Source organism: Callorhinus ursinus, unplaced genomic scaffold (genome assembly GCF_003265705.2).
Source record: "Callorhinus ursinus isolate GAN/ISIS: 27379988/994484 unplaced genomic scaffold, GSC_fseal_2.0 scaffold5, whole genome shotgun sequence".
Classification (NCBI taxonomy): Eukaryota; Metazoa; Chordata; class Mammalia; order Carnivora; family Otariidae; genus Callorhinus; species Callorhinus ursinus.
The window spans coordinates 49,827,630-49,899,098 of NW_027397067.1; the positions used below are offsets into that span (position 1 = coordinate 49,827,630).

Genomic DNA, 71,469 nt, shown 5'->3' on the forward strand with positions numbered 1-71,469 from the left:
TTGAGCTTGGAGCAAAACAGAGGCTCAGAAAGGGTAAGTGACTTGTCCAAGACCACACAACTAGTAACTGGTGTGAAATGCAGATCTATCTGCTTTATATTATTTACTTATTAGTTTCCCAATATTTATATTATAGAAAATTATTGGCTTATCTACTTATATAAATATATTCATTAAATTCACATAGAACTTTAATATATTGATAAAATCATATAATATACTAAGTTATAATTTAGTAATTATTTTATTATTGTTGGGAATTTTAGGTTATTTACTTTTTGAATAGGCCATAGTGCATACAATTCAAAATTCAAACTATACCCAAAATTCAAAATGCAGTAAAAACTTCCCCTCCTCAACCTTTGTCCTGCAGCTACCCTCATCCCTCCACAGGGGCAACCACAGTAGTGTGCTGTGTAGCCTTTCAGAAACAATGATATAGGTAAAATAATATGCCTATATATTCTTTTACCCCCCTTTGTATTATACATGGGTGCATGCAGCATATATCATTCTGCTTGTCATCTTTTTTTTCCAATCAGTATTTCTTAGAGATCATTCCATTTGAGTATATAAAGAACAGCCTCCCTTCTATTTATAGCTCCATGATCTGAAGACACCAGATTAAATTGTGTATTAATCTCAAGAGGCAAATTCTTTTCTACTCTCCTGTTTTATGCATTTATTTTAAAAGTTCCATCTTTTATGTAACTGAACTTTCCATTTTGAACCTAGATCGTCTGGTCTGGAGTAAATTTCCAGTGCCGAGGAGCAGGTGGGTTCTGGCTGGAGAATAACCAGTGGCGACGGGCAGCGGAACCCAGGGCCGACCTTGTTGGGCAGGCTCACTGCCCCATGTCCGACCAGCTCGCTTCACACACTGGGATCCCAGCCTCCTGCAGGGAGGACTCCTTGGCCCATACCATGGGACTGGGTTCATCACCGCCTCCATCTGTGATGAAGAAGCATTTCTGGGTTTATCCCGCCATGTGTAGAGCCTGTGTTCTCAGGAGTCAGTAAGGTTCTAGGTTATAAGTCTTGGGAGTTTAGGGAGAAGATATTGGGAAATGCTATCACTTTGGATGTCACTGAGAGCTGTACATTTGATGATTTTTCAGTAATAGAGATTATGGGATCATGGAATTTTTTTAAAAATTGGTTTTATTTTTCAGAGCATGTTTAGGTGCACAGCAAAATTGAATGAAAAGTTCATGGAAAGAGTCTCCATACACACCCTGCCACCACACATGCACAGCCTCTCCCACCATCAACATCCCCCCACAGAGTGGAAAATGCGTTACAATCCATGAACCTCCCTTGACACATCAGAATCACCAAAGCCCATGGTTTACATTCAGGTTCACTCCTGGGATTGTACTTTCTATGGGTTTGGATAAATGGGTAATGGCCAGTATGCCCCGATGTAGCCTCACCAGAGTAGTCTCACTGCCCTGGAAATCCTCTGTGCACACCTTAGTCATTCTTCCTCCTCCTCGACTCCTGACAACCACTGATCTTTTCACTGTCTCCATAGTTCTGCCTTTTTCAGTGTTGTTGAAAACATCAGACTGGTTTCTTTCGCTTAGCAATATGCACTTAAGGTTCTTCCACGTCTTTTCATGGTTTGATTGCTTATTTCTTTTGAGCGCATAGTACCGTTCCATTGTCTGGGTGAACCACAGTTTGATGGTGGAGATGTCTGTGATGACTAGCAAAAGCACTGTAGCATTTCCTATCCTGGCTGCTGGACATTATGCCATCAGGCAGCAGATGTGGCTGAGGAAGCAAATACCCGGCAGCCTCTTGAAATGAGTTCAGGCTGTTTATAGCACTTTTATCAAGGACAGCTGTAAAATGGTCATGGCCACCAAATGCAGGTACAGACACTCACTCTGAAATTTTAACAGATCCTGCTATTTGATAAAATGAATGACATAGTAGTTCTTAATGAATGCTAACATAATGGAAACATCAAGAAAGATAAACAAGAACGCAACTCTGGTGGGTGAACTACAACGCACCTCTATCACAACAGCTGTCTATACTAAAATTCTCATGGTGCATATTTGAATTCTCCACCAGCTTAGGAATGCCTCGAGGTTAGAGATGGTGGCTTACTCCTTCCATAGCGCTCATGGCAAGCCTGGCATTTGGTATATCATTTGTTCTCAACAAACATTTGTTGAGCTGAAACCTGGAAGCATTAAGATGTAGCTCATTATTGTTCACAGAGAATGAGGTGGCATCCTATCATTGCACATCTCATAGATCTTATATATTCACTTCAGTGTCCCTGCAGGAAGTGGTACACAGTTGTGTCACCTGCAATCTGGCAGGTCACCATATCACTAGATTCCCCGGGCTCTGGATGGAGCCTGGTGGGCCTGCCGGGCGTGTAGGTGATGAGGCTGAGAAGCGAGACAGAAGCCCGTCATGGAGGTCTCAGGAGTCACGGGAAAGAGTCTGAACTGTGACCTGTCGCAATGCGGACCAGGTATGCATGTTAGGAAGTGTGCTCTCCCCACCAGAGGAACAGAATAGAAAGTTCTGAAATAGACATCCCACATGAAGTTTTTATATGATGAAGCTGACATTTCCAATTAGTAGAGTAATTATGGATTGATTATTTAATAATAATACTGGGCTAACTGGTTAGCCACTATAAAGCAATGATAACTCCTATGGTAGACAGAATAATGTACCCTTCCCCCCACCCCCACCCCCACCCCCACAGAGGTCCTTGTCTTAATCCTCAGAACCCGCGAATGTGTTACTTTACAGGCAAACAGACGTGATCAAATTCAGGGTTTGGAGACTGGAAAATTAGCTTGGTTTATCCAACTGGGCCCAGTGTAGTCATAAGGGTTATAAAAGGAAGCAGGAGGGTCAAATCCAGAGACGAAAATGTGAGGATGGAAGCAGAGGTGGGCGTGGTGTTATGTCTGGCTTTGAACTCGTCCAAGAACGTGGGTGGCCTTTAGAAGCTGCAAAAAGCAAGGACACAGATTCCTCCAGAAAGAACAACAGCCCTGCTGACACCTTTATTTTCACCCTGTTAGACCCATTTTAGACTCCTGACTTTCAGAGCTGTAAGAAATACATTCGTGTTGCTTTAAATCGCTAAGTTTACCAAGTTTGCAAGTTGTTACAGCATCAGTAGAAAACTAGTGCAGATTTCTAGTTTATAAGCTATCAAATATTAGATAGATTAAATATTTAAATAGGAGCACCACACACAAAACAAAACTTGTAAGGGAAGTAGAATTTTCTTTCTGCAAAGGCAGATAGTGATAGCGTTTTAAAAAACCTCTCTATACAAAGAAAAAAAAACCCTAAAAATCAAATTAAAATGCAAATTACAAAAGTGGAAAATTATTTGATGTGTATAAAATGGACAGAGAATAATTTTTGAATGGTAAAGTTAAGGGTGGTTTTCTACAATAAACATGCATTCTTATTTTGTAAAGAAGATACGTATTTTCACAGAAATTCTGTTATTGTGGCAGTTGTATTAAAAATGAATTAGAGACAGGTACAGGCACTTCACCAAAGAAGATACAGGGATGGCAAATTAATACATGAAAAGATGCTCTGCATCATTAGTTGCTAGACAAATGTAAATTAAAAGTAGAATGAAATATCACTGCACAGTGATTAGAGTGGGTTAAATTAAGTAGACTGACTATCCCTGGTGTTGACAAGGACCTAGAGCAGCTGGAACTCTCACACTCTGCAGGAAGGAATGTAAAATTGCACAATTACTTTAGAAAACTTCAGCCTTTTATTAAAAGTTAATCATATATGCACCTACCATATGATCTGGCCGTTCCACTCCTAGGTAATTTCCCAAAAGAAATGAAATCATGTGCCCTTATAGAGACTTACATTCAAATGTTTATAGTGGTTTTATTTTTAGTAGCCCCAAAGTGGAAACAACCCAAATTTCCACCAGCAGGTTTATGGAGAAACAAATGATAATATGTCCATATGTAGGAACACCACTCAGCAATCAAAAGGAATGATACAGGCAACCATGTGGGTAAATATCAAAATAATTACACTGCATGAAAAAAGCCAGACCAAAAGGAAAGAATGAGTACATGCCGTGTGGTTCCATCTATAAAATTCTAGAAAATACAAACAAATCTATAGTGACAGAGCAGTGATATTCTGAGGATGGGGTGGAGTGAAGAGGGGAGTGGTGTACCAGGGAACTCCAGGGGTGACAGATACGTTCTCTATCTTTTTTTTTTAAGATTTTATTTATTTGACAGAGAGAGACACAGCGAGAGAGGGAACACAAGCGGGGGAGTGGGAGAGGGAGAAGCAGGCTTCCCGCAGAGCAGGGAGCCCGATGAGGGACTCGATCCCAGGAGTCTGGGATCATGACCTGAGCTGAAGGCAGCCGCTTAACGACTGAGCCACCCAGGCGCCCCTGCTCTCTATCTTGATTGTGATGATGATTTCATGGGTCTCCATGTATTTCGAAGCCTATAAAAATACACATTTTGAGTATGTGCAGTTTGTTCTATGTCAATTATACCTGAATAAAGTGGTGTTTCAAAGGGGCTTGACCTTGAAAAGAGGTGGAAGAAACCTAAGTGCCTATCACTAAGTGAAAGAAGCCAGCCTGAGAAGGCTAGGCAGTACATGATTCCTCCTCTGTGACATTCTGGAAACGACAAAACTATGGAGTTCGTAAAAAGATCAGTGGTTGCCAGGGGTTAGGGGGAGAGAGGGATTGGGAGGTAGGAGCTCAAGGATTTGGGGGGGGGCAACGGAACTGTTCTGCAGGACTGAATATCCACTGTACTGGTGGGCACACGTCATCTCACGTTTGTCCAAACCCAATGAATATGTGACACCAAGAGTGATTTGTAATATAAACTATGGATTTTGGGTGACTATGAGGTCTCAATGTAGGTTTGTTGTAACAAATTTTCCACCCTAGGGTGGGATGTTGATAAGCAGGGAGGTTGTGCATGTGTGGGGACAGCAAGTACATGAGAAATCTCTGTACCTTCTTCAGTTCGATTTTTCTGTGAACCTAGAACAGCTCTGTAAGATAAAGTTTATTTTAAAAAGTGGCTTGAACAACTGAGATATTTGTTATCTCTTACATCAGGGGCCTGAGGTGGAGGGAGGGAAGCAGCTTCAGTGAGGCGGTGAATGTAAAACACTGCAAGGCTTCAGTATTGAGACAGCGGGAATGATCCAGATCTTTAATTGTAAAGGCTACTGCTTGGATGACCTCAGAGAAACACTTGGGGATATCACTCTGAGATTAAAAGGAGAGAGTTTTGGAGCAGAGACCACACCACTGGACTCACGGGACAGCATTCTCTCATTGTTCATTCAACATATGAAGCTTAACTACCTCTTACGGGTTGCTCAGGAAAGACTACCGCCATTTTTAAGGGGCTAAAAGCTACTAAATGGCCAAAATGAGGGCACTTGTCTGTGCCAGGCCTTGTAGTCTCACAGAACACCCACTCCCTGGCTTGTTCTCCAGAGATCCCTGGCCTGGATGAATCACCAGTCTGAAGGGAACCTTGTATTTTCCGTGCTTCCTGACTCATCAACACCAGAATCACCTCTGGGGCAGAGATTTTTGATGGCAGGAGGAAGAATGTTAGATGCTCCCGACCCTAGGCTCTTATAGGAATTTCAGCAGTGACTGACTGCTCCTTGTCCCACACTACAGGCGGAATCCTAGACAAGCCCACGGTCACCAGGCTCTGGCCTTGGAATCAGGATGGTTGCTGCTCATCGGGCCCTCTCAACCATTGCTGTTCTGAAGCTATTTATCTCAGGAGTAGAGAGACTCTCAAATTGTCCAGTCTACTAATTGCCCACGTTCAAAGTCATTAAGGAATCTTGAAGCTAACTCAGGTTAAAATTCACAGCTGAGCATAACTTTCCTTCCCATTGTCTGAGTTCCCTGGAAGCCCAGGAAAGAAATCTTGGCAGCAACCGCTGAATGTCAGCATCCCAGCCCCTCAACCTTAAGTGGCACCCACTTTTAGGAGTCTCTAAGGTCTGAACCCAGTTGGCCGCTATTATTCCAAAGCTTGGGCACTGCTCTGGGGCTCCCTGGGGGGCTTCACTAATGGCGAATTAGTTTCTTCCTCCTGGTGCTTCTTTTAGCAGCTGCTCCCAGATGTGCTCTCCACAAGCTGGCGACCCATCTCCCTTCCCTACTTTCTGAGCAGAGCCCCCCCCGCCACCCCAAGCGGATTGAGCCCATCCTCAGTGGCTTTCCTTCTTCTCTCCTTATCTCACCTCTGATATTACTAAATTTTCTCTGTTCTTCAAAAACCAATGGGGCGCAGTTGGTTAAGCATCTGACTCTTGATCTCAAGATGGTGAGAGCGAGCCCCTGTGTCAGGCTCTACTCTCAGTGCAGAGTCTGCTTGAGATTCTCTTTCTCCCTCTCCCTCTCCCCCCACTCATGCTCGCTCTCTCTCAAATAAATAAATAAAATCTTTTTAAAAAATTAATTCAAAAACCCCACAAAACCACTGCTTCTGGACTACTATCTTCTCCCGTCTCCACTTCTACCCCCAACACTACTACAAAGTAAAGAGGGCTTGCCCCTCTTCTCACTTCTGGCTCACTCCCAGCCCTCTACTGACATGGCTCTTCCAAGAGCACAGTGACCTCCTGATCACCGAAGTCCAGGGCCATTTCCTGGGCTTCATTCTTCTTCCCACCTTCGTGATCTCCAGCCTGCCTCTGGTTCTCCATTCCCTGATCCATCCCTTTCTTGGGGTCCCCAGTGTTGCTTCTGGATTCCCCCATCAGGCCCCCTCACTGAAGTCCGGACCTTCTTGTTCAAATGAAAACACCTTCTTCGGTGGCGCTCTTCACCTTCGGGATGGAGTTGCCCCCTGACGCAAGGGCTGTGCCTCTGGCAGGCTTGTCTGCCTCACTTGTGACCGCCGGTTTCTAGTGCCTTCACTTCAGTCACATCCAGATTTTTGCAACTCTCTCATTTGTCTCCATGCATTTATTTGCATGTGCCATTTTGTTCTGTCTGGAAGCCTCCCTTCCCCCCACCGCCACCCTTCCAAAGGTTAAGACTTGCCTCTCCGCCTTCTCTGCATGGGTTCGGTGAGTTTGGTGAGTCCGCAGAAGCCCTGGCCCTTTGAGTCCCAGGCTGGCACCCCATAGCCCAGTACCCATCAACCCAGCCCCTCACTGCTGCTTTTCTCCCTGATACCGTCTCCCTCTGAAAATCCATCTGGGCTCAGAGTTTCAGCTTGCAGCTCAGTTCAACAGAAATGCTCCGGATGCTATGCTGCAGGCACTCTCCGGGCTAATTCTCAGCTCTCTGCCTTTATCCCTCACATCCTCTCCTAAGCCCAGGACCACGTTCCTGGTTGTTCACAAGATGAATATTTCAATCCGGACATCTCTCTGGGACCTTATTTTTCCAAACACATTCCCTACGAACCTCCAAGCTCTATGTGGGTCAGGTGGAAATTTTCGATTGTCACCGATTCCTTTCTCTCCCCTAGCTACCAATTCTGTCCATTCACTCTCCACAGCCTAAACAAACAAATAAAACCCTATGTTTTGTCCTTCCTTTCTGTTACTCGGATCTGGTTGTGATGGTTATTCTGGGTCAGTTTGGCTAGTGCCTAGATATTTGGCCAAATACTAATATGGATGTTGATGTGAAGGTGTTTTTTAGATGATATTGACATTTAAATCAGTAAACGTAGAGTAGTGATCCTCTATACTGTAGGTGGGCCTCATCCAATCAGTTGAAGGCCTTAAGAGGGAAAAAGACTGAGGTCCTCCAAGAAAGAGGGAATTCTGCCTGCAATTCACCTTCGGACTCAAGTTACAACACCACCTCTTACTTGGGGCTCTTGCCTGCTGGTTCACACTGCCAATTTGGTACTTGTCAGGCCCAACTATGTGGGTCAATTCCTTAAAATAAACCTCTTTCTCCATACACACATTCCCCCATTGGTTTCATTTCTCTGGAGAACACTGACTAATACACTGGTCCTACCTCCTGACTCAGCCCCTTGCTCCCTGTACCCACTCCCCTCCAATCCACCGCATTGAAAAAAAATCAGTGAGTTTTTTTTTTTTTTTTGTAACGTTAATTTGCTCACAACATTTGCTGGATACCTGTTGTTCATGATGAATAGATATGTCTCCCAAACATCATACATTTGGGTATCTTCCCCATGATGTTTGACCTGAGTTTTCTTTTTCTTTTTTACCTAAGTTTTCAGTGACCCATCATCTATCCACTTGTTTATTTTGTATTTTTCTTTTTATCAACCTTTCTGCATTTTGGCAGGAATCCATGGATTTTAAAATAAAATCTCCTCCACTTGTAGGTCTCAATCGAAAGGTGAAGCACAATTTTGTAGGAGGGTTTTGAGGTTTCCTTAACTCCCTCAACCATACAAGCTGATCCTCTTCACTTGGAAGCTAAATTTCCAAGATGGTAAGATTGAGATGGGTTACGCAGACAATGACACCTGTCTTGGGTCATCGGTGCAGAGGTGGCTCCTTCATGCCCCTGGGACTGTTGATGGCAGTGGGGATGGTGAAGATTGTCACTGTCCCCTTGCTGGGGGTGGGTTAGGGAGAATAAGAGGGAGGGAGAAAAGGACAGAGGGAAGAAACCCTCCACATGTTCGAAACTCACTCTCCTGTGTTTGAAAATGCCCTATTTTGTTGTTTGCTAGAATTGAATTCTGGAACATCCATTCTGGGGAAAATACTGGAAAGAAATATGGAGTTTCTTTGTATCAATTATCCCCTTTGTCAATATTATGACTTAGTCACTTTGTGGGGGAAATAAAGATGCTGATTCAAGGCGATGTGACCCTCTCGTCACTTCTAGTTCCTTTTTTCCTGTTGTATATCAAAACTCAGAGTCCGTGGGAAGGGCACTTTTGCACTCACAGAAGAACCTGAGAGGAACCTGTAAGTAAACTTTTTGAAAATTCTGTTCTTGGAATTGCTTTTTTTAATGAAAAAAAATAGTAAATTGGAATAAACAGTTGAGACAGGACGATACTTTAAGCTCCTCCTCTACCTCAGACAGTTTATCTGTGTACAGAAATACCAGAAAGAAGTCTTTGTGGATGCTGGCCTGAGGGATCCGAATACCCTCATCTCGGAGCATGATTATCCTCTGAACAGAGCAGCTTGGGTTAACTTGCCCATTTCCCAGCTTTTGAAGAATTGATGCCTGTTGGCCGAGCCTCCGGGTGGTGGCGAGGAGCAGGGCTGGCCCGGCCGGCCTGGAAGGCTGCCAGGCCTCATGGACAACGCCCTGCACAATGACAGACTGAACTGAGCCCTAAATGCTCTTCTGTTTACCTGGTAGCTTTCATTAATCTTTCCTTTCTTGTGTGAAGTTTGCTTTCACAGAGGAAGGCATTTGCTGGCTTTCCCAAGGCAAGAACAATGAAAAGAAATGAGGAATTCATTCCACCTCAAAAGGAGGCCTCTGTGCTTGCTCAAGCTCTTTTGGCCTCCTGAGAGAACAGTGTGTTCCCAAGCAAACTAGAAGTTTGTGAAGGAAGGAAGGAAGGAAGGAAGGAAGGAAGGAAGGAAGGAAGGAAGGAAGGAAGGAAGGAAAGAAGGAAGGAAGGGCTGACAAACCCTCCATTCTTCCTCTGTCCCACTTACAGGTACCAGGCTGGAAAATGTCAGCATCCAGGGCCTGATCTGCTGCTCTCCTGTGCCTTTCATTTCAGACCGTTGGGCTAGCAGGAACGTTAGAACTCATCTAGCTCAAGGGAGCTGTGGTCCTGAGAGGTGAATTGACCTACCCAAGGTCACACAACTCATTCTGGGTAGAAGCAGGTTAGACCACAGGTCTCCCATCTCCCTGCCGGGTACTCCCCTTATTCCACTCTGACCTTTGTCCCAATTTCCTTTCAAATGAGTCTCATCAAGTCCTAAATATCCTGAGAGAGGTATTGGGTAGGTAGGTTCCCTCAGGGGGTTAGCAGAAAGAATAGAGGGATCAGCAGTCTGCGTTTACTTTTCCTCCCCGGGGTGTCTACAGACTGCCGCTGGGCCTGTTGAGCATCAGCCATTGGCTTCTGCATCAGGGAGCAGGGGCAGAAGCAGCTGATCTCCCTTAATGGAAATGTTGGGGTGCCAGACAAGGCGAAGCTTCCACGAGTAGGGAAAGAGGGGAGCAATAGGACTGTCCCCGAGAGCCTGATCTAGGTCCCTCCACAAGGAAGTCCGCCTTGATTTCTCCTGCGTTTGCACTGAGGTCTCTGTTTGCCAGCCCCGGAGCGGAACTGGGGATGTGCGTCTCCTGTATGCCCCCATCTAGAAAGTTCCTGGGATAGGCCATTTGTTGGGAGGCTCGAGTTATTATTTCATGGCTGCATGTGTCCCAGCTGCTGCCTGGGCCTTGTATGTAAAGTGAGGGGATCTGTGCTCAAAGGACAGTGCTCAGGAGCATCGGACCCGCTGACTCCCCCACAAAGTGGACAAGCAGGGCTCTTGGGGGTGGGGCTGGGGGACTTTGCTGCTGCCTCTGACATGTAACCCCCCCCCCGCCCCCGCCCAGGGAAAACAGTGGAGGCCGCAGGGTATGCCCCTCACAGCCGGTGTTTGCTGGCGCACACAGGGTTGATGAAGGAGCCTGGCCACTGCTGTTTCCCATGGCAACAGCTCAGCCCCGCGTGAAAGCAGCTAAGTGTGGGCTCTGGCTGGCGACGCACACTCACAGGCTGCGTGGCACTCGGCTTGGACCGGGGCGCCTCATCACCAGCCCCATTTCCTGCCTTGCTCCCTCCCACCCAGCCCCCCCCAAATTGCTTTAACCCATGGAAGCGAGATGGGGCCTCCTCCGTGATACTGTCCCGTGCACTCCAGCTGTGGTTCTCCCACCCAGGCTGTGGTGCAGACTGTAGTTTAGGGATAAAGGCAGCAAAGTGGTAATTAGTCTTGGTATATTACTGTGGGTAAAAAGCAAGAAGCAGGTACTCTGTCCTGGGGAGACACGGATGTTGAGACAGATAATAAACATTATCGATAATGGAGGCAAAACAAAGAGAAATTGCAGGTTAAAGGGATCAGGTTTGCCTTTCAGCGGCTCCCCGAAGAGAATAGAGTTAGAGACCTTTGGGCAAAAATAAATATTCCCAGGGCATAGAGAAAAACCTTTATGCATGAGACTGGAAACTGGCCTACAGCATGATTTTAAAATGTCCCAGGGGGACAATTTAGGCAACAAGGGCAATTCAGATGAGTGGAAAGAAGAAAATAAGGGAAGGAGGGGGGCAGAGCTGAGAGGAGGAAGCAATGAGGATTCCCCAAAGACCAAGGTTTACAAACCGACAGTTGGGTGGCCAAAACCCAGCCAGTCAGAGTATTTAAAAATCATTTGAGCCAAGTTTGTTTTTTTTTTTTTTTTTGTTTTTTTTAAGTTAGGAGATGTCACCTCCCAAAATCTAGATTTCTGGCTTCTTTTGGAAAAAGAAAAAAAAATCAAAAAATTTGGCCACACTGGGTCTCCATACAGCCTTGAAGAAAATCTGCTAGGATGGAGGCTCCTGTCCAGATAATTTAAACTGGGGCCTGGGCTCTCCAGCCCCCCAAGACCCACAGCCCATTGCTCCACATCCCTCACCCTGAGAAGTATCCACACCTCCTGACTTCCTTTATTCTTTCCAGTGCTAGTCTGACCCTTATAGCTATTTAAAATGCTGAGTGCTGGGCGCCTGGGTGGCTCAGTCGTTAAGCGTCTGCCTTCGGCTCAGGTCAGGGTCCCAGGGTCCTGGGATCGAGCCCCGCATCGGGCTCCCCGCTCGGCGGGAAGCCTGCTTCTCCCCCTCCCACTCCCCCCGCTTGCGTTCCTGCTCTTGCTTTCTCTCTCTCTGTCAAATAAATAAATAAAATCTTTAAAAAAATAAAATGCTGGGTGCTGCCCACCCTGTCCTGATTTGCCAGTGCAACAGAGAGTGTGGGTACCAGCCGTGAATGTACCTCCTGGCTCCCTGACCCTGGGAGAGAGGGCTTTTTGAGTTGAGAATGAGGGCCCTGCGGCCCAGACCACGGACCAGGGAGCCCGACGCCAAATGGGCTGGTTTAAGGCATGAGTAAGTCTGAGCCTCAGGCTGGCTGGAACAGTCTCTAAGGAGAACATGGAACAGGCCACAGCTGAGCAAAAAGGTCAGCCCAGGGAGAGGAGATCCACAGTCAGCTCTGGAGGGTTCAGTGGGGCTGAGCTGGCAGCCGCGGTGGGGGACGCCGGATGCAGATGGCAGCGCAAGGAGAGCGTATGCCAGCATTGTTAAAGCCACGTTCCAGGATGCGTGCATGACTGGGATTCTGGGCATATATTCCAAACAAATTTAGAAGCTGCTCTTTGAAGATCATTTTAAGAAAGCCTAGAAAGCTGCCCATCTTGAACCCTCAGGGCCACTGGAATGGGGGTTAGAATCCTGGCGTTTCCACTTATTAGCTGTGTGACCTTGGGCACGTTATTTGACCTCTCTGAGCTTCAGTTCCCTCATCTAAAATATAGAGATATAAGAATATCTGTAATATCTAGAGCTGTGAAGATTAGAAATAATGTACATCAGATGCTAACACAGTGGCCAGGCACTTGGTTAACAAATTGATAGCTATTACTATTACCTAGTATTATTAGTTGGCTAAGTCTCGGAGGTGCCGACTATAGTTTGTCCACTTTTCTAGTTATGTATTTGCCTGAAGGCAAATTTGGCATGTGGGAAATTTTACCTCTATTATCCAGGAACACTGGTAAGGATTTTATTTTTTTTTCAAGATTTTACTTATTTATTTGACAGAGAGAGACAAAGCGAGAGAGGGAACACAAGCAGGGGGAGTGGGAGAGGGAGAAGCAGGCTCCCCGCTGAGCAGGGAGCCCGATGCGGGGCTCGATCCCAGGACCCTGGGATCATGACCTGAGCCAAAGGCAGACACTTAACAAACTGAGCCACCCAGGCGCCCCCTGGTAAGGATTTTAAAACAGGGTTCATGAGAAGTCAGAGATGAGATGCTAATGTGACAGGTAAAGTGGTGGGAATTGGGGTCTCACCCCCAGCTGTCTCCAACGCCAGGACAGGCTCCGTGAGTCCCTTAGCCTCTTTGGATTTTTGTTTCCTCATCCGTGGAAACCAGCTGGCTAGGTGTCAGTCCTCTAGAGCTGGGCTGCTCAACACAACGACACCCGCCACATGTAACTATTTAAATTGGAATTAATTAAAATTAAATAACATTAAAAATTCAACTCTTCGGTCCCATTGGTTCTATTTCAAGTGCTCAATCATCACATATGGCTGGTGCCGACTGGGTCAGACAGCATGAATAGAGAACATTTCCATCATCACACGAAGTGCTATCAGACAGGGCTGAACCCACAAGCTTGCTACCCAGTGTCGGGTCCTCAGATGAGCGGCATCAGCCACCCGGGAACTTGTCAGAAAGGCAGAGTCTCAGGGGCCACTCTAGACCTTTAGAAGCAAAATCTGCATTTTAACAAGGTTCCTTAGTGATGACAGACTCACGTTTAAGAAGCTCTGATCTGTAAGATTCGTGTTAGCTCTAAAAATAAAATTCAGGAATCTGGGTATCTGCTTGACAAAGTCATTGGGAAAGAAAAAGCAACCGGCTTGTCCAAATCCTGATTTGCCTCAAAGGAAAGAGTTGGGGCCATCTGCCGAGAAAGTTCAGCAGGACACTCGCACCTCTGCAGGAAAAGAGGAAGGAAATCAGCAGCCATCTGAAGGAGACCCGGAAAGTCAGTGCTGGGAAGGCGGTGAATCCGGCTCCTGTTGTTATGCCTCCCATCAACTTGGGGCATTCAGTCCTTGCCTGAAGACCTTCAGAGAAGGGAAGTTCTCAATTTTTTGTGGTAGAAAAAAAAAAAAAAGAAAAAGAAATGGGCGGCACTTTCTGGCTGGGTCGTCTTAAGGGGCTTGCGACAGCTCCCCTCTTCAAACCTCACCAGGAAGGAGCTCAGGCAGATCTTATATTCAAGTAGGGAAAATGAACATAGGCGTAGGGAGGGAAACATAAACTAAGAGGAAATCAGAGAGGGAGACAAACCACAAGAGACTCTTACCTTTAGGAAACACACTGAGGGTTGCTGGTGGGGAGGTGGGTCAGGGGAAGGGATAACTGGGTGATGGGCATTAAGGAGGGCACGTGATGGAATGAGCACTGGGTGTTATATGCAACTGATGATTCACTAAATTCTACCTCTGAGGGGAAAAAAAAGAAAATAAATAAATAAAATAGGAGAGAATGCATTCAGTCCTCTCATTGCAGAAAGTTTTGGTGTCTTTTGGTGACGTGCTGTTTTGAGTACAAAAACAAGGAGGATAATATTAGATCTGCTGCTCATTAAGAAAACATGTGCCTCTTATGGGAAAAAATTGCAGTCCTATATCTTATTTAATTGATACTAGTTTTTATTGCCCAATGTTACAGTTTTAATGTGTCCATAAATCTGTTTCTTACTTTCAGAGAAATATCTGTATTAAGAACACACTGTTCAAGAATGAAGGCAAAAGAAGGGAAATATGAATCCAAAATACACATTATTAATTTTTTAGGAAGCAAGCAAAATGGTGCTTCCATAAAGGATATTAGGGGGGAAAAACTAGCTGGGATTTCTGATCTACTTTAAAGAAAAATCTGCTGATTTGAGACACAGCTTTCCAGGGCCAACTATCTTGATGCAGGGGGAAAAATGAGCAGATAGAAATGGGTTTGTGATCTACAGGTCAGCTCTTAAGCGGTCACTGGCAGAAAGTGTAACGTGTTTCCAGCAGAGACATACTGAGCTGAGTGTCCTGTCACATACCCAGGAGTCAGGGAATCTGGCCACGGTGCAGGGGGGTGCGGGGAGCCGGCCCATGAGGCAGGGAGACCAGGTCTGGATTCCACTGCACCACAGACTGTCTGGGGGATTGCTGACAGATTTCAGTGAGCCCTCTGAGCCTCAGTTTCTGTGTGAAACGTAAAGGGCATTTAGGTTGGAGGGAGATGCTTTATGGAAAGTGAGCAGAATAGGCAGTGCATTTCTTTTAGTGTGGATCATTTAGTCAAATAATGGTTTGGGTCAAATCCAAAGCTGTGATGAAGAGAGCGAAGGGGGCCATGCCTGGGTGGGGAGGCAGCTCTTCTGACCCACTCGGATGCAGAGTAGCCTGCCCGTGGCCCACCTGCCCCACTGACTGATGCTGTCCTCCTGTCCGGGCCAGGAGGCAGCTCTGACCCAGGTTGGCAGTGCTGGGGAAGGTTTGGGAGCACAAGAGCCCTTCGGAGGTTTCCGGGGATCAGAATGGAGTAGGAATGGGGTCAGTGCATGGGAGTACTGCCAGCCTCTAAACCAACCTCAGAGCCTAAAAGGAGGCGAGTGTGCAGGAAAAAAGAACTTTGTCCTTTTGCGGGTCCCCATTCTAGTGGCGATTCCAATTTCCCTCCAGATAGAGTGAGAACATCCTCTAATGTGGGATTCTGAATTTCTGATAAGGCCGGTCCCACATGGTAATGACCCTCCTTCAACAGTTACTTTCTCTCCAGATCTCTTTTCTGTTCTGAGCCATCTCCCTTCACATGACAGGAGTTGCAAACCCTCTGCATTATTGCAGGAGAAACAACCGCAGGTTTGTTCCTCACCTGCCCACGTCCCCATCTCATTTCTGCCCTTCATTCATTCACCTCATTCAGCCCGAACACAAAAAGAATCATTTCTTCACCTTGAGTCACTCAGTGCATGCCTACTAGCCAATGCCTGGACCTCTCTCACACCCTGGGTGTAATCCACTGGCTCAAACCGTGTCCAGCTAATCCAGAAATCCAGCCCCAGCATATCTGATGTGAGGAGGGATGTATTTGATCGTGTTTAAAAACTGATCAATGTCTTCATTAAAATCCCATGCATATGGTATAGTGCTCATTAGCTGTTTTCCTGCTAATCAGGAGAGAAACATCTCAAATTGATTTTATGTGGCTCCAAATGAACCCAAGACTCTGAGTGCATCACAGACCTAAATATGCATGACTGACAGGGTGGTAGCAGCCCCATAGCACCTTTGTTGTAATTATGCCACATCTGGGAAAAAAGAAATGATGATTAACTCAGTGACAAAATATTCTTATTTTCCTTGCAAGATTCTCGGGGGAGAACTGCCCTGGGAAGGTGGGGGTGGGCTGGAGGGGTGTGGGTAGGATGCAATTGTCACAGAGCAGAGACACAATGGCTTCAGTCCAGCATTACATTTCAGTTTGGATGCCCTTGGTATGCTTTCTGGTCTGCAAAATTAGAGCACAAGAAAACAGATGACTATCAAAAATGATTTTACATAATGCAGTACATTGAAATTTAAACCTATCCATCAGCCGAGGGTTTATTGCAATTATTAAGGTCCATGATACAGTATTACTGCTTTTATCATTTAACAATCACTGCCTAATAAAGCAGCACAGAATTCAGTGGCTTAAAATAAATAAGCATTTATTACTACTAAAGTATCTGTGATCAGCTGGTGGGCTGGCTGGTGACCGGCTGGTCTGGGACGCCTCCTTCAGCTGTCTGGCAGTTGGCTGGCTATTGGATGGCTATTGGTTGGTGGGACTGACTGGCCGTGTGTCTTTGTCATCCAGCAGCCCATCTCGTGTGTTAGGCTGAATAATGTCCCCCCAGCCCCAAGATGCCCATGTCCTAATGCCCAAAACCTGTTTGTATGTTATTCTGCATAGTGTAGAGAGTCTACATATGGGATTAGTTAAGAACCTTGAGATGGGGAGATTATCCTGGATTATCAGGGTGGGCCCAATATAATCGCAGGTGTCCTTATAAAGGGAGGCAGGAAGATCAGAGTCATAGAAGATACAAGGATGGAAGCAGAGGTCCAAGAGAAAAAAAGGTGCAACATTGCTGGCTTTGGAGATGGAGGAAGAAGAGTCCATGAACCTCCAGAAATTGCAAAAAGTGAGGAAATGGATTCTCCCCTAGAGCCTCCAGGAGGAACACAACTCTCAGGACCCATTTTAGACTTCTGATCTCCAGAACTATAAGAGAATAAATAGGTGTTTCTATCAGCCACTAGGCTTGTGGCTGTTTGCAACAGCAGCAATGGGAGACTAATACACCGGACGTGTTAAAAAATTAGCAGGAGGGTGCCTAGAGAGAAGCAGGGGTGAATCACAGACTCAGGATTGGCACCCTGACATTCCTGCCACATTCTACTGGTCATAGACATCACAAAGCCACTCCGAAGTCAAGGGTTGGAGAAATAGACTCGCCTCTTGATGGATTCTTCTCTTTCTCTAACCTCTCAATGGGAGAAGCTGTGAAGTCACATTGGAAGGGGTGCGGAGATAAAGATAGGTAAAGAATTATGACTATTGTTGGCCACCAGTCTACCACCATGCCCTTTACAAAGTGACAGGGGACATTCAAAAGCAACATCTGACCCTGGTTTCTTTTTTATTTCCAGGGACGCAGGGAGCATGAGTGTCTGGACCTCGGGCACTGCTATCTTCCGAGGTCTTTGGGGGACATATGTGTCTCCCAGAAGCCCTGGCTGGATGGCCTTTATCCAACATTGGGGAGTTTGCTGTTTTGTGGCTTTCATTTCAGTGGGCCTCCTCTCTCTGGCCTTTTCCTGGTTTCTGTCCTCATTCATAGTCTTCACCACCTCCTGGGTGATCACCGGTGTGCTGCTCGGCGGCTCCAAGCATGCACGATGTTTCATTCTTCTCTTCTTCCTCTCTTGCGGCCTGCGGGAAGGCAGGAGCACCTTGATTGCAGCCGGCACAGGGATAGTAATCTTTGGACACGTGGAAAATATTTTTCACAACTTCAAAGGTCTCCTGGACGGTATGACTTGCAACCTAAGGGCAAAGAGCTTTTCCATACATTTTCCACTTTTGAAAAGATATATTGAAGCAATTCAGTGGATTTATGGCCTTGCCACTCACTTAAATCTATTTGATGACCTTATTTCTTGGAACCAGACTCTGGCGGTCTCGCTTTTCAGTCCCACTGAAGCCCTGGAGGCACAGCTAAATGACACCAAAGACCACGCCCTGGGTGTCTTGTACCAGATGGTGACAGCGACAGAGGTACTGTCTTCGCTGGGTCGGCAGGTACTTGCCCTAGTGGGGCTTCTGCTGGTGCTGCTTGGCACCGGGCTCTTCATGAAACGATTTTTGGACCCCTGCAGTTGGAAGTTTGAGAACATCTTCATTACCAAACAATTTGTTCGGTTCGACGAAATGGAGAGGCATCTACAGAGGCCCTGCGTCCTCCCGCTGAATAAGAAGGAAAGGAAGGACTATGTAGTCATCCCATCTTTCCGGTTGTCTCCGAAAGAGAGGAGAAACCTGGGGCTGTTTTTCCTCCCCATACTTACCCACCTCTACATCTGGGTGCTGTTTGCAGCCATCGATTACCTGCTGTATCGGCTCATTTTCTCAGTGAGCAAACATTTCCAAAGTTTGCCAGGGCTTGAGGTTCACTTGAAACTGCACAGAGAGGTAGGCACATGTCTAGCGGCGTGTCCTGGCTGTTCGCTGGGGTGTCTTAAGAAGGGCCACGAACCTCCCAGACCATGGCAGTGTCTTATTCACCCTTGGATCCCTGTGATGGCACAGTGCCTGGCATGTTGGCATTATTGGTGCCCAATAATTGTCGGTTAAGTTGAATAGAAGTCCTACTGTTAAGAGTCTGATTTCAACCTGAACATCCTTGGTCACTGTGTTAGTTTCTCGGGGTTGCTGTAACAAATGAACACAAACTGGGTGGTTCAAAACAACAAAAATGTATTCCCTTATAGTTCTGGGGGTAAAAAGTCCAAAATTATTATCAGTGGGCTGAAATCAAGTGTTGGCAGCACCACATTCACTTCGGACTCTAGGGGAGAATCCACTCTGGCTTCTTTCAGCTTCTGGTGGTTTGTCAGCTTTCCGTGGCTTGCGGCTGCAACCCTCCACCTTCATTTCTGCCTTTGCATCGTCTCCTCCTCCATGTATGTAAAATCTCTCTCTGCTTCTCTCTTAAAGGATGAATGTGATTGTGTTAGGGCTCACCACGATAATCAGGGTCACTTCTGCCAAGTCCCTTTTTTCCAAATAAAGTAACATTTATAGATTCTGGGCATTAGGATCATATACCATGGTGGGTGGGCATTTTTAGCTTTCTATAGTCAGCCATCACTTAAATGTGGGAATCGGTGTCTCTGATATGGAACATGAAGTTGGTTCTCAAGCAAGAGTACCTGGCATGAACCTGGGCTCCTTTTTCCTCTCTCTGTTGGACCTCTGCCAGTAGACTTTGAGCATCTTTTGTGAATGAGAACTTCTTTTCTTTGAATCTTCAGCCCTTACACAACACAGGAGGCCTCCCAACGCATCCACATAGCATTTAAGACGACGGTCACCGAAAAAAAAGGGGCTCCTAAATAACCGAATGTTACGGCTGGTGCTGGCATGTGGTAATACCCACTAAAGCAATGAAAACAGCTACCTTGTTTTTTTAGGTCAGTGGTTCTCAACCAAATGTGTTTCAGTTATTTCCTGGGATGGATACAGAGTCTCAGGCTTCAATTTACAGAGAATCTATTTTCAAAAGGAGAGTACCTTTATTTTTTTTATTTTTTTTAAAGATTTTATTTATTTATTTGAGAAGGAGAGAATGAGAGACAGAGAGCACAAGAGGGAAGAGGGTCAGAGGGAGAAGCAGACTCCCTGCCGAGCAGGGAGCCCGATGCGGGACTCGATCCAGGGACTCCAGGATCATGACCTGAGCCGAAGGCAGTCGCTTAACCAACTGAGCCACCCAGGCGCCCAGGAGAGTACCTTTAATAAGCACTCCATGTGACTTCAAAGTAGGTGGTCCATAGATCATACTTGGAAACACTTTGGCTCAGGCACCAACAATCTAGGACCTTCTAAACCAGTGGTTATCTACTGTGACTGCACAGTGTCATCACTGTGGACCTGAGCAAGCAAAAGAACACCCCAGAAATTGAATTCAAATGGATTGGGGTGAGGCTGGGGTAGGGGATTTTTAAAAACTCTCCAAATAATTCTGATGTGCGGCCAAGATTGAGAACCACTGGTCTAAACACCACCCAGAAGAATGGAGCCGAAGGCCATTGGTAGATCTATGACAATCTTAAGTAGTCAAGACGGTGTGTTTCTCTAAGCTGGTGCCCCCTGAGTCTCGGAGAATCTGCCTTTCTCTCCTTTGTTCTTTTTTTTTTTTTTTAAAGATTTTATTTATTTATTTGACAGAGAGAGACACAGCGAGAGAGGGAACACAAGCAGGGAGAGTGGGAGAGGGACAAGCAGGCTCTCCGCCAAGCAGGGAGACTGATGTGGGGCTCGATCCCAGGGACCCTGGGATCATGACCTGAGCTGAAGGCAGACGCTTAACGACTGAGCCACCGAGGAGCCCCTCTCTCCTTTGTTCTTACTCTTCTTAGCAGCTGTGTCCCCAGCCAAGAAGACCATGGTTTTTGTGCATCCCATTTTTTGCTTTTCCATTTTTCTCTGGGGAAAGTTTGTGATTATGCGGGCATTTCAGAGGATGTGGATATTGTCAGATATTGTCTTGATTTCTTTTAAACCCAGAGGTTGTGAAGCTGAACTAGGTGGGATGTGTGTGCGTGCAGGCCTGTGTGTTTGCATGGTGTGTGAGTGGGTGTGTGAGTGTTGTGCATGCTGGGGTGGAGTGCGCTAGCCTGGGCTGGTGAAAACACCAACAGCTGTCTGCACATGTCTGATTTTCCCTTGCTTTTGTCAGGCTACAGTAGGGGAACTCTTAGAAGGAAATGGCAGAAAGGGTGTCTGCAAGCCTTCCTTTGAAGTCCCACTTTCCATGGCTCTCTTTATCTCCCGGCCTGGGGTCCTCCTGTAGTGTTTACACTCTCTCTCCCTGCTTCTTCTGGCTCTGCAGGTAGCTGGGCTTCTAATTCTGGGCTGCTTCTCAGAGTTGATGACCCCCAGCAGGAGCACTCTGCTGCCTCGGAAGAATTCAGTGAATTACAAGATCCCTGGTGCTCTAGATATCTGGAGCAGGGTCATAACGGCAGCGGTGTTTCAAGTGAAAGCCAAACTGGACTTTCACACATGCTTGATCCCGGGGCTGGCAGGTAAAGGGGCCCCTCCCCTCCCCTCCCCCAGCGCATTCTCCTTTGTCTTTTTTCCTTGTTTGGTTCTTCCTCCCCTCCCTTCTCTTTTTCCTTCTCTCTCATTCATTTCTCCCACAGACAATATCCATGCCTGCTTTGTGAATTCTCACCATTTTAGACAGAAGGAGAGAAAAGCAAGTTCTGCCTTCCAAAAAAAAAAAGCCCAGAAGCTTTCCAATGACAATGTCCTGACAAATACATTTTGGGGTGTCAGGGGGGATGGGGGATGCAAGGATGTCTAAGCTGGGCAGGCTGCCGTGGAGGCTCACATCCTGGTGGGGGAGGCCACCATTCGTACAACGACAGCAGGGCGGTGGGCGCTGGGGCAGATGTGGGTATGAGACTGGAGACTGCCATGGGGGCTCCTCTCAAACTCTCTCCTGCCGCGCCTGGGAGACTGCAGTCGTCAGCAGCTGCCTCCGGGGACCCGCCGTGCCTGCCCTTATCCCAGGATGCCCTGGGAGGCTCCTGGTCCCTCCGTTGTCACAGGTTTGCAAAGGAGAGGCTCAGCAGGGAGAGAACCATCACCTCAAGGTTTTGCCAGTATTTCTCTCCCACCCTCATATGATTTTAAAGAAGTGTTTTAAGTAAAGAAGAAGGGAAATGACCCAAAGTGAGCTAGCTGGATGGGTGGACATCGTACGGGAAAATAGCCGGCGTTGTTACTTTTCCAGCCCCTACTTGTGCACAGCACTGGTCTGCATTAACTTTTCAGGACTGTCTGATACCAGAGCAGGTCCTCGGTCCATTCCTCAATGCTGTCTTTGCAAATTGTTTACTTAAGAGAGGCAAACACATTTTAAAACATCAGGGTACCATTTAGTATATTGCTCAGCGTTTTGAGAGAATCCATTACCCTCCGCCAACCTGGTAAAGGTTGACTCAATCTTTATGAAGCCCTGACTCCCAGTTGCAAAATCCCCAGATTCCTAGACTCAGTAACTTCTTCCCAGACCGGACACCCGCTGCTTTCTTATTGCAGGATTTCTCATCACTGACTCAATCAATGTGCTTGTTTTTTCAACAGTATTAAAAAGAGTGCATGCTTTTGCTCTGGGGACTGAAATCTCTCTCTTTAATTGTAGGCGAACTTTTTAATAAGAGAAAAGGAGAGGCAGTGCAAATGCTTTTCCTTGCTTAGGCATGGGGCCGGGGAAATTCCAGATGTGACTTGACCATTGTAGAGAGGTCCCAGATTTGAAGTGTCCAGAGTCTTCACAGGTACTGGGGTAGATCAAGGTGCACTCTGTTCTGTAGGTGTGGTTGTGTTCTTTTGGAGAAGTCATTTCCCTCTTCCTGGCCCCAGGGCTCTGGGGTACAGTGGTGATAATAACTTACTAAGGACTCCCGTCTGTAAGGTTAATGCTCCATCCCCAAGGTGCTTAATTTACATGGGGAGTAGTTTATTCATGGGCGGGATCTGGTCCATTAATTCCTGTTTTACCAAATCAGAAAACAAATCCACCGAGAGATGAAATGACTTTCTCAGGTCGGGGGAAACAAAGCACTGAATCAGCACACACTTCTCTTGCTGGTGGGTTGGCTGGGTAGTTCAATGTCATCCTTTGCCCTCTGTGTCAGTCAGCTGAGGGCAACTGGTCTGTACTCTTGTCTTCAAGCAGAAAGGAACACATTCCACCTGAGCATCCAGGAAAATTGAGAAAATGTCCTGTTTGAGACCTCTACAAATAGGATTTAAAGCCACCTTCAGCAAATACTATTTTTAGTATTCTTACACTAAGAGTAATTCCCCACCCCCAATGTCTAGAAGGTTGCTTTAGAACATAATATAATGCTTCCACATCTTTGTGACATTGTGGTCCGCTGTCAGGGTATTTGTCAAGATGGGGAGGATCTGACTGGGTCTATGTTCCAAAAATCTTCTCCTCCAGTTGAGCTAAAACCATCTTTCATCAGTCCCACATGTCCTATAGGGTGGAAGCAGGTGTTCCGTAAAACTGGGTGATGTGGTCACATTTGTCAGGAGAGCCACTAGCTGACGTTAACTGGATTTCTTTGTCTTCTCGAGACTTCAGCAGTCTCATGGGCATCCCGACTCTGCAAAGAAAGGACAGAGTAGACAAACTTACCTCATACCCTCTTTCAAGGAAATCTCTATTTCCACAAACCCACTTTGGAAAAACACTGCAATAGTTTCCAGTAAGACTCGGTCCTCCTCTTTACTCTGATCCTATCACACAGGAGGTGCTGTCTTAGCTGCTCCAGCCGGAGCTCCTGCACGTTGTAAGATAAATGCTTTGCATTGCAGGGCAGGATTGAGAAAGACCAGGACTGAGGACAACCATGGCATGAATCTTAAGGATTTTATTCTTTCATTCTAGGAGCAAGGAACTCAAGACATCATCCATGATTCTTCCTTTCACATATCTCTGTTCGAACCCACCTGCATCCCTGAACCAAAGCTCCTTCTGTCTAAGACCTGGATTCCTCTCAGCATCATTCTTGTGGTCCTAGTGGTGCTGGGCTTGCTGTCCTCCATCCTGACGCAACTCAAAATCCTGGTGTCGGCATCCTTCTACCCCAGCGTGCAGGCAGAGCGCGTCCGATACCTGCATGGGAAGCTACTGAAGAAAAGATCAAAGCAGGCAGTGGAAGGAGGAAGCAGTAAACAGCGTCTCTACTTCACAAAGGCAAGGCCAAGATGGGGGCATGACCTGTCATGAAGGAGATTTTGAGTTTGAAGGGCAAGTGGACTTTCAAAGCACTCTCCAGCTTCATGTTAGGGCTCACATCCCCAGGAACAGATGGGACACTGGGAGGAGAAAATGGAACAGATGTGCGTGGCTAAGGCTCTTAGCTTCTTGATGTTGGATGCTGGTCCAGATGATTCTACAAGCTGTTTTTTAAAACACTGATTTTAAGTGGGCACATTCAGCCATAAGGTAGAGAGACTGGTGGGAAGACCCTCTGCAGTGATTATTAATGGACAGGGCCCAATTAGTTATTTATCATGCCAAGGACACATAAATAACAGACGGAACTATCTACGACAGCTTGGTAAACTCTAAAGAATTTGTTCATTCTCTGGCATTAAAATATATGTCGTGTGTGTGTGTGTGTGTGTGTGTGTGTGTGTGTGTGTGTCTGTATGATTTTATATATATGACACATATGCATATTTATACATATATATGGTAACCTAATGACTTCCTACACATAAAATGAATGCTCATCAAAGACTTCATTTAACTAATTAACGAGGGAACAGTAAGAAATTCCAAGGGATTCAAACAACAGTTCAAAGCACACGCATATGTAAGCCATCAGGAACACCAAAATGAATGAGCTTACTAGATGCAAAACTGGCTTCTTCCCCAAGGTGGGTGGGAGGATTAATTGCACTCCACAGGGTGAAAGTCATTTTCACATCCATGGACAAAAATCATTTGCATTGCTGCTCCCAGCTCCCAACAACTTGCAGAGTTGGAAAATAGCTCATAAACAATGGAAGTCTGAGATAACCCCCAAGGATCAATTTCTGCCATTCTGAAGTGTTCTTTTGCATTTTTCCTGACGCCAGCCGTCGCACGATGAAAAGTTTATGTCAGAGGCACTCGAAATGGCTCTAATGCTCATTCATCTGTCTTTTTTGCCTCTTCAGATTCACTTCTGGCTTCCAGTCCTGAAAATGATCAGGAAGAAATGAACGGGCATTGCAGTTGAAGGCAATCCATGAGAAACCCCGAGGAGCTCCTCGGCCACACCGCTGCGGCCGTTCTTCTGGATTTCTGTGGACGCAGTTCCCCGTGCCTGCCCCACAGCAGAGAGCTGTGTTCTGTGCACCTGCTGCGGGGTGTTCGCAGCCCAAGCCACTTTTCTTCCTAAGGCCAAAGGGCTACCAGGTAAATGGCGTTGTCATCTGTCTTCCAAACAAGGTACATGATCCGGACTGTGTCACAATGTGGCAGAAAAGTATAAACCAGACCCCTGGAAGATGAGTCTCAGCATAGAATAATACTCAAGGAAAAAACAAAACAAAAAAAGACAGAACAAAAATTAGAAAAAATCAAAATCACCTCTAAAGGCTTATAGGCAAATGCCAAGGAGAACATACATTTAATGCCAGGAAAATATCTTTAAACTCTTCCGTCCCTTCTCTGCCCTTTGAAGTATCATTCATAGCTATTCCCTACCCCCAGCACTCTCTGCCCTCCCCCTGTCCTTACTCAAACACCAAAGACTTTCTCTGACACCCCTATCTAGCAGCTCTTAATTTCACTTCACCGCCACCGCCACCGCCACCTCGGCTTTGACCCTCCTCTTTCCTGGAGCACTTTTGGCTTTATGTCTTCTATCAAATCCTCTATCAGGTATTTAGACCACATGTATCCAAACCACAGGAAATGCTTGTTAAAAGGACCATCTTGGGCTGCTATTTACAACGCTCAATGTAGACTACATTGTATAGGGGCCCTATTTCCCCTAAACTCCAAATACCCAAAAGGGAGAAAAACCTCCTCAAATATTGATTCCATTATCTCAAAAGCCCCTGAATAAGAAAGAAATAATCATTAAATTTTTCTAATATTTTAACTTTTCATTTTGAAAACTTTTCAGACTTACAAAAAAATTGCAAAATAGTACAGAGTTCCATTTACCCTTCATCCATCATTCCCAAGAACCATCGCACAATTATCGAAACCAGGGAAACAACCTTGAAAAAATGCATCATTTACAGAGCTTACCGAATTTTTGTCAGTTGTCCCACTAATACCCCCTTTCTGGTCCCTGAGTCAGTCCAGGCTCCCACATCACATTTAGTTTCTTAGTCTCCTCCCATCAGGGACAGTTCTTCAGTCTTTCCTTTTCTTTTATGACCTTGACACTTTAGAAAAGTGCTGGCCAGTAATCTTATAAAATGTCTTTGACTGGGGTTTGCCTGATGTTTCCTTGTGTAATTCCTCCGGATAATGTATTTTTGGCAAGAATACTACAGAAGCCATGATGTGGTCATCTCGGTGTCCCCTTGTACCAGGGGGCATGTGGTGTGGACGTGTCTCATTACTGGTTAGGTTACCTTTCATCATTTAGTTAGGATGGGGACTGCCAGAGTTTTCCAAGGTAAAGTTACTGTTTTTCCCTTTGTAATTACTAGGTGTATTGTGGGGAAATATTCAGGCGATGCAAACATCCTGTTTCTCATCATCCATTATTAGCATCTGTCGATGCAGAACCAGGGTGTGGCCAAAGAGTGATTTTCTATTTACATAATATCATCTCCATTTTTCATTGGATCTACACTATCCCCAGAAAGAAACATTGTTCCAAAGACTGAACTTTGTTTCAGGCCCCAGAGTGGGCATTTTACATACATGATCTCCTTTAGGTTTCACAACAATTCTGTGAGGTAGGTATTATTTCCGTTTGATAGATGGGAAACCCTCACTCAGCGGGCTGGGGGTAGGGCCTTGGTGATGGCTTGTCTAAAGCTCCCAGGTGATTTTAATGGGCAGCCAGGACTGAGAACCACCAGTCCAGAAAGTTTTACAGGATTGTCTTTCAATTCAGGTTCAACTGTGAAATTTCTCTAACAGAAGTAGCCTCCATTAAAAGCCTGTCTGATTCAGCATTTCCCAAAGTGTGTTCCTCAGACCACACCAGTCTCTTAGCTGTCCCATAAAAAAAAGAAAAAAAAACTTTACATAAGTTAGTAAATCCATACCATCTGCCTTCTAACTTTGAAGATTCATAAAGCATGTTGGCACAATTCAAAAACTTGAGAAACCCTATAATAAAGAAATCTCTTTAAGACTTATTTTGCTTATAAATTATTAAACCCTGGAATAATTTTACCTGCAATAACGATTAGCATCACCTAGGGCCAGTTCTGCAGTCCATACTCAGGCAAATGCTGATGGAGTTGGCATGACTTCCCACCAAAAAAGGATTTGAGAAGATGAAGATGCATTTGCAGTTTTGGTTTATTTAAATCGAATCATTCTCATGATTTCATACCTTGTTGTGTTTTCTAAATAAACAAATGTATATATTAATACATGGATCCAAAGTATGAATGTTTGTATTCATTTTGCATTTATTCCTCCTACAGAGAAGGGATCTGTTCCATATTAACAAAGGCAAAGAATGAACTGCCAAATTTTTAGAAGGAATTGGATGCTTTTGTGCTTCTAAATTCTGTTAATTAACTAACTTACTAATCTACCTAACAGCATCACCAATGACTAGAATAAACTTTTGGGACAGGCCATGTAGAAGGTACTGGTGATGCCCAGACAGTTCACCTTGGTCCCTGCCTTTGGGATGCTTTCATTCTAGTCAGGAAGACAGACACATGCTTAGACAATAAATAACAATTTACACTAGGTTTTGGAAAGTGTCAAGGGCACAGGGCAGGGGTTGCCTGTAGGGCGCAGGGGCCAGGTTCTCTGCCCTGGCCTACTACGATTGTCTAGTTTACCCCTGTTCTTTATGAGAAGGGCATTAGAGAGATTAGTCCATTGGTTTTAATTCCCTTGAAACCAAAATTACTTTCTGAAGTAGCATAATCTCTGTTGTTTCCAGTGTACTGTGACTTTGAACAGTTCACAAAGCTCCTGGAGAGTGTCCTGCTGTCCCTGTTAGGCATGTTTGCCCTGACTTTGAAGTGCTTGTCCCTATTGGAAGGACAGGCTGACAAAGAGGGAGTGGCATAAAATGCAATTTGATCCTGAAAACAAGATTTAGACTTGCTCATTAAGGCCAGTCTAACTGGGATATAAAATGCTTATTTAATTACAGCTTATCCACTTTAGATTTAAAAACGAACAGTTGGTTAAATTTCTTGAGACATCTATTGTGAAATGTGCCCTGTTGATCTCGTGGAGGTGGAAAGATACCACTCAAAGTAATTTAACGGCACTTCCTTTTTCACCTCTAATTTTAATGGCTTATAAAAGATATTGCATTATTGCAGTCTAAGTCACTATTTCTCATCTCACGAACCCCAGCTTGGTGCCACACTCGTTCCGGTCTTTCAAGTGTCATTCTGACGTCCTCATTGGCTTCGCATCTGTTGTTGGTTGTGTCTCTCTGACGGTGAGATACACTAATTCTGAACACCTTCGCAGTAATAGATCTCGTTTATTGTTCTACTTGGCATGTTCAACATCATCTTTCCTCTTTCGATTCGCTCTCTGTTGCTTTCTTGATGAGGACTTCATCAATCCCAGTTATAATATGGGATATCCTGAAGTCTTCACACACCATGTATTTTTGTCTTAATTCACCTAAGAGAGATAAATAAATGTATCTCATCCCTCTGAACGTAAGAACTAGCTTTCTCACCCAAAGTCAGTCATAGTGAAAAGACCATTAAGGTCAATTATTTTAGTTAACTTATACTATGGAAGAAAGAGGAACTGGTTAAAAAAATGAATATGGGCTGAACATTGGTTCTATATTCATATATATTTAAAAGCCTGTTTTCCCCCCCACAACAGCGGGGAGGAAAGATTTAAATTAATAGGTGGCTGAGACCAACAAACTTTCAGGGTTAAAGTCTTCTTTGGTTTTAATCTCTCATGGTTGCAGTAACATTTTTAAAAGCAGGAAAGGAAAGATGAATAACAGGGTACAGGGGATACGAGTCTTTTATCAGCTAAATTCTGGGTGTCTATGAACCTTACTATTATAATCAGAAAACAGAATAAATCAGAGTTGTATTTGTCATTTGAGGAATTTCATGCAAATGCAAATGGAAAGTGAAAAAGACAATGATAGAAATCAAAGTATAACCAGCCAAATCACTGCAATGAGGGCGCAAAGTGTTTGCACTACTTTCCTGGATACTGTGGAAACACACAGTGTGGTGTGTAAGGTGCCCCCGCCCCAAGCCTCATTCAGCAAAGATGAGGAACAATGTACCCACTGCCCACAGCATGGGGCTCAGGAAGAGGGTGGGCTTAGAGGACACACAGGAGGACCAGGAAGGACTGTGACAAAGATACAGACGTCCATCCCCTCAGGACCCAGAGCAGGGTTCCCAAAGCTGGCTGATCATCAGAGTTGCCTCCAGAGGCTAAAGAAAAAAAGTAAACTTACAGATTCCCAAACCTAAATTCAGATCCACTGACTGGGGAGATGGGGGAGGGTCCCGGAAGTCTGTATTCTGTGGGACTTCATGAGATGGAGCAGGGGTTCAGATGATTAGGGAAATTTGGGAACGACAGCTTTAGAGGACTGGAGCAAGCTTTGGAAAGGATGGGTTGCTGATTAAATAAAAACACATCTACGATGTGATTAGCTGGGTGGACATACACATAGAACTTCCATTCTACCCTTTGCTGAAGGAGCTATTAATCCACCAAGATTTTTCAATAATGCAAAATGCAAATTGTCAAAAAAAAGTACATTGTTTTCACCTTCTGCAGCCCAACTCCCCATCCAAACAAAAACAGAACTGATGATGGTATCATAAAATTAAATAATCATAATGATGAGGGAACAGAAGGCAAGCTGAGAACAAAGCAGAAGCTGACACCCTACAAGCCCCCCCCCCCACCATGGGATCTGTGTGACATTCCTCAGGCACTCCTGGCTGTCCTAAAGGAAAAACAAATAGTTAACTGATAGAGATCACAGTCTTGCAGGACAGGAGTCTCCTTCAGTTTACAAAAGTCTAAAGCAATTTATGAGGACAAAGCATTTCTATCAATGGCCTAGCTTCCAGAAGGGAATGTAGATACAATTAAATGCCCTTATAACCTGCAGCCCAACAACAGATACTTGAGGTGGGCAGAGTGTAATGTTTCTCCAGGAAGATCCCAACTACCTTAATGTTAATGCCTTACTAGAGGGGTGATCAACCTTAACCTGACAATGGCAAGGCCTCCAGCATCCTGTGAGTCTTCTTGAGCATATGAAAGTTCTTTCAGAAACCTCCCTTTTTCCTCACCTCCCCCAAACCCATAGTATATAATCAGCCACCCCTCACAACCCCGGGGCGGGAGCTCTTTCTGCCCACAGGTCCTGTCCCCGGGGCTTTAATAAACCACCATTTCTGCACCAAAGACGTCTCAAGAGTTTTTTCCTAGTCGTCGGCTCTGGACTCCACCCCACTGAACCTCACCTATATTCTAAAGCTTCATCAATAACTAGTAGTTAACTATCAAACATAGTTTGGTACCCATACTATTTTTTAATTAAACTATCCCAACTTAGGGGATGGTATATCACATTTTTTTGAAAAATGAAAGTAACCTCAACTATGACAGTCCCATGATACACTAGAGAGAACGGATTTTTAGAATGGGGAAGGCTGGATTCAAATCCTACTTCTGCTAAGCATTAGTGGCGTCAACTTAAGCGACTTAGCTCTTACCTCTCTGAGCCTCAGTGTTCTTATTTCTGAAATGGGGCTTAAAATAGGAATCAATAGCATCTTTTGAGAATTAAATGAAATGACCATATAAAGTCTCGCAAAAATAGATAAATAAATGTTTATCGTCTTGCTCCTTTCCATTTGCTCCCTGCTCAATCTCACTTTTTTCAACTTTTGACAATAAAGTCTGATACAAAAAGAGTAAAACAAACAAACGAACAACAACAAAAAAGAGTCTCAACCAGGCTTGGTACACACTAGGGATCGGCGACCTTTTTTTGTGAAGGGACAGACAGTAAATAGGTCAGGCTTTGCAGCCACAGAGTCTCTGTTGCAAACCCTCTCATCTCTGCTGGGGTAGTGAGAAAGCAACGCGTGGACAAAACGTGAATGCATGGTTATGACTGTGTTTCAATAAAGCTTTATTTGCAAAACCAAGAGTCAAGCTGGATCTGTCTGCCTGATAATGCAGGAAGACTTTTTTAGAAATGCATAGGTTGATGCCGGACATGATGCAATGGGGACTCAAAGTCAGAAAACCCAAATGGGGTCAAAATCCCTTTTACCATCCACTAGCTAGATGACTTCGCAAAATTCACTTCACCTTTCTGAGCTGAATTTTCTCATCTGTAAAGATGAAGGAGCTGGGCTACAGAATCTCTGACGAAGTCACCATCCCTTGTCTCTTGATTCTTTGAGAGACCACAGTCTCCTAGAGAGAATCATCAATACACTGTCACCCGAATTTCAGCATTTGTTTGTTCTTTCATTGTTGATCAGTGAATCATAAAGAGCAACAGAAGCTCTCAGGTCATAAGTATGATTCATTTGATGAAAAAGGGAAAAGATAGCATTTGGTCAAAATAAATGGTGTTTTCTCCACAGACAAAAAGAAACAATCAGAACAGTTATTAAATTTAAATGTCATACATAATTTCACACGGTTTCAAGTCAGACTAAGATGTCAGTAGCTGAAGACCAGAAAATTGAAAGCCTTGTTTTTTCAAAGCGAGCAGTGCACTCACTCTAACTGTGATATATTAATTAGGGAGTGAAAGAAATCGATCAAAACTATCTTTCCAAAAGGAAACCATGTGGAGGTATGTTTGCACTAAATAAGGGTGCTGTGTCTTGCAAATGCAAATGCTAATACAAGAAAATAAATAAGACATCATTTTTTAAAAATATTTTATTTATTTATTTATTTATTTGAGAGACAGAATGAGATAGAGAGAGTACATGAGAGGGGGGAGGGCCAGAGGGAGAAGCAGACTCCCTGCCGAGCAGGGAGCCCGATGCGGGACTCGATCCCGGGACTCCAGGATCATGACCTGAGCCGAAGGCAGTCGCTGAACCAACTGAGCCACCCAGGCGCCCAATAAGACATCATTTTAAAACAGGATGCCATCAAAGAAAAAGAGTGTTGAATTAGAAGTCAGAACTGACTTCTAATTCTGTCTCTACTGCTAACTAGATTTAGCCAGGGTGCTTCCTTCTCTTGACACAACTCAGTCCTTCATAGAAAACATCCTAATAGCTAGGATTGACTGAACCCTTAGTAGGTACCAGACACTGTTTTTGGTGTGTTATTCCCATTCATCCTCACCAAAATCTCATAAGGAAGTCCTGATGCTATTGCTGTTGTACAGCTGAAGAAACTGAAGCACAGAGAGGCTAAGTAACTTGGTTCTGGAAGCAGGATTTGAACATAGCTACTCTCGACTATGCTGCCTCCCAAAGCGAGACTTTCCTGTGTCCTTTCCCAGCTTAGAGATCCAGATCCACACGTACTGTGAGTTCATACCCCCCGCACCGGGCATTCAAGCTCCCTCCCATCTGATCCGAGCCCCCACCATATTTCTCATTCTCCCTCTGCCTGAGCCCTTCCTTTATTAAAAAGCTCTGTTTGCCCGGCCTCCTGAAAGAGTCGCCTGCATTCCCCTTCAGCGCTGTGCTCTCTCCCCAGCCCCCTCCCTGCTTTCTCCTGCCTTCCAGGCCCTACCCGGACCCGTGAATGGGACCGTGTCCCGGCTGAGTCACAAACCCTGTGTGGGAACTGGGAAACGCCCTTTAAACTCTCCTGGCCTCAGTTTCTTGATCACTTGAGGGTTGGACTCCATTTCGCTTTTTCAAACTTGTGAATTCTTTTCTTTGAAGCGGTAGACCCTTTCCCCTAGTTCACTTTCTAGATCACCAACTCCCCGTCCGGCAGACACAGGTACCCTGCTCCTCACAGGGGAGGCTGAAGCCTGAAGCCACTCTCTGTCCTCTCGTCCACCGTGGCGGTCTGGGAGGCACCTGAGCGATGTGCAGACCGGAGCAGGAAGACACAGGGGTGGCTCTAGTCATGCAGGCCCAGACCTCCACTAGTTTGCCGCACATTGGCCGGGTCATCCTCTATCATTTACTTACACGTTCTTTAAACCAACTCAGCATTATTACTTAAATAAGTTCATTCAAAAGAAGGAAGCTTTATAACATCATTACAAATGGAAAAACAGTGTCACCTTCCATAAATATAAAGTAGCATACACGCACACACACATCATATATACAGTATTTGTTATATAGGCAGATTATGCACAGATACGTTATACACAGTTATGTACATTTTATATATATTACACAGATACACATGCACTGAAAACAAAACAACATTATTACAGCATTAGTCTAGTGAGGTATTTGCCTGCCAAAGCCAACAGCCTACTTACTCTGTGTGAAACAGCTCACAGAACCCATGCTAGGGGTTATCCCACCGAGGGGCGAGGGACTGGGGTACTTGTACACCAACTCCCGCCACCTGCTGGTTGGGGTTGCTTCTGCTTTTGGGTGGTTTTCATTCCTCTCTCTGGCTTTCCTCGGTTATGGAAAAAAGCCCCCAGTCAAAGGGATGCGGAGCCCGGCAGCTGGGGGTCAGCTGGAGCGCACAGAAGTGCTGGTGGGGGGTGGGGAGGGCCCACAGCACCTGCAGCAGCTCCATCTCAGTAAAATGGGAAGGAGCTGCCTTCCACAGTCACCCGGGTCTCTGCCGACACCAAAGCCTTGTCATTGACATGATGTCATTCTTGCCTATAAACCACTGACAACTCTTGGCTCTCATTCCTGAGTCCGGTCCTCCAACAAAATGCCGATTCCTGGGGCAGGGGTATTTACCCAACTAGAAAATAATTTTGCTGAAACATCATTCTGCATGTTACCTACTGAAAAACAGTTGTCACTATGGAGTACAAACCAATCACAGGATCATTAACTCAGCGTAAATAAATGAATAATTTCCTTTGAATGTCTGCATCATCCAACCGTGAAGTCCTAGACAACGTCTAGGCCCAGAACTCCCCGCTCTCAACTCAGAACCCTATTTAGAAGAATGCCCTGTGTGCAGTAGTCTTTACAGGTTTTTTTTCCCCTTCTCAAATGTTCTTTAGCCTGTGTAGATGGCATTTATGCAATTCAGAGAAAGGCACCGCAACAGGATTAGTCAGCAACACGCCCTCTGACGCAGCTTCTGTGATCTAGTTAAAAATAGGAAAGAGGATGTTTTGCATAAGTCATCACCGTTGTGCAGGATCAGAGAACTGTCCACTTTTTTTGGTTTCCACATCCTGTCACTTTACCTAAAAATAGATGAAAACTGTCCCTGGGATTTTTGGACAAGACATTTGCTTCTGTGATATAGGCTCCCTGGTCCTTCTTCTTTTTTTTTTTTTAAGATTTTATTTGTTTATCTGACAGAGAGAGAGACAGCGAGAGAGGGAACGCAAGCAGGGGGAGTGGGAGAGGGAGAAGCAGGCTTCCCGCCGAGCAGGGAGCCGGGTGCGGGGCTCGATCCCAGGACCCCGGGATCATGACCTGAGCTGGAGGCAGACGCTTAACGACTGAGCCGCCCAGGCGCCCCGGCTCCCTGGTCCCTACTTGTCTGCAGGTTCCTTTGCTGGCTTCCCTTCACCTTCTGCCATTTCCAATTCTGCGGGTCAGCCTCGGGCTCAGGACCTCTGCCGTTCTTCCCCGCTCCCCGGGGATAAACTGCAGGGCCCGCGGGGGCCAGGCCGGGGACATCAGCTGTGAAGCCAGCCGGGCGGGCAGGGTAAACCAGCCTGGGCCTGGCCCACCCGAAAGGAAGGAACTCTTCCTCAGTTTCTCACAGACCAACTGACTTTTCCCAGAGCGCCCAGAAACCCAGAGTTTTTTTATAGGAACATACCTAATCTGTAAATGTTAGAAATGAATTTAAATATTAATTTTTAAAAAATAGAGTAAAGGTGGAACCATGAGTTTGCAGTCTGTAACCTCTATTCCATACATTCTCCTTCATGTGTTGCCAGCTATAAAGTGGGGGATCTACAAAATCTACGTCCACAGGTCTAAATCCTCCCACTCTCTCCAGTTCTTCTCTCTCATTTGGACTAGGAGAGGAGTCCTGGATTCTGATTTTGGCTCCACCCTTTGCTAGCCATGGAACTTTGGTGGATAGCTTCCTCTCCCCAGGCCCCAGCTGCCTCGTCTGTAGAATGTGGCCCTTGGAGTCAATGACTTTGAGGGCCCTGCCAAGCTCTACCAGCCTGTGAGTCCGAGAGACCCTCCTCTTCATCACCTCTTTCTTGCCTTTCTTGATCCCAAAATATCAATTTCCGACCACAGTCAGTGACCCAAACGTTTTCCAGGTTTTCTCAGCTTAGGAGTCAGTTTTATTTGTAACTCTGCTTCTAGGCAACATCCAACCAGTTCTATTGCTGCAACACTCCTTAAATTTCCCTTTTGACCAGGAATGACCTGCTACCATCGTTTTCCTACCAAACCATGAGATTTGCTTCCATCCCTCCTTGAGCTTCTCCATTACCCCCAGCTCTAGAACTCTTCCTCCAAAGACAAAACAAAAAAAATAATTTTAAGAGCATTTTTTTTCAGAAACCTTCCTTGGCGCCTGGGTGGCTCAGTCGTTAAGCGTCTGCCTTCAGCTCAGGTCATGATCCCGGGGTCCTGGGATCGAGTCCCGCATCGGGCTCTCCACTCCGCGGGAAGCCTGCTTCCCCCTCTCCCACGCCCCCTGCTTGTGTTCCCTCTCTCCCTGTCTCTCTCTCTGTCAAATAAATAAATAAAATCTCAAATTAAAAAAAAAGAAATTTTCCTTGGAAGAAAATTTACAATGGCTGTTTATAATCTGCATTACTTATCACATCCAGCCTTCAAGTTGCCTTACTGCCCTTGTAGGCTAATGAGTCCACTCAGGCAACCATATTTAATTCATTAGCTGGGCGTGAGGGGAGGGTCCAGTGGTGTGTAGCACGGTCAAGGGTGGTTCACAGGTAGCCTCTCATTGGAGTATCAGGCATTCATACTCCAGTAGGAGGTATAAATATTTAGGTAGTATCTCAAATAAAAGTGTCTAAAGCATTGTGGGTAATAATGTTACCAATGTCAGGGGAGGAAGAAATCTCTGTAATTGTTTCTCACATCCAAAAGTAAAGAAAGTATTCTCATCCCAGAAACAAACTGGGCACGTTTCCATTTATCCTTAGGGGAGTGGAACACTGGAGGCAGGACAAAATTTGAGAGTTTCAAACCTCTCACTTCTACCTGGGTTTCCAGTTGGTGAATGAACTATTTCCTAGGGCTGCTATAACAAATTATTACAAACTGAGTGCCTTAAAACAACAGAAATTTACACTCTCACAGATAAAAGCTGAATAACGTCTTGAAGGAAGAATCCTTCCTTGTCTCTCCGACCTTCTGGCTGGTTGCTGGCAATCCTTTGCTTTCCTCTGCTTATGGCAGCATAACTCCGATTTCTCCTGTCTTCACACTGACAGTTTTCCTTCTGTGACTAATATTCTCTCTTATGATAAGAACAGCAGTCCTTGGGCTGAGGCCCACCATAATCCGGTATGATCTTATTTTAATGTGATTATATCTTCAGAGACTCTTATTTCCAAAGAAGGTCACATTTAGGGAACTAAGCATTAGGACTAGAACATATTTTTGAAGGGGACACTGTTAACTCAGGACAGGAAAGACTCTCCCTACCACAATGCCCCACATACAGTATATAGAACCACCTCTTCAGAAAGTATTTTTCACAAATTGGTCACAGCACAACTTCACTGTTAGGATGAATTTGCATACCCTCTGCTGCCCTTTGTCTCTACATGCAGGCGTGGGAAGAGCAGGAGCAATCAACACTGGATTTTCGATGCCACAGAGAAAAGGTTTTCTAAGGAATTTGGGATTATACCTTAGCCACCATGAACGGCCCGCTGTGTGGAGGCTCCCTGAGCTTTGAGGAAAGGACGTGGATGGAAGACCTCAGCAATACACTGAGTTGAGCCATGAGAGGCCATATAAGTGGGAGATACCAAATGTGGGAACCAATTTGGCGCTTTATGAGAAGGCAAGGAATGGTGGTGAAGGGCCCCCAGTGAGGAACAGGACTAGCTGCTGGGCCAAGGACAAGCCAGCCTATCCATGCTGGCTGCAAGTGGTGATTGCGGGGCAGACCGTTCTGCCAGGGGACGTGAAAATCCGCATCGAAAAGAAAAGATAAAGGCATCCTGAACTGGCATTAGTGGGCGCCATCTGAGTGCTTCCTAAGTCTTACAAGTTTACAGCTGAGAAAGAGACGATGGTCAAGGCACTCTCTGTGAGTGGAGCAAGATGGAGTCTAAGAATGGGTCGGATAGATCCTTCTTCATTAAATTGCTGAAAACCATGTCAGGAGCCTTAAAAACAGAAATGGATGGGTCTCATAAAAATGACACGGTAAAATAAAATTAAATGTGCACCGCGACTCTTGTTCCTCTATTTTCTTGAGTTAGTGTTCACATTCCCCAGTATTGAGGGTGAGACAGCTGGCGATAAGATCCGGGGACAGGGACCAGCAGGGGGGAGTCCCCAGATGTAGGTGAAAATCTGACAGCCAGACATTTATTTGGGGAGCCAAATACTTCTCCCGGAGCCTCTTTCCAGGGCTGGCATACACTATGTATGGAGGAAACAGTTTTGAAGAGTCAATGACAAGGAAACATTTTTTGGCAAGGAAGTTGTGGAGAAATTTTATATTTCTAGTTGAAAAAAGAAGTCATGCCATAATGTGTTTCAGTGCATTTTTTTAAAAAGATTTTATTTATTTATTCATGAGAGACAGAGTGAGAGAGAGAGAGAGAGGCAGAGGGAGAAGCAGTCTCCCAAGGAGCAGGGATCCCGATGCGGGACTCGATCCCAGGACCCTGGGATCATGACCTGAGCCGAAGGCAGATGCTTAACCATCTGAGCCACCCGGGTGCCCGTTTCAGTGCATTTTTAAAGTTAATTCTGAGAAGACAATGTTCCCTTAATGAAAGACATTCTGGATCAGGACAGGACATAAACACTGCTGGGAACTGAATAAGGTACAGCAATGGCTGGGAACTGGAGACAGGCTGGGTGTGGCATAATGAAGAGGCAAGTTGCCATGGAAACAAGCCACTGAGTGGACGGCAACCATCTTGAATGCGTACAACTTACAAAGAGAAGGGAAGGAGACTGGAGGCATGCCGGCTGGCCAAGCGTTCTCAGGAGGGACAGCGAGGGTAGTCTTGGCATTAGCTATATGGCATGAGAAAGAAAGCCAAAGGCTGTCAAAAGCCACCCAAAGGGGGGATAAAAATTCCAAGTTTGATGGGTATCTTGAATTTGGCCTTATTCATTTGCCATTCATCTGTTGGCTCATTCCAACCAATACTGACTGACTGCCTTCTGCCGGCCGGGCACCGGGCTAGGCATTGAGACTACCGAGAGGACTGAGCTGTCCCGACTCTCAAGGATGCTGCTGTCCCTCAGCACTTTCTGGAGGACCAAGACCTACACACAATTCTCTTGTCTCTCTCCTAGGAATCAAGCCCCGCATAACTCTGCAGCTCTGGTCCCACTCCAGGGCGCCTGCCAGGCTTCCATCCTGCCCAGTGGCCTCCTGGTCCCCTTGCCCAGGACTCCAGCTCCTTCAGAGCTGGTCTTCTAGGCGTCCACTGGATCCCCGTGGCAGGTCCGTACATCTGCTGTCAGCCTCCTCTGCCCAGACATCCTTTGCTCATTCTGACCTCCTCCCACGGCCTCTGGATGGGCTTTCTCAGAACCCGCCTGGACGGTCCAACTCATTTTACCTACTGGACCTCTCGGCCCTGAGTGTCTTCTCCACAGATCCTTGGCACAGTCATCAGCCTGGCGCCGCGTATTTATTCCTAGCTCTGGCTTTTGCATGTGACCCTCAGTGTGGGTGGTTCAGTGACTCACGGAATCATAAGCTCACATCATAAGCTGTTACCCCAACCTCATATCCCCGGCATGTCAGAGAACAAAACCTTCAGCTTCCTCCAGTGGGACCCAGCAACATGTCCTCCTCTGGTAGCGCTGCTAAGCTTTCCGTTCAGTTTCTCCATTTCCTGGCACCATCGCCCCAAAAGTGCCCTTCTATGACTGCTGTGATCTCACCAATCTATTTGTAAATCTCCACGGCCTTTACAACCTCTCTGCGTCTGAATCATTTCTGACCACAAATCAACTTTCCAGAGTGACTGGCTTTTTGGAGGTGGCCACTGATATTACAATCATATTCTACTCATCACATGCATATCGTTTCATTGTTCACAAACTTCATTTCAGGAGGTTCTTCTGACAATGCAGGAAAGTAGGCACGGCAGGCATTATTATCATTTGCATTTCATGGATCTAGAAATTGAGGTTCAGAGAAGTTCTGCAACTTTCCGCAGGCCACACACGGATGAGGGCTGAAAGCCGGCTCCTCGCTCCAAGCCCTGGCTCCGGAGCCCCGGGTCATGTGTCCTTCGCTGCAGGAGGCACTGCCCTTTGGACCTCTGAGTCTTTGCCCACACCATGCCTCACTGTTACTCTAAGGGTGCTTCCTTCTTTGTGTTAAGCCAGGGTCCTCCAAAGAATCTGAATAAACAGAAACAGCGACTTGCGCCTTCATTCCCCTTTTCCCTTTAGATTATTGGGTGGCATAATTGTAGATGCTAGGATCCTACCACCAAGATTCAGCAAGCTCCATTTTTCCTTTGTCACCTACAAAAAAGGAGAAAGCCCAAACCAAACCAAAACCTACAACAAGAAAACCCTTTTCTCAGGAACTCTTGAAATGCCAGCACTTGGTGCATAGCATCCATGCTCGCTCGGGGGAAGCCTAGTGATGCTCAGGAACGTTTTTATCACGAGCTCCCCCAGGGCTGCCTCGACATCTCCCTAATGTGCTGTAGGGCTCGCTGTCTCTCAGCGGACCTGTGCAGAGCAGTAAATATTGATTGGGGTGGGGGTGGGGATGGGGGGGGTGGCGTGTTCTTGTAGAAAGCAAGCAAGCCGTCTTGTTACTAGAATTCCCAAGACAAGAGAATTATATACATCGAGATTGGCCGTAAGGTGTAAAGCAACGCAGGGTATTGTAAGCCACTTAGGGAAAAGAACGCAGAACCGGGCGGGGCGGAGGGGAGTGAGCGGCGGAGCCGAAGAGTAAATGAGACCCGAGCCGGCCGCCTGCAGTGCGGGGAGTCTGGAAAGCTGGGGAGCCCGGAGCGCGGAGCGGCGGGGTCGCCCAGCCCGCCGGCCCGCGCTCCACCAGCCGCTCAGGGCCGCCCCCCGCTCCCTCCCCGGGCCCGGCGCGAGCGCGGCGGTGTGGGAGGCGGCGCCGTCCCGTTGGCTTTCCTGCAGCTGCTGCCCGGGGCCTGCGTGACTCAGGGAAACGGCGCTGCCTGGGGAATTTGCAGTCGCTCTCCTCAGTCGATGGCTCACTCCCTTCCAGCCCCGCGCCGGCTGCTGGGTGTGCACCGACTCGGCTGAACCTCACAGCACACTCCCCACGGTGCTGCTGCCTCCATTTACCCAGGAGGAAACTGAGGCGCAGACCGGTGAAGTCTCTGGTCCATGATCTTCCCGCTGGTGAACGCTGGTTATCTGACTCCCAAACCTGTGCCCTTCACCTACTCTTAAAAATGCGCTCTGACCGGGCGTCTGATAGAGTTCAACGATTTCAGATTTTATCTCGTGTTTTGCCTCGTGTGTGACAAGCCTATGACACAGACGGGATGAATGCTGTCGTCCGTTGACACTGAAGCCCAGAGAGGCTGAGTGATTGACTCCAAGCCACATGGCTAGAAAGGGGCAGAAGAGGGCTAAGAACACAGGCCGTTGGACCCTGATCTCAGGAACCTGTTCAGAGCAAATGGAACCCTGTGGTCATGTCTCATGACCGTGAGCAAGGTCACATGGAGCTTCCAACCCACAGGCTTTCAGCCTGGAGAGTGGGCGGAGTGTAGACCACCGGAGAGACAATGAGGTTGGAGCAAGGGGCATACAACGCCTGGCACAGAGAGCCCATCCAGAAGTGCTTGTTGAATTAACAAATGAATTTATCGGGAAGAATGCTCCTTACAATTTTGGCATAACAAAACTGTTAACATAACCGGCTCTGGTTTTAATAGTGTTTGCACAGTGACTGTTGCTGATTCCTAATCTCCGACCATTTCATTGTCTCAGCTCATCTGCAAGGATTTGTTTTTTTACCTCTGGGGAGACGGCTGAGGGTGTTGTGGCTGAGCTCCTTAAAGTGTGTCATTGTCATTAGGAAACCTGCTCTGCCACTCCCCTCTCCATCTTTCCCAACTTTACAACCACCGAAACTCCCAAATCCCTTATTTACATTCATCAATTCAATTTAAAATGGTTATGTGTGCCTATTTTCTTTTTAGTGTTATATTGTGATAAAATACATAACAACATAAAACTGACCATTGTAACCATTTTAAAGTGTACAATTTAGTGGCTTTTTGTACATTCATAAGGTTGGGCAACCAACACAACTTTCTAATTTCAGAACATTTTTATCATCCCCTCCGCCCCCAGAAATCCCATACCCATTAAGCCATCTTCTGAAAGGGTGAGTTTGAGCAAACAAAATCACCAGTTACACACTCCTGTTAGGCACATGGTAGGGGCAGTCACAAGAGTGTAACTGATGGTTTTGTTTCAGAGGCTCTCTCAAGGCAAGGACTCTGATGGGGACAGTGCTATGGGATAGTAGAACTCCAAACTCTTCCAGAATATTTATGGCTGAGGGTTGTCAGAATTGTATGCTCTATGCCTTAGAAACTCAGAGAGCAGACAAGTCAAGAATTGCCAAGGGGCTTGGAATGACGTAGCCACAGGGGGCACTTACGATCGATTATTGCCCCCACTCCTCCCCCTACCACACACACATACCATCTTTCCCACCCACAAACAACAAGGCATAAAAGGATCCTCAGTCTCAGAGAAGGAAGGGTTGATTCTATCCTCAAGAAGTCTCAAAATATTCCGTTAATTACACCAATTCTGTTTCACTATGATTCACTGATAACGTGTTTATTCAACAAGACTTTTCTGTCCTACTACGTGCCAGGTACTGTGTTAGACACTTGGGAACAGCGATGAATTTGCCCACTGAGGTGTTGCTTGCCATGAGGGGTACAAGAGAAATCAAAGATCTGGCTCTTGGTTCCTCCTGGGTGTGGGCTGAATTTAACTGCGATGTGGCGCAAGGTTTGCGGCATCGAGAGGCGGCTTCAGGAGGGAGGACAGAGAAGGGTGGCTGAGGCAGAAGATGGAGAAGATTGAGAAGGGCTTGCAGGAGCTGCAGAGGGATCTTTGATTGCCGTCCTCCTTCTCTGTTCTTAAACACCTTGCCACTGCCACGGTTCTTCCCACACTGTACTGGAGCCGCTGATTTGCCTGCCTGTCTAGGCTCAGGGACTTCATCTTTATGTCCTGGTACCTAGCTCAGTGCCTGGTACCTGTCACCGAGAAACACCAAAGCTTTCTGCAGCAAGGGGACTGAGAGCATTCTCTCCTATAACTCAAGCCACAGGGTAGAGCTTTGGACCACGTGCCCAGAGGCTGGTGTTCAGTCTGCCTTTCCTGTCACTGTTGAGCGTGGCCTTGATCTCTTCCTCATTCTCCCTACTTGAAGAAAAGACCTGCCTGAGCTCCTTTCCAGTGAGGTTTAACAAAGCGAAACTTAGCAAGGATCTTAAGGCTCCTTGTTTCTTAAGTTAGTTAGGGAATTAATTAATGCAATGTCATCGAAGTCAAAGGAAATGTAAGTTTCAACCAGAGAATATTTGTGTCGACTAATAGAGGGTGAGTGGGCTGTCTTGGGACGTGGTGACTGGTGAACATCGGGACCAGTCCAGTTGTGGTGGGTGGGTCCAAGACTGGGAAGTTTTGAGGAGTGAATTGACAGGGAGGTAAATATGGGCTCCTCTTCCAAACTGGGCTGGGAAGGAAGGACAAGTAGAATCAAAATAATTTGAGTCAAAAATAGGGTCAAGAAATCTCTTTAGGGTAGGAGAAACTTAAGCATAGTTATAGGCAAAAGGGAAGGCACCAATAATAGTACTTGCCGCATTTACTGCATGTCTATCATGTGCTAGACACAGATATTTTCATTAAGCCGCCGCTAATCCAGTGAGGGAGACAAAATGCTTCCAGCATTTATCGTTGATGACGCTGTGGCACAGCGGTTGAATGACTTGCCCAATCCTGCCCTGTGGATGACGGGATGGTCAGAGACTGTGCCAGGTGAGTGGGGAGAAGGGGAGCACGGGTGAGAGAAGAAAGCGGGCATCGTTGGTGAGAAGGGCCCACTGATTCACCAGCTTCAGAAGTTCAGTGATTATCCTAGACTGGACTGCAGTTTTGTGATCATTAGGCCGGAAGTGATTTTCTAATGCCGAAACAAGACTCCTGTTCACTTGGTATCTAAGCAGAATCATCAGAGCTATGGCATCTGCCCGAAATGTCATCTGAGGGAGAGGAGAGAATGAATTCAGACCATAGGAGAAGAATATAGTTACTTTATGCCTGTACCCTACCAAGCCCGGCTCATTCATAAAGGGGTGATTTCATATGCCTGGAGTCTAGCACATTGCCTGGCACAAAGTAAAAGCGACCATTTGCCTCTGAGGAGACAAGTGAGTGATGTGCTAAGTATAGGAGGGTGCAGTTACATCACAGGGAAGGGCCCAGAGCCTTCTGCCTGTCAGACGCGTTGCCAGAGCTTCACACCCACCATGTCACATAGCAAAATGTATTTAGTTCTCTATACCCACTTAATTTCAGAAAAGATGTGAAGAAATGCTCTCACTTCATCCCCACCTCATTGCTTGGATGTCAGGAGTTTCAATACTTGTATTTCCAGATCACAAAACTGAGGCATAATCAGGGGCCCAGTACTTTGGGTTATCTTGAGGAATTGGAGATTTGAGGTCTTTTTACATGGGTCATATCTATAGGGTTCGGATGCTACTGCTCAGAAACTGGGGTCTCTACATCAGCGAACTGGCCTCTACATTTTGTTAGGGCAGTGAGTTGAGAGCGGGCCACAGTGGAGCTGTTGAATCTCAGGAATCTCATAATTGCCTGTAGGGTTCATTCCTCTCAGGTGACTGACCAGCGATAGAGCCCAGGAAATAAGTTCCTTGATAATTATCATGCCCCGAGCTGACTTCTACGGAATACCTCCCGGGGGCTGCCACTGTGCTAAGTGATTGCTCTACATTATCCCTTTTCATCCTGAGGTGGACACTGTGATGATTTCAACTTAAAAGTAAGGAAACCGAAACTCTTCCCGTTTGGAGGGGATCTGCAAATTGAAATCTTGGACCCTGCTTTCTCCTCTAGATGTCCAGCAGCCTCTTTGATCTTTCCCCTTGGATTGCTCACAAGCATCTCCAATAAACCATGCCCAAACCCCAGCCTCTGATCTGCCACTCAGATCCGTCAGGGTCGCATTTCTGCTGAAGACTTTGCAAAGGCTCCCGTGGCTCGTAGGATGAACAGCTGTCCTGGTTCCCGCCTCCCTTTCTTCTCTGTCCTCTCTGTCTCTGTCTGTCTGTCTCGCCCTCTCTCTCCCACCAGATGTTCCAGCCTTTGTTCCCTTACTCCGACTTGCAGGTCCTTGCCCTCCCCACCCCCAGGCCCACACCCTGTTCTCTGCAGGAAGACATTTCCTGCCGGATTTGCCTGGTTATATCCTACTTTAGGTCCCAGCTCATCCGTCACCTTCTCTGGGAAGCCCTGCCTGGCCATTCTCCAAATCATCAGGTCTTTTCCCTCAGGTTCTCATTTCACTGTATACCTCTTCTTTGTAGCACTTGGAACAGTGACAGATTTAGGCTGGTTTGGGATTGTTTGATCCATGTCTGTTTTTTGCGGGAGGGCAGGGGCCATATGTGCTTTTGCTCACAATTTTATCTCTGGTGCCAATATCTGGCACATGATGAATACTCAATAAATGTTAGTTGCCCAAGGGCATGAGCCAGGAGTGGAACCTAGGGCAAGATAGCCTGTGGGGCTCTCTTTGCTCATCTCTCTTCTGTGGGGCTAGAAGATCTTTCTGGCTTTAAATCTCTATGATGCTTTCATTTCCTGCCCGAGTGAAGTTTAAGTCTGATCTGTGTTTGAATGTAATGAAGATTTTGTCCTGCAAACAGCCCTCTCTCTTTCTATTCTTTTTTTTATTTTTTATTTTATTTTTAAGATTTTATCCATTTATTTGAGAAAGAGGGCGAGAGCACGCGCGAGAGAAGCAGAGGGAGAGGGAGAAGCAAGCTCCCCGCTGAGCAGGGAGCCCCATGCTGGGGCTTCCATCTCAGGACCCTGGGATCAGGACCTGAGCTGAAGGCAGCTGCTTAACGCACTGAGCCACACAGGTGCTCTTCTCTCTTTCTATTCTGATACAAGTTTTGAGGCATAAACACCCAGAGTTTAAGTTTGGTTTTTGTGAAAATAAAATTTCGAAACATTTATGACTTCGGAAGAATGAATTGCAGAAATGTATTTCATGTATTGTTGACATCTCATTCCCTAATAATTAACTCAAATAATAAATTTTATGAGACCGAAAGACGTATGTTTAGTTGGCTCATGAGAAAATTTGAAAACAGCAAGGTTTATTTCTCAAGTGGTTTCATAAATTACTGAAGCAAGAGCATGTGCTTCCCTGCCCCTCAGCGGCTAATAATGTAAATCGCTTTTCAATCAGAGAGCCAACGAAAGTAAATAGGAAGATAACAGTCCATCGATCACTGTGGAATTTTCTTTTGTACAAGGGTTTGTTTTGTCTTTCAGTTTTAGTTCTGGGACTGTGCTGTTGAGCAACAATGGCCATGAAGTGTGACTCAGAGGAGACCGTAGGCTCCTCAAATGGCATTAGACGGCTTTATTCCACCTTGATGTAGAGCAACAAAGCAGTTAAGTTCAAAGACATAACAGTAGCTAACGTTGATTGGGGATTTACTTTGTGTTCAGTCTAGTGTTAAGTGCTTATGCCTTACCCCAGCACTGTCTTAGGTGGTTCAGAAACTGTTTACCGAGAAGACTTAATACACCTTGGAAACCCCCTTCCAGGTCATCCCGTGACATATCTAGGGTCTGAGAAGTTATAATTAATGTGCCTCAGTTTCACCATGTATAAAATGGGGGCAACCACAATCCCCTTCTCGGAGGATGGTGTGAACTAATACTTATAAAGTATGTCGGGCTCTAATAGGTAGGATCTTAATGATTGTTAGCTGCCATGACTTTATCTGGCTTTAATGAAATTCAGGCAACTGTACATCATCCAGGAGTGGGTTCTTTTGAAAATCTTGACTAAGGAATACACCATCACGGTCAAGTGGAGTCAAGTGGGCTGGGATTCACATCCTGAGTCACCCGCTGACCAGCTGAATGCCTTTGGGTAATTATTTAACTTCTCTGAGGCTTTGTTGTCTCATCTGTTCAATCAGGATGATCATGATAGCATCTACCTCATAGGACCGCAGGGGGAATGAAATGGCAGTGTCTGTACAGAGCTTAGCACTGGGCCAGACACCTAATAAGGGCCGAAGAAGTGTTAAGAATCTACTGAGCACATTTATAGGTTTCAATACAGAAAAAGCCAAAGGTCCTGTATTCTTGTGGAGACTACATCCTATTTTCAGGCAAAAAGCAGTCTTTAAAAAGCCCTGTTGATGCTTCCCTACTCCAGCAGCTTGTTATGTAACCCTCGTGGGTCCGTGCAGAGCCTCAAGGGCAGCCCCAGGGGTGAGCTCACCTGCGCTTTTGTTGTACTGTTTTCCTTCCTAAAACCTACTTCTCTCTCTCTCTCTGGCAGACGTAAGTGCCTTCAAAAAACAGGATTTAAAAATCTTTGTTCTTTAGAAAGCCTTTCCAAATTTGGACATTTCCCCCTAAATCCCCTTAGCTGTGATACATTAATTTCCACTCACTCAGCCCATTGTAAAGGTCTACGCTGCGTAAATCATTGTGCTGGTGTTGTCCGAGGCACAAGCTCTTAAGAAATTGTCCCAGTCCTCAAGGAGCTTACAATTACAATTTGCAGTTGCAAATATTTGGCACAATACCTGTAACATAATTATTTTATCATATTAGATTTTCATGCAGACTGAAATAAAACATAGGCAAATATATGTCAAAATTCCCCCCGACAGGCTAGAGGGGCAGTCCTGACCCCCGAACACGAATAATAATTTGCTGTAGTGTGAATTTTCCTTCGTGAATTATTTCTCTCCTCCTCCTTTGTCATCACCACCGCTTTCTTCTTTTATTCCTAAGATGAATTCACGGAGCACCTCACTGTGCCACTCACTGTGCCTTTGGGGAACAGAGGTAGCCCACACAGAGGGGTTTCGTTTAGGGTTCGATAAACAGTAGGTGTTTAATAAATGATAGATCCATTGCTTTTTTTTTTTTTTTACCTTGTCTACAGATATTCTGCAAAAAGAAGGAAAGGGAGAGAGTGGGTTTGACAAAAAGAAATCTAATTACTCTATTTGCGCCTTCAGGGGGCTCCAGAGCAGGTAGCTGGAAAAGAAGGTAAGGAGGAGAGAAGTGGGTGTCAGGGAAGGGCACGGGGCAGAGGGCGAATCTGACCTCCAGTGGCGGAGAGCCGGAAGCTCTACACATATCCTCTCAATTCATAGTCTCAATTAACCCCTGCAAAGGAGGTATTAATTATTCCCACCTTACCAACAGAGAAACTGAGGCTCAGGAAGGTCAAGGGTCTCAGTCAAGTGGTACAGATCCAGCTTTTGTGGCTTTAAGGCCTGCGACGGGCCCATGATCCTTCCCCTACAGGATGCCACCTTCTGTCCAGTGGGCGGGCGGAGGCGAGAGCGAACGTTGGGACAAGAGGGTAGAGAGCTGTAGCTGCAGGAGCTGACCTCCGGACCCGCTGGACCTGCAGGGGGCGCTTGAGAGCCAGTCTCCACCCACCCCCGTGTTTCAGCTTGTGTCAGCCCGTTCCCACTGCTCACAGGGCACCTCTTGGGAGCTCCCATGCTGTGGACCTCTGAGCCCTCTGCGGACCCATGCTGTGTTCTCACCGCACCCCGCTCTCATTATGCCTTCTAGGCTAGGCCTCCATGCTCCTGAGGCCGCGGAAGGGGCCGGCACCACCAAGCCCGGGGAGCTTCCTTCCCCACGGAGAGAGCAGAGTCAAGACTGGGGCAATCTCTGGGTGGCATGTCTTTTAGCAATTCGCCACATGGCACAGTAATGCGAGCTACTTGTGCAGACCATGCAGGATGGGCTTCCCAACCCTCCCAGCAGCCTCGGGTGTTAGGTTAATACTACTACCAGTCTCATCTTATAAATGAAGACACTGAGGCTTAGTTAGATCAATGAACCTTCACAGCGAAAGGGAGCCTCATTAGCATAACTTTCCACTTAGAGAACAATTTGCCAGAATCTAAGTCAGGGGAGAATGCGCACACTCGCGGACCCCCCAGCCACACTCTTCTGCTCTGCAGCCACATCCCCTGGAGTTCTCATGCGTCACAGGAGAGACCTGTACGGAAATGCTTACAGCAGCATCGTGGGTGATAGAGCAAGACGATGGAAACAACCTAAATGCCCATCAACAGGAAAGTCAATAGATTGTGGTGTGCTCACACAGTGGAATGTTATGTGGCAATAAAATGGAATGAGAATTAGTACTGATCAAGGGGCACCTGGGTGGCTCAGTTGGTTAGGCGACTGCCTTCGGCTCCGGTCATTATCTCTGGGTCCTGGGATCGAGCCCCACATCGGGCTCCCTGCTCCATGGGAAGCCTGCTTCTCCCTTTCCCACTCCCCCTGCTTGTGTTCCCTCTCTAGCTGTCTCTCTCTCTGTCAAATAAATAAATAAAATCTTAAAAAAAAATTAGTACTGATCAAAACAAACAACTTCCAAACACCTTGACTGCAAAAAAAGCAGGAATCAAAACCATATGCACTAAAAAACAAACAAAAAAAACCCCCAAGGCATACTATATAATGTTTCTATAACATTTCACCACATACAACACAATGCTTAGACATCTGCGCATGCGTAGCAAGGGTATAAAAGATGCGCATGGGAATAAAACACCAGACTCAGACAGAACCCTGGTTCCTGTGGGGGAGGGAGGGGACTGGGAATGGAGAAGAAAACAGGGCACTTCGATTGTGTTGGTGACGTTGTATTTCTTACATGGGATGATAGATATATAGGTGTGGTTATGTTCATTTTTTTGCTTTTTGTATGTTTTAATCAACTCATATTTTGATTTTAAAAATTACTAAAGACCTCACAGTTAGTAAACAGAAGTTTAGAGCACACACTTTTTTGGCTTTCCAGTACATCATACTGACGACTGAAGGAAGCAAGCAACGGAAGGTGAAAATGAAGGAATGCTACTCATTCCATCTGTTCTTTGCACAGACCTTGAAAATGCAATCGTTTAGTGATAAAGGGATCTCATTTTGTATACCGGAGGCAATCCTGAAAAACATGGTATTAAATATTAATAGCTTGAATCCCATTTTCCTATGGCTTTATATTGTTATTTAGAATTAGGTTTCTACAAAAATATTCATGACAAGCCTAATACAAAGGAGTCCCCATATCCGTTTCAAATGACTTTGTTGACACAGAATCCTATAGCTATTTCATTCTCCAGAATGGATCTGTCCAACAGATAAGGAATCCTCACTCTGCATTTAAAGTACCTTTACATTCACATACTCCACCAATTTCGTCCCTGTTTTGTTCAGAGTTCTCACTCATTTCATCCCTATCAATTTAGGAACTTAGCGGGAACTCCTTTGCTTCCTCCTTTATTTTAAAATTAATAAAGATGCATTGAATGCCCATCAATTCCCAGGCACTCTGCTAGATGCTGGGAAAATGACAGTGACCCAGACGGGCCCTGCCCTGAAGGAGCATTCAGTATCCTGGAGGAGACAGACTCCTAAAGCAGTGATTATAGCACAGTAAGACAGGTGCTGTGATGGTGCGTAGGCAGGACCCTGGTAAAGAGGAACACGACCTAACATGACCTCCCATGTTGGATCTGGGAAAACCTCTGAGAAGGGCTGATATTTAAGCCAAATGCCGAAGGATGAGTGGGAACTGGCTTTTCAGTAAGAAAGCAATTTAATGATTTCTTTTCAGAGGTTTCAGGCATTTTACTGCGGAGTTTCTATTGTCAACCAAAGCAGGGGAGAATACTAACAAAATATTTTAAGATATCTCTTACCTGACAAAAAAGACCTGTAAGCCTTCTTTAAGTGTAGTTCATGTCCTTTTTTCTGTGTGTCCAGAACAAATTATAATTGAGTCAACTGGATTCCTATCACTCTTTGTCAAAGGTGCAGGTGCACTCCTGAGCTAAGAGAGTAAGTCAGGGGCAGATGTATCTGCAATGAGAGCATAATTGCCCTGATTTTCCCCATGTTTTAAAAATTCCTCTTGACTTAGTTACCTAGGAGAAGAAATAGAAGCTCAGCTTCTCTGCATACACAGAAGGATCACAGGACAGATCCGGAAGCACAGGAGAGGGAAGGTACCACTGTAGCATCTTTTGGCCATGCTGATTCTCTTTAATTCCCCCAAATCCTGCACTCATCTATGTGCTTGGATAATTTGCCTGGACTTAATCTAAGGTTGAGTATCCAGTTTAATTACATGAGGTTTGCTCAGGGACCCGCTTTCCAGGAGTTGCTGAAACAGATGTCAATAGGAAATTATGCTTTTGAATCAAACCCAGCCTCCCAGAGTCCCAATCCTACAAGTTAGAAGAAGATACAAATAACCCAGAAAACAGGATATAAAATGAAGATCTAAATGTTTATTAATTATAGTTGCATGTAAAATCACAGAGTTCGCTGTTTTTAAACAAATGTAGCCATTAAAAAATCCTTCAACAAGAAAGTGATTTTTAAAATTTCCAAGTAAGAAATCCAGGACAAGTGAAGATGACATTTTAAAGTATCTTCAGTGAATTTTCACATCGACTTCCCATCACAATAATATTCATTTATGTCTTCAATCTTACACAACAACAAAGTCACAGTAAGAAAAACAGCAATTGCTTCTGAAAGGAAATCAAAGAGGCCTGGCGTGATTATTTTTTCAAAAGGATCTTGGGGGGTTGAAATAAGGCCTGCTTCTCCATGGGCTGACAACGCTTCACAGTGATGGGAACAGCAGAATCCTTTTCTCTGATTTTACCTTTGAACAGAATAAAAGGAACTCAGTGTAACATTCTCCCTCACAAAGAGATGCAGAACTCAAGCCTAACCCCCAAGAAATGCTATAATCAAAGAAAACACTAATCCTGCTCCTATAAATTCTGTTAATAGCATGTTGCAGCATTCGATAGATTGTCTCCCTTTTGCTAATCTTCCTCTGAATTTTTAACACAATCTTCCTGGATTGGAAAAATAACTCCAATAGGAAGGAAATGACAAAAAAACAAAAAACAAAAAAACAAGACTTGAAACTTTTGGCTGTAGAGCATTGTTAAAGACAACATTCCATAATAAAAAGAAGACAGCACAGTCACAGCACCTCATTATTCAAGTCACGGGGTTTAGGGAAGCATCGGTTGTCTTAATGTGAAAATGTACAACTTCTAAGCGGTTATGTATAAAACTAGTCCTTTAGCAGTGTCCCTAATTAACACAAACACCTACCTCTGTTCATTATTTAGAGTTTAGTGAAATTGCAAACTGGCAAAACATGTAGATTTAATGAATTCAGTGGTGTTGGCAAAGCCACTCCCAAATAGACATCTGACAGGGCAGGACCAGAAAATAAATGAAAAAAAAAAAGGGAGGGAGGAAGGGAGGATGATAATAGACGCTTGAAAAAAGAAAGATCTGGATGTCAAAAGACAAAACTGAGGAAGTACTGAAATATTTTTTCAATATCATTCCAAAAATTAAGTGTACAATAAAATACATCAAATCCTATCAAATAATTTTCCTGAAAAATTATACCCCCCAAAGCAACACTTGATTATTTTTTCATTCATTCTAAGTTCTAGAACATAGTTGCATTTACAATACGAAGATTTGTTTTCTCAGATAAAGCCCTAATTGAATAGTTTATAAATTCTGACCACGAAATTATAATCTGTCTTAAGACATGTCATATTTCCTCAGTAACAGGTCCCTCTGTATGCTACTGGCCTACTTGCCTCTTGCTCATATTTGATACTTCAAGGCTTTGCTGAATGTTTCCTAACAGCTCAGAGAATGAAACTCTGACTAGACCAAGGCCTTCTTCCATCTGGAGGCTCATCAAGTGTTCTGCGTCAAGAGGTCTTTTATCAGTCTCCCCTTAGCTAACCTGCCCTGGAGACTTACGAAGCCTTTGACCTTGGCCTTGGACTCTTCAAATGCTTACGAAGACAGAGAAGCTGATTTCATAGGTTGTCATGCAGGAATACTTTCTTTGCGCACCGTCCCTTACCCACAGCACCCAGCTCAGGGGTGGGCCTGTTTCCTGATCCCCGCTGTGGAGTCTTCTTTTGTCTCTCTAGATCTTACTGTGATGACTACTCCCTTGTAGGGTTCACGCTCCACGGGAATAGGCATGCAAGTCTGAAACAGAGCAGTTCATGTTCATTGACTTCCGTAATTCAGAGGGTAATGCAGCTCCTTTGATGAAGTGTGAGAGCAAAAAAAACGAATCTTGCAAATTTACATATCACGTGCTTCCCACCCCTTGCCCTTTCACAGAAATTCCAGGCCACCTCAGGGACCTGTGCTGTGCCCCACTCTTTGCTGTGTCTGACAAAGGCCTAGGGAGCACTCTCGAGCGGTTGTTCTTTTCACTGAAACTTACACTGAAGCCTCTGCTACATCCTCACGCCCTTCTCGTTCTATTACCACCTTGCAGTCCTCCCGACCTACTACCCTCCCCTTTAGTTTCCATCTGAGATGTCTGTGTTCCTAGACTGCTTTGTGGTACCTTTCCCAAGACTCGGAGCATGATTTTCAGATTCTAGCCACCTGTGTGGGGGTTTTCTCATTTTCTCACCTGCTCCTGCGTGTCATCAGCCAACCACACAATTTCACATCTCTCACTACACCTCTCGGGTGGCCGGTTGAGCAGCGGACTCCCCTGTCCCCCCCGCCACTGGATTCCGCTTGAGTTAATTCAGGGCTTGCTCAGAGTTTAGAAATCTGGATTTTATAAACAAAGGAATTCACAAGAAGTAACTAAAGCATACTGTTTGTAAACATGGATACACATTCACTGACAAGTCAAGACGCAGCAAGACAGTGATTACGGGCCTGGGCTCTGACACCAGACTGGGCACGTTTACTTATCACAGTGTTTCCGTTGCCTCAATTTACATGGGGAGTCATAACAGCACCTACTTTATGGGGTGGTTGTGAGAGGCTGACAAATAAGTAAATCATTTAGAATAATGCCTAGCATAGAAGAAGCTCTTAATAAATATGTGTGTACACATAAATATGTACACACACACACACACACACAAATAACATTTGTCTTGTTCTGACCACACAAAGGAATATATTGTAGTGATCAACAATGTGGGCTTTGGCATACGATGCTCTAGTTGTAGGACGCTGGCAAGCTAACAGAGCCCCCCGAGTCTACTCACTCGTCTAGGAAACAGAGGGAATAAAAGCCATCTCCCAGATACAAAGCATTTCCTTCCTTCATTCAATATTTATTGAACACAGACCGCCCCAGGTATTTTGCCAGGCACAGAGGACAAAACAAAGAACAACACAGAGACTGTCCCTTCTGCTCTGAGATTTGAAGTACAGCGTCTGGTGCAGGCTGAGCGCATAGCGTCTGGTGCAGGCTGAGCGCATAGTGCCTGGGAGGAGCCCTGCCCTCCCCTGCTCAGCAGCCCAGGTCTCCGTCCACTTTCTGTGTCTGGTTAGATGATTTGCTGGACTTGCATTTTGGCTCACTGTTGACTCTGTCCCTCTCTTCACCCTGGATGCTGTTGTCATCTTGAGGAACATCCATACCGGGAAACAGAGGACCCGCTTCCTATTTCTGCCACCCAGCCCCTCGACTTTGGGGTTACCTGAAGCCAACCACCCCTGAAAATTTAAACCCTCTTAATACCCCACTCTTTGACCACATCTTCCCCTTCAAGGAGGTCTTCCTGTTTTCTCCTCCCCTGGTTTACTTTCCAAGCCAGACTGTCTGATCTATCACTTACGCCCAGGGTGACCATAGAATCGATCCACACTGGGACACGTCTGAGGCTGTAAAGGGAACTTAAACATAATTAACAGGCGTCATCAGAACCGGCTAAGAAAGCCAGGATTCACTTCCCTGAGTTGCCTACAATCTGAAGGGTCTTGCCTTTCTCTCTTCCTTTCAGCAATGACACTCGGCCAAACCTGTGGTGTATTTCCGATCAATCTCCCGTGACCTAAATGGGCAGATCTTTGTGTCACCTGACATGCTACATGTCCCTCATCAGCTCCACCCTGTCTCCCTCTTCATCCAACAGTTCCTTTGAAACTTCACGGCTTGTGGTTTTCAGCTCTTACTTTTTCCTCTCCTGGACTCCTTTGTGGGAGCTGGTGGCTACCACTGATGGGGGCAGGGCTGACACGCCGGGGAACTGCCCTCCTCAGTCAGGGGCAGGCTGAGGATCCTTCCCCGACCCCTGCTGCAGCCTCGGCGGGGGTGGGGGGTGGGAAGCACGTGACTCAAATCAGGTGACCAGTGTCCTTCCCAGGTCCTCCTGCCAGGGCTATGCGCTTGCCCATGCCGGCATTACCACCCTCCTTTGGGCCTAAATATCGCAGATTCCTCTTCTGTAACTCAGCCCGGACAATCATCAGTCCAGGAAGCTTTAACCTCCCCTGACACGTCCTCTATCCTGCTCACCAGTTTTCTGTAACCATTTGTTTACCTGTCCCTCTCTTCCAGCAGATTCGGGGCTGGGGTACTTGCTCTGTTTTTCCATAACAAATACTCAATACACAGTTGATCACGTTCTACCAAGGGTGTGATGGGCAGGAGATCCCCTTCGGAGCTTTGTTTCCTCTTTGGGTGGGTTGTTCTAGCCCGGGCTGAAGCTCCGTTTCCCCTCACACTCCGTTGTTGGGCTTCACCGTTTCTCTGGTCTCAGGGCCGCGCCTCTCTGGCCGGCTGCCAGCCGTGGGCAGGTCTCAGCTCAGCTGGTCGTCTAAGAACCACTTTCTGGCTGCACTCGGAGCCTGGCTGGTCACTCTGGTCACAGTGGCCACCATGTATCTCTGGCCTCGCTGGCCAGGTCTGATCTGCACACAGTCCCACCCTGACCTGCCTCTGAGGCTCTGGGGAGGCAGGGCCCGATTTCCCGCCAGAACCACTCCTGCCCGCACCGCCACCTCAGAAACAAACCAACCCTCTCTGAGGAGGCTTTTCTGCTCCACACTTGACAGTCTTCCCCTTTGATAGATGCCTGGACAGCAATCAGAGACAATTTAAGTTCTGGTCCCAAGCCTCCCAGTACTTTTCACCTCTCTTACCCTTAGAGGTGGGTTACCTAAACTCTTTAATGCTAGACCCACATCTTGTTCATCTTTGTACTGTCTCCTGCCCCTGGCATTGCACTCGGTGTTTATTTCAGAACCTCAGTAGATGTTCACGGGGACAAAGCAAAAAGGTGACAGTACACATTCTACAAACTCTCAAGCCGTCACTGCGTCATTCAGAAGCTGAGTGGCACATTCGTTTTCTGAGTAGACCTAACCTACAACTCTTGTGACTTCTCTCCGGGGACAATGACAAGTCTCCATCTGAAGTGTGAAGTGCTCAGTCCTGACACGACCCCCAGCATGTGGGGAGACCAGGGCACCATGCTCATGAGCTATCCCATGCGGCTGGGTCCGAAATAAAGTGGGCTTCGTTCCCTAGTATCCCCGATGAGTACAGTGATTAACGTCGACTCAATCCTGAGTGTCCCGGCTAAACCCATACTTAATTCTTAAAGGACATTTATGGAAGAGCAAGAGCAAGAAGCAGATGGCTCTGGGTTGAACAAAGAGAGAGGTCTCTTCTCTGCCTGCCTTCTCTTCTCCATGTTCTCCTGGTTTTCTTCCTACCTCGCTGTCAGCTTTCTCAGGCTCCTTTGCCGGCTGCCCCAGAGCTCCATCTCAAGCCCCCTTTCTTCTCTGCCTACAGTCTCCTTGGTAGCCTCGGACTTAGGGTTTCAAATTTACATGCCACAATTCCCAAATTTTAGGTTCAGCTCTGATCTCTCCCAATCTCCAGACTCCTTTATTCCAGTGGCTAATTGACCTCATCACAGGGAGATGTAATGAGTGTCTCCAGCAGACCCGGAACTTAAGCACCACAAACTGTAGGTGAAACGGAAGTAGGATTTAAGGTCTCTGAGACCAAACACTGCTGTCATATTTATGCCCGCATCCCCAGGACCTTGGATAGTGCCTGGTGCTCAAGACATATTTGTTAAATGAAAGATTTCTTAACTGTAGGACTTCTTAGAACTTTTTATATGATACTGGGCAACAGAATCACCCGAGAATGACATTATCTACAGTCATTTGACAGCTTTCTCAAGGTGCACCTCAAGGGACCAGTGTCCTGACTGAGAACACACTCTCAGAAGGCTCAGCTGGGTTGGGTCGTCTTTCCGTCTCTGTACAGGCGGGTAAAAATTCGATGATCTCACCCACCAGCAGTTCTTTCCATCTTGATGATATCACAATCCTACAAAATGGTTTGAGGATAAAACCGTGTGAGAGGGTATCCTAAGTCACATACAGAACACAGAGGGCATCTTGTCTGGTAGGTTGCCGGTGGTTTTCACTGGCAGATGAAAGTTCAGTTTAGGTTTACAGCATTTAATGATGATATTGTCATTGTGATGAGTTAGTTGAAAGACAAAGATAAGAATTATATCACACTATGCAGTGCAATAGATAAATATTAATTACAATCATCATTACACCTGCATCACTGCAGAAATGCTTTTTGGTTAGCTGATCAGGGGAAACTAGAAGTTTTAAGCTGATGGAAAAACGTAACTGTATTGTTTGCCGAGAGTGGAGTGCTAGGATGCTACCTTTTCTGAGACTAGGAAGACCGAAAGAGAAGAATCTGGGGCTGCAAAGGAGGTTCTAATACCAACCCACCCATGGACGCTAAGAAGCTAAAATATCAATAAAGACAACAGAACTTCTAGATTCCAAACAACAGACACTGGCCCAGCACTGAACAGTCCAAATGAGCAGCCAATGAAATCCATGCCTGTCTGGTGAACTCAGGCTCTCAGCACACACTGAACTGAACTCTTCAGGGACAGTGAATCCCCAGCACATGAGCAACCCCTAGGTTCAATGGAGGTGACCTAGAAAAGGGAAAACTTGCATTTTGGTAATAGTTTACAATCCACCAAATGTTTCCATTTACCCTTCGACACATCTGCACATTTCTCAAGGACAGTGTGACAAAGCTGGGCCCTCTCATTTCAGGGATGGTTTCTCCAGTAAGTCTGCCAGTCTGAGAGTAGATGAACCCCGTGTGCAGGAGGGGAGGTTGGTGGGGTGACCTCCTGAGCATGGGGGCAGGTGGCCATGTGTGTGAGTGGGGATTAGATGTTGTGATGAGTATGCTGCAGCACAAGAGGGTAAAAGGATTGGCTTGGAAGGTCGGAAAACCTGGATCTGAGTCCTGAAGCTGCCACTGAGTTACTATGTGACCTCCCTAAGCCTTGATTTCTTACTTTATGAGATTGGGAAACCGCTACTTGCCTCAGAAGGTTGTGGTAAGGATTAAGCTGGGCCGGGCACACAATTGGTTATCAATAAATATTTACTGAGTGAATGCTGAATGGTTAGATAAAGCCCAAAGGGAGAGCATTTAGAGAGTCCCTGTATACAGTGGTATGCCAAGCAGCTCTGCCTTCCCTTTTCTTACCACCCCAAAAGCCCTGATTTATAGCACTTGCCTATTTCTGGGGTGTCAGTCCTGCCACCGGCTGATTTCAAGCTACCAAAGTGACCTCACTGAATGAGGAGTTGGGAGGAGGTGCACACGAGTGTCTCTCAGGAGCTGCAATGAGCTGACTCCAACAGAGGTCTCACCTTTTAGAATTCTTAGCCATCAGTCTGAGGAAATTGGGATATATAGCAGTTACCGACATCTCTTAAATTATTTTCTCTGAGCTACCACATTGGGAAAGACATTGACAAACTGTTACCTCAGAAATGGAGAACACTCATTTCAAGGACCAGATCAGCCATCCTTTCAATTTTATCTTATCTAAAAGGCAAATTATGCTTATTGTTGCAAAGCTTTAAAAGTTTTAAAAGCTTTGGCAGCCGCGCTCTGAAACCATGCCTTGCTCCACGAAGCTATTCCTGTTTCTCTCTAAAATGCAATGTGACCCTGATTTCCCAGAATAGATTGGGTTGCTTAATACTGGAAGAAAAAAAAAGAGAGAGAGAGAAAAAGAGATGACTTAAAGAACTGGTGAAAATTATAAGTCTAAACACAAAAATTCTAGAAAAAATAATCCATTTGAGTTTCAAGAGCTATATTTTTGGGGGTAAAGAATTAACAGTGTGTAAGTCGATTTTGTTTTTTCAATATGCTCCTGAATATGTAAGTTGCTGTTACTTTTTTTTTCTCCTTCCTTCACGCCCCCAAACTCTCCCTTAAGTGACTCTTTTATAAAAAATTGAAATATATATTTTATTAGGTTATATTTATCAAATAGTTTGATGCCTCATCTTATGATTTAGATTTTTTTCTCTTAAGGATTAGTTGCTTAAATGTTAAAATAAATGAAGTGACAATTCCCTAAAGCTGTCACATTGGATAAAAATGTTTCTTTCCTTTGAAATTCCTCACTATATCTCATAACAGTGATAGGTGCATGGCATGATGATGGTAAGTTTTATTAAGTAATAAAATCATGGACAAGAATCAGGCTCACAGACAACTCCACTATTTGGGATGAGTCAGGGGGCAATATTCTGGGTAAATTGATTTAAATTTCTTCCTATGACCTCTGAAACTACAGTCTTTGCTCTTTCCATGTGTAGTTTGTTTATTTGTCAAATTCCTACTAGTACCAAGCACTGGGCATGAAAATATAAGATGCTGTCCTCAAGAAACCAACATTCCAGCCAGATCAGCCAAGTTCTGGAGCAAGTGATGTGTTTCCACCATCTGTTCTTCTGGAGTCCAGAATGGTAAGTGATTAATTTTCTTGGGTTGGATAACAAGTGAACAGGAGAAATGGTATAGGCTGTCTTTGCTTGCCTTCAAACTCTTATCCCCACTCATAAACTGGTATTTTTCTGGAGCAGGTTTCTTACTGCTTATCCCAGGGAGTTATTTAATCTTGCGGAGACTCAGCTTTCTATTCTGTAAGATGAGGAAGATAATATCTACCATATGGCTTGTGATGCAGATTAAGTAAAATAATGAATATAAACTACCTGGTACAGTGCCTGGCAGATAGTAAGTGCTCAGAACAACACATGACAATAATGATAACAACTATCACTTATTGTTATTGCAAAAAACAGTAATGCACTTGAATGCCTTAAAAGTTGGTCATGTCAGAAGAAAATACTAGGAAACTAACTCACAAAATTGATAGTGAACTCTTGAAAAAGGAAGTTGACATGAATTTTGCCCACAAAACATAAAATGATCATTTGGAAAGGAGAACTGATGAAGCCAGTCATTTGGTGAGCTCTGCTGCTTCAAACATCTTCTCTACAAGAGAAAGACTTAGGTAAGGTCAGCCATTTAAATACAGTCTGTCAGGCGTCCCCAGTTAGTCTAGCGTCCCTGCTGGTGAGCAACTGGAACTGAGGCCAGGAGCCGCCCCTTCTTGCATCCCTTCAAGTGTCACCTAACCTATCACTCAGTTCTGTTGATTCTCCCTCCTTATGATCCCCTAAGCCTCTCCCTTTCAGCTCATCCCTTGGATTACTACTGCGGCTTCATGAATGAATTTGCTGCTAGCAATGCCTCCAATTCAGATTAATTATTTTTTGAGAGACTACTGTTTTTCACAGCAAATGCTGAATCATTTACTTCCCATGAACTCACTTAACTCAATCTTTATGATCTACAATATCATTTACTGAGCACGTATACAGTTTTTGGAATCAAATAACCAGAGTTTATGTTTTGGCCCTGCCATATACTAGCTGTGTGACCTGGATCAGTGTCTTAATTTCTTGAAGCCTATTTTCTAATGTTTAAAATGGGCAAAATACTACTTCTTTTCCTCACAGAGCTGTTACAGCACCAGCACCCATGCCCTGACTTTCACTCAGTTAGCAGTCTGTAAATGTCAGTATTGCTGTTATCTATCACATAAATGGTCAGAAACACATAGGCTGCTTCTAGTCACTATCTACCTGTCACCTGTCAGTGTCAACATTTACAAATTAACCTTAGCAGAATGAACTGTAATCATACACATTTTGACTGAAATGTAGTTTATAAAGAATTATAGCACCCCGAGAATTTAAAAACATTCTGGAGAGCTTGTCTACTTAATCAAAGCTTTAGGAAGTGTTAAAACAACAACAACAAACGGGATGAATCTTGTATAATGGACTCTGAGAATCCACAAGTAAAAATTTCTCACAAGGCATAAGAGGAAAAACCAAACAGACTACAAGATCCAAATGGAATGCATTGAAAAACAGCCAGAGAACTTTGGGAAAAATAGAAGTATATTTTAAAATGGAAAGAAGAGAGAGAAGTCTTAGAACTAATCCAAGGGTTCCAAACTCTACTGTCTCTATGGCCAGATGAGGAACATAGCGAATGAAGCCTGCAGAGTAAAAATCACAAAGGCAGCCTTGGACGGTCTTGGCCATCCAGTCCTGGCCTATTGTCTTCACGTGGGATTAAGGGCACAGATTGCCTCCTCCCACCCCAAATCCAGCAGTTTATATGGCTTTAATCTGAAATTTCCCGACAAGTTCGTGTATTTAGTGAGATGAATTTTCAGAACACAGTGTAAAGTAAACAAAGGTGTGAAAGCCCAAGATATATTAAGAATAAATATCTCTTTTATAATAACAGATTTATTACAAAGTCTTGGGGGAACTTTGTTATGGATTTAGTCATCAAAAGAGGAAAGCAAAGAGACAAGACTAATATTTGACTCCTACTATGGGCGTTATATTTAAAATTCTCATTTGAGTCTTACAATTTGTTAAGGAGGAAATGTTGTCATTCTCTAGATGCGGCAACTGAGTCCAAGGATGAGAGATCTTGCTCTTGGCCACACAGCTAGGAAATGGAAGGGCAAGGTAGAATTCATATGTAGATCTACCTGAACCCCAAACTCTACCATTGTTCTCATGCTATTAGAATGAACCTTCATACATTCAACTATAAGGAGCAGAATTTTTCGAGGAGCCATTCATTGCTAAGCTCTGAACTCCACCTCTGTTTCTGCACAGAGACCACACCTCCCATAGCTGCTCCCATAAAATGACAGCATGCCATGTAGCCGGTTGACAGGAGACTTGGCTCGAGGGCTACCTCAAGGCCCTGCTCAATCTATCTTAGACCGTATGGCAGACTAAGATGCTTTCACTCCTTTCTCTCTCTCCTTCACCAGGGCAGACTTGAATTGCAGTCTGAAAGCTCTCCCAGCCTTTTCTGACTCCCCCCCATCTTTTCACACAGGTGTTTCCCCTAATAAAAACATTAAGTGTCTGCTTCTTGGAGGACACTGACTAATTCAACTGCCAAAAGTCCCCAGAAACCCTGAACTTGCCTGGGGAAACCTGACTTGGTCATGAGGAAACCCTCAATAGACACACCAATCTTCAAAGGAAAACGCATCCATCCAACAATGATTCTTTCTTTGAAAACTGGTATTTTCTGGAACCTCCCCTATCAATCCTGCCATCCCAAGAATGTGTTAAACCGAGCGTATGTGACAACACCACCACCAACATCCAGGAACAGGTGACAGTCCAGCCCCTGGTAACAGCCCACTTTTGCACAACTCACCTGGTCCCGCTGTTTGATCCGTTTATAAACATACTCAGCAAATGGTTTTCGAGGAATAAACTTCCCATCTCCTGCTGAGACACTGAAAACTCCAGCTTCATACACCACTTTGCCTCTGGAAATAGTCACAAGGGGCACCCCATGGCAAACCATGCCCTCGAAGATGTTGAAGTTAACAGCCTGATGATGTGTTTTTGCTGAAATAGTCCTGTTTATAAAAACAAGGACCCCCCAGATCATCACCAGCTCATCTGACAAATAAGATATTAAAAGAATGACTTTAGAAGAAAATTTAGCAACTCTATTAAGCCATATTAAGCTTTATTATTTGCACAAGCGACTTTAAGAATAGAACATAGCATTAACATTTCATTACAGGGCGCCTGGGTGGCTCGGTTGGTTAAGCGACTGCCTTCGGCTCAGGTCATGATCCTGGAGTCCCTGGATCGAGTCCCGCATCGGGCTCCCTGCTCGGCAGGGAGTCTGCTTCTCCCTCTGACCCTCTTCCCTCTGGTGCTCTCTATCTCTCATTCTCTCTCTCAAATAAATAAATAAAATCTTTAAAAAAAAACATTTCATTACAAAGTAATTACATTTTCTGAGAAAAAAACCCAATAGATCACTTCTTATGGTGATTAATGAGGATGAAGTGGGTGAAAGGCAGGTATTGTCCTTCATGTTTAGATTTTTAAATTAATTTTTACAACATGTAGGAGTCTGATGAACACCCTGATCCTGTACCCAGCTCTACAGAATTTTATCTTTTTGCAGATGCATGTCAGCTTCTTCATTACCTCTCCCCAAATCCCATTCCTGTCCCTCCCTTTCCAGAGGGATTTGCTAATTGATAGTTACCAAATTGAATTTGGTTGTTATCAAGGAAAATTGTATCTTGAATTTCTTTCCATTGTCTGCAGCGAAACTGAAAATTTGAGGATAATAAAATAACAAAATACATTAGAATATAATCTCTTAGCAGGATTTATGTCATCCATTTGCGAATTCATCATCATTCTCAGTAGTTTATTAATACTTTCAATCTTACACAATATGATCGATGACCTCCAGGCTAGATCCTTGGAAATGCTGAATGTTCTTCTTGTCCTAAATCTTCTTTAGTGGAAAGGGGTGAGGAGAAGTGATCTGGCAGCAGTGACTAATTTGAGCATAATCTGAATTCTGGTAGAAGTTTCTACAAGCCCTCCTCAGGAATGGACTGAAGAGAAGTACTTTGCTAAAAACCCCAAGGCTGAGTCTGAGTCAAAGGAACAGCAATCCAACGCTCTCTCAACCCTAACCTGGAAGGATGGAGCTGGGAGATTCAGAGCTTTTGTGTGCTGCCATCCTAGAAATGAATGAGACAATGCTGGCCTGGATCTTGGGTCCAGAATCCTATACCCAACTACCTACTTGGCTTTCAACCCTAATACGTCCAAACAGAATTGATTTTTAATGCCTCCCACAACTCCCCGACTCGGGTTTGTTCTTCCCTTGAGTTCCCCAACTCAGGAAATGATACCACTCTTTACTTTTCCATACCCCCCCAACTAAACTATCATCAAGCCTGTTGGTTCTATCTCCAGTAATAATAATAATAATAATAATAATAATAATAATAAATCCCAAAGCTGCCCACTTCTGTTGCTCCCCATCGTTCCCACCCAAGTCCATGCCACCATCATCTGTCATCTGAGTGACCCCCAATACCTCTTATTGGTCTCTTTGTTTCCCTTCTTACCTTCCTACACTCCTCACCACCATCCACAAAGAGAGGCCTTAGGAACCAACTTAAATGATACAAAGAAAAGTTGTAAAGGGCACCCGGGGGGCACAGTTGGTTAAGTGTCTGACTCTTGGTTTCGGCTCAGGTCATGATCTCAGGGTCGTGAGATCGAGCCCTGCATCGGGCTCCATGCCCAATGCAGAGTCTGCTTAAGACTCTCTCTCCCTCCCTCTGCCCCTACCCCACCTCGAATAAATAAATAAATCTTAAAAAAAATCAAAACAAAACAAAGAAAAGTTGAAAAGATCAAATGAATCAGAGGTAGGTACAAATATAGCAATAATAATTTCAAACCCTAAGGAGGAGGGAAGGCTACTGATCAAATAGTAAGTAATGTCACTAAAGTAGGAAAATGAATAAAATATTTAATGGGTTACTACGAATAGAATGAGTTATGACCTATGAGTTGGTGATGAGAGATACAAACTCAGAGAAAAGAAATTTAAGGAACAATATAGAGGAGCTTCAGACCCGCACGTTAAAGTGAGGTTTTATGACCACCACAGTCTCTTTTGGATACTTCTGTAGTCTGGGCTGTGGCTTTCCTAGCTACCACAGTCACACTGATAGCAGGAACTCTTGGGCTTGTTTTGTAAAACGTGACATAAACATGACTGTAAGGCCACTAGATAGAGAAAGTAAAATGCATAAAAATTCGTGCTGAAGTGGTTATTCAATACAAGAATGGGAGGCAAATAAGGGGAAACTCTAAATCATAAAAATCTATTTTTCCTGGGCGCCCGGGTGGCTCAGATGGTTGAGCGTCTGCCTTTGGCTCAGGTCATGATCCCAGAGTCCTGGGATCGAGTCCCGCATCGGGCTCCCTGCTCCTTGGGAGCCTGCTTCTCCTCTGCCTCTCTCTCTCTCTCTCTCTCTGTGTCTCTCATGAATAAATAAATAAAATCTTAAAAAAAAAACAAAAAAAAAGAATCATTTAAAAAAAAATCTATTTTTCCTGATGGGAAGTTAAGAATTACTGACACTCTTAGGGAAATGATTTAACAGAAGAAATAAGCTGCATACACCAAGACTGTCATCACGATATTGCCTAAACTATTCAAAATCCGAAGCATAACAATTTCCTGATGACTATTCAATGGAGTATCAGGCATCTATGAAAGACTAGAATTAAGAATATGCTGGGGTGGGGCACCTGGGTGGCTCAGTCGTTAAGCGTCTGCCTTGGGCTCAGCTCATAATCCCAGGGTCCTGGGATTGAGCCCCGCATGGAGCTCCCTGCTTGGCAGGAGGCCTGCTTCTCCCTCTCCCGCTCCTGCTGCTTGTGTTCCCTCTCTCACTGTGTCTTTCTCTGTCAAATAAATAAATTAAAAAAAAAAAAATCTTAAAAAAAAAGAATATGCTGGGGAAGCAAAGAAAATGAAAACTGGATAATAATACATGGAAAAACGTTATATACGAAGTATATATATTATATCTACAGGGAAAATACATACGTGGGCAGACAAAAACAAAAGCAAATACACATAGTGAAGAGTTTTTTGGGCTAGGAATGAACGGATATGCAAAATGACCCAAATAAGAAAGCTAAAGGTCTGTGACAGCAAAATGTCAAATCAGATTTCTCTGCCTCAGCCAAATAAAGGTCATGACCTTGACTTTCTCAGCCTTGGGGTTGCAAGAGAGGGAAGACAATTAGGCAACATCTAAGTGACTCTTTATAATAAAGCATTATGTAAATGAGGTCCAATTAGCACAAAATGTAAATTCCAGGCAGTGTCACCAGCAGCAAAAAGAACGCACTTGAACTTTCCCGTTGGAGGTGTCAGACTGGTAGCCTCTCCTCTCCCAGCCCTTGCCTTCCAGGCCCAGCAGCAATCCTACCGTTCTGTAGGAGCTTCCGCGCTTCTGGATCTTGGTGCATGAACTTGAGGAACTTTCACACTTCTGCATCTTGGTGCATGGAGTTTTCTTCACTCCAGATCCCTCCTCCCTGCTCATATCCACCTTCCCTAAGACCCTGCTCAAGAGTCCTAGGGCCACGTTCATAACATCTCAAAAAGCTGGGGGAAAAGAGAATCCTGGCCCTGAGAGGCTGACCCCAACGGCCCTCTTTCTTCTCTGGGTTAGCACTATCTGAATGCTAAGTCATGTAACGATCTCTTGATAAGTCCCTCTTTTCCTACTTGGTGCACACTTTAAGACTGAGGCCATGTTGTTTCATTCCCCAGCACACAGTAGGTGCTTAATAAATATGTAGGAAATGAACAAAAAGAATCGCACAATTTTCCTTCTGTATGTTTTATTTCCTGCCTCCACTGTCCTCTAGGATGTGACTGTGCTTTGGAAATAGAGCACTAAATTAAGGGAGAGGTAAACATCTAATCCCAGAGTTCCTTTGTACACTTAACATTTCTGGTGAGCTATACAAACTCATTACTAATACAGACAGACATAAATAAATAAATTGTTATAATTATCATTCTTAATTGCATCTTATCAAGTTATATGAAATGCCTGTTCATCAATACCTAGCAATATTTAGCAATGCTGATACGATCAACACAATACATACACAGGTAAGTATTATTACCCCGTGTCCCTGCTGATAATGCTGAAATAGAGCTGTGTGAGAGCTTGCCCAAGGATCACACTGTCTGATCATGAATGAACCTCTGAGAGGTCAGAATAACTTTCACTTGAGAATCCTGGTATATTTGTAATCCTGCCATAAGAAGGTTAAAAAAATTGTGGTACATTTCAATATTTAATTGTTTTGAAGAAAAATAGAATGCAATATCATCACAAGATTTCTAAAATTACTACAAAATATATTTAAAATCTATTCGTTACTAGTGCAGTGTGGGAGATGTGGTCAGTTAAAGGAATGAACACAAGTTCAAAGTCATACGATTGCCTTTAGAAGGATACCTGTTGTTCCTTTGAACATGCTCCATTAAAGGCAGAGGCCTTCTGTTAAGGCAAAAGGCAAGAACATGCTTTCCCACCCTCCTTTGCAGCTGGGGCCCAGTTAGGGGACCCGGCCTCCTCCAAAATCGTGTCCTCACGCCAGTCTTTGCATGGCAAGCTGGCGACTCTGGATGCAGGTGTCACAGGAATCCATGTCGGTGAGGATGGAGATGGATAAATCTTGCTTTTAGGGCCAGCTGTGACAGAAGTTTAGCAGTGGGGTCCAACCTTGCTTCCATGGTAACTGTGCCCAGGGACTGCACTGGGGCTCCCCGTTGCCCTGTGGTAGGCTAAGGGTATTGGTCCTAGCTGAATAGCCTCTCAGCCTGGTCCTCTGGTCCTTCTGGAGATTCTTCTGAGCCCCTCAGTGTCCTTTAACACATTCCCCTTTTGTCTACCTAGAGTAGATTTCTCTTGGTTACAGCTAAGAACCTTGCCTGATACATATTTTTCTTTTAATATTTGCAGTGTATCTCTGGGACTTTTAGAAAAATCTTTGGTGATAATCTCAAAGGTATACAATTGAGGGCTTCCTTGAGCATGAAGCCTGAGTCCAACCACCCTTCAGTCCTGTCCCAGTGACAGGTCCTGAGCAGAGGGGAGCATGAAGCATGGTCTCTCCACTGCCTGGATCAGGCCACTGTCATGCAGGACATAGCAGTGGACCCATCCTTCTCAGAACTTCATGGAAAAATAATGAAACATCCCCCAGGCTTTCCTAAGTTGCTCACAGGGGCTCCCTCAGATGCAGCACAGGCCCAGGTATAAAGCCAAGGTCAGACTCATAACAAACCCCCCCCACCCCCACCCACGTCACCTGATGAGCTGGCAATGCTTTGAACACTGAGACACCATGTTGGAAGAAAGCAAGAACGCACCTACCCAGACTCTGACTAAAAGAGAGACCGAATTAACAGGCTCGTGTGTCATCGTTGTAAGGTTCAGCAACACCGTTGCTGAAGACACATTGGAGCAGGTGTCGTGGAGATTTGCAGGGGACTTTCGTTCTGAAATGGGCCACACACATCATTCCATCCTGAGAAATGCAGGGCAGCAAGCATTGTAGTTTTGTCCCTTGGCTTTCATTCTCCCTTCCTCTGGTGTCAGCACCCAATTTTTCCTTAAGACCTTTCTCTCTCCCATTGGAGAGAATTTGGTAAGACAGTTGGGCATGGTGCCCTGTTACATAACCATGGGATGAGCAATTGCCTTTTGTTTCCTAGCAATCTGAATCATTGGCAGAGTGAAAAAATAATTAAAAGTGATTGGCAGGTGCATTCCTGAACGCAAACCCAGTTCCTGCTGCAGACAGCCCCAGGTTTCACCCTTCACAAGCCTGCCCCACTGGCTGTTCCTTTGGTGGGTGAGCTCCCCATAGCCATCCCGCAGTGTGTGTTTTTTGCTTAAGGGAGAACAAGTCGGTTACTCTGATTTGCAGCCAAAAACCCTGACTGATAAAGATTTTGTCCCTTGGAGAGTAAGTCCCTTAACGAAGAGCCCATGGATAATAACTCTGAGGCAAAGTTCAAAAGTTCTGTGATTCAAAAGGGACCTAGAAGCTATGTTCAACCAAATGTGTCTGCAGAACATCTAGATGCAAAGGTGGGGCGATGCTCTGATTCCAGTTGTAAGCCAGACCCAAGAGCTGTGAGATTCATCACTAAATCTTTTTCAAATTTAACAGTATGCAAGGTAGCTCAAGAGAGTAGCATTTTCAGAGATCCCTTCTCTCGAATGACTGATTGGATGGCTGGGCTGTTGGCCTGTTGGGGGGGGTGAGGGGAGTGGCAGGAAGGATAGAGATGATTAAAGCCTTCCCAGGGGCTAAGGGAGGCTGGGGTTCCTGGGCCACTGCCTCTTCATTAGCAGATTCACTAGGAGGGTGTTCCAGCGGTCACTCTGCCCCAAGGGAAAAGCTGCTCTTTGTCAAGCTCGCTTTGAGCCTGTATCAAAAGGCACGTCTCCCTGAAGCGGGGCATCAAGGTTGTCTTACCAAGTCCCAATTATACACATCTTCAAGGCTCAAGCCGACAGGGCAGCAGAAGCCCTGAAGATAACATTAAGCTATTTTCCAACTTAGTCAATAACTTTGATACCACTCACATCACAGCTGCAGAAAAAACATTCTGTCCCTTTGCAAATAGCTTTCTATCAAAGAGCCGTGTGCTCTTCTAGATGAGAAAGTCACCAAAGCAAAGCCTGCAGGAGACTGCAACACCACCTCTGTGTATTCGGGGAGAACACTGTGGAGGGCAAGAGGCTTTCTGAGAGCAACGTGTGTCTTCTTGACCCCAGAGAAATGACTTGTTTCGGTATTTAGTTCTATTTTCTCTAGCTCGGCCACTTTGTCCATGGCACGGGTGGATTCTGAATCAGCCTGCCATGAGAACCCAAAAAAGTTTTAAAAAATCATGTCAGGTCTGTTAGTGGCTTCTTTAAAACTATACCTCATCTCTCTACACGGTGTCATAGGACACCTTATCTACTCACAGGAGAGAATAATCATCATTCTGTGGAGTAGGGGCTCTTATTACTCCCATGCAATCAGTGAGGCTGAGGATGAAACACAAAGAGGTTTCTAACTCACCCCACCTTGCACAGTTCCTGTAGGTCAGGCGAGATAAGAGGTTAGAGTCTGAATCCCTAGATAATGCTGCCCTTGAAAGCTCAATGAGAAGCCACCTGCACAGCATTCAATCAACAAAAGCATTCTTCATCAACCAGAAAACAAACAGGAAGCAGCTCATTCCATACTTCCTGATGTTTCTTAATTTGTTTTCTATTTAGAAGCAAGGGATTTCGTATGCTCTTACAAATTTCTTAAACCAAAACTGACCGGTCATTCTCAATGTGATCATGATGGAAGATACTTTTTTTTTTTTTTTTGACATGTGTTCCAACTGTCTATTTCAAACTACCTCTTCTGTTAATTTCTAGAAACTGACAAGTTCTATAAATGTGGGGCACAGCAGCCACATCTCTGGAAATGCTAAACGGTGCTACTTCAAGCACATTGTCATTATTAAGCAAAATTGCTGCTCACTGCACCCATCAATCTTCCACCCGCTCTTCAGACTTTTCCACCTGCCTCTCACAGAAGGGAAAATGGGAATTGCTTCAGCCATGTTATTAAATCTAAATTGGACAATAACTTGGAACTCTATTGGTGCTCAATGCATGATGAGAAATTTAATGCAGGTTCATAAAAATGTTCCCCAATGTTGACTTAAAGAAATAAACTGGTCAGGTAACCCTGCTATTTTGTCCTTGAAGTCATATCATATAGGTCACAAATGGTGGTGTAGATCATGGTTAGAGAAAATGAATTTAACAAGTTGACCTTGGAAGTAGGTATCACTCTTTCACCTCCCATGCCTCACACAGCCTTGAGCAAATAGAAGGCATTTTATATACACATTTGTTTACCTGAAAATAACTTATTAATAAATGTCTACATTATTACCTAACATAAATATTTCATGTTCCATATACTAGTTTTCAGAAAGTGGGGAACTAAAAATAATTTAGTGTCTTAAAGGAACAGGAACTGAATGTGAATCAGCATAAGCTAGCATGATTCTAGGATGTATGTCCTGTGAATATTGAACAGGTAAGTGCATGTAGGTGAGGTATGATTATTCACTTGTACCAGGCAAGGCTGTTGGCCTAACATATTGGCCAGAGTTAAAAGTAACTTTCTGGGGTGGTGTGTGGACTTGGTCTTGTAATTACATTGTCCCCATGCTGGGAAGCTGCCTTGCCCTTGGCTGATGACATTGTTTGACAGACTACGTATGGGCACAACTTGGGCAGAAACAAGATGTCGGTTCTCTATGCAGGAATACACGGGCTAACATTCACACAATACCCTTCCTGAAAAGTCAGAGTAGGCCAGATACTTAGGATTTTAGCTATAATGCTATATTTTAGGGAGAGAAAGGAATGCCCGGAATATAAAAGGAAGACAGTTGAGTTCTTTAAGGGGTTAGAAAAGAGAAGGCTGGGTACCAGAAATGAATGTCTGGGGGACTTCTAAACTTACTCTTTTTTTTTTTTTTTTTTCTGAAAGGAAGATGATGTATTTTCCTTCCATCCCTACTAAGGGGAATAAAAAGAGGTAATAAGCATAAACATTGGCAGATGAAATGCAGTTTGACACTGGAAAATCACTGCTCGACAACTGAGAGGTGTGTTAGTGGAGGAGAGAGGCAAAGGCTGTGGCCAAGGTGGCTCTAGGAATGCAGGCTGCCAGAGAACTGGGAGACATCCTGGAGAGAGTCGGAAAGAAGTCCTAGTCTGTGATCCAAGGAAGGGAGGCCTGGCCTCCAGGATTCCCGGGAAGGTGAAGAGGCAAGCATAATGTCGCATGATTCCGTTCCCTAGACATTTCAATGAGTCACGTCTGGGATAATTTCTTGCAGGGATCTCTTTCCTTCTCTTTTGCTATCCAAAAGCATCCACCTTTGACGTTTTCATTTGCTCTTCTTACATTTCCTAATAGCACCTCAGTGGCTAGGAGCCATGGTCAAGTCACCAATGCAAACATGATGATGATAAATAATAACATTCAGCTGAAGTTTCTATTTACTGCATGCTTATATGTCAAACTGTATGCTAGCATCTTTTCATGCATTAGTTTATGTAATCCTCCTTATAACCCTACGGAAGCAGGCTGCTTTTAAATACCTATTTTATAAATAAAGAAAATGAGGCTCAAGGAAGCTGAGTAACTCATCTAATATCATACGTCAGAATCCAATACTAAGTGCTTAACCACTATATATTGCCTCCCACTAGAAGAGATCCATCCAGGACACAGGTCTTGAATGAAATGTGCTTTTATATGAAAATTTACATAATCTTCCTCCAGAAATACTAAAGCACTTTGAAAGGAAAACAC

General features: G+C 45.0%; 2 protein-coding genes and 2 long non-coding RNA genes across 5 annotated transcripts in view; 1 reads left to right on the forward strand and 3 right to left on the reverse strand.

The window, feature by feature from the left end:
* The first annotated feature begins 8,917 nt into the window (after positions 1-8,917).
* On the forward strand, positions 8,918-36,753 carry DCSTAMP (dendrocyte expressed seven transmembrane protein). Its single transcript, XM_025870987.2, has 5 exons — positions 8,918-8,955; positions 17,478-18,519; positions 23,519-23,827; positions 24,799-25,039; positions 36,669-36,753. The coding sequence occupies exons 2-4, from the start codon at positions 17,491-17,493 to the stop codon at positions 24,841-24,843; spliced, it is 1,383 nt and encodes a 460-aa protein (XP_025726772.1). The 5' UTR covers positions 8,918-8,955; positions 17,478-17,490; the 3' UTR covers positions 24,844-25,039; positions 36,669-36,753.
* LOC141372829 (uncharacterized) lies at positions 22,231-23,720 on the reverse strand. The gene is made up of 2 exons (XR_012378291.1): positions 23,581-23,720; positions 22,231-23,234 (listed from the first exon to the last, which is right to left on the reverse strand). It is a non-coding gene; the product is annotated as an uncharacterized lncRNA (long non-coding RNA).
* LOC112823306 (uncharacterized) lies at positions 24,360-33,853 on the reverse strand. Of its 2 annotated transcripts, XR_003207992.2 has the most exons (4): positions 33,231-33,853; positions 28,140-28,423; positions 26,991-27,165; positions 24,360-25,154 (listed from the first exon to the last, which is right to left on the reverse strand). It is a non-coding gene; the product is annotated as an uncharacterized lncRNA (long non-coding RNA). The 2 variants fall into 2 exon arrangements; XR_003207991.2 differs by having other exon boundaries at positions 24,360-27,165.
* Positions 36,754-50,667: 13,914 nt separating the features above from the next.
* The window catches only part of DPYS (dihydropyrimidinase), a 70,560-nt gene continuing 49,758 nt past the window's right edge, over positions 50,668-71,469 (reverse strand). The window contains exons 8-10 of the mRNA XM_025871502.2: positions 61,859-62,066; positions 52,316-52,446; positions 50,668-51,070 (exon numbers count right to left, since the gene is read on the reverse strand). Coding sequence (XP_025727287.1) covers positions 52,330-52,446; positions 61,859-62,066 — 325 coding nt within the window. The 3' untranslated portion in view covers positions 50,668-51,070; positions 52,316-52,329. The remainder of the gene's footprint in view (positions 51,071-52,315; positions 52,447-61,858; positions 62,067-71,469) is intronic.

Coding starts and splice junctions, on each gene's coding strand:
- DCSTAMP (XM_025870987.2), top strand. CDS start 17,491: ATGAGTGTCTGGACCTCGGGCACTGCTATCTTCCGAGGTCTTTGGGGG. Junction 18,520..23,518: donor ACTTGAAACTGCACAGAGAG/GTAGGCACATGT, acceptor CTTTCATTCTAG/GAGCAAGGAACTCAAGACAT. Junction 23,828..24,798: donor AGCGTCTCTACTTCACAAAG/GCAAGGCCAAGA, acceptor TTGCCTCTTCAG/ATTCACTTCTGGCTTCCAGT.